The following is a 61,716-nucleotide window of genomic DNA, read 5'->3' as shown; positions in this document are numbered from 1 at the left end:
ATCGCTAGCGCGCAGCCACAGGCAGATGCCAACAGCGCCGCGCGCGCAGACCCTGATGCTAAAGACAAAGTTGCTGCCAACGTACTTGTTTCTGCTTTGTAGAAGACTAAATCCTTTTCATTGTAAATATAGAGTAGTTTTACTGCATTTTCTTTAAGTGTGATTTTTCAACTTTTGTAGGTCTAGTCATGTAATTTTGGTTTATTTTTTTTAAGCATTATTAAGGGGGACCAAGCAATCAAACTTTCAAGCAAGCAAATAATTCTTTGTACTAGTGTCTCTCCCCCCGACACCGTATTGTTTTTCTGTAATAGCTTTCATTCAATGCAATCAAGCTTTCTTTCATTCTCAATTCTCTTTTCTGCTCTCTCTTTCAATTGATCACGACATTGATTTTTCCGTACGGCACTGACAATCTAGTCTAGCGTACGGAGGGAACCTCAGGTGGCGGACAGGAATCGCACTGACATCAGTTGCTTAGCCTTACGTCGCCCTTCCAAGGAACTTTAGGAAGGCGCCGCATAACAGTTGGTACAAGAGCCTAGGCTCGACATCGGACGAGGGATTACATTGCAATTACCATCATTTCTGACCATGGTGAATTATGGGGATCGCATTGCGACCCTTGAGGGAATGGTTGACACATTACGGCCCGTCGTGGAAATGGTGTCTGACCTAAAGACCAGCCTAGTGCAAAGGTTGGACGACCTGGACCGCAGACTGATCTAGGCCGAAGTTGACATAGAAAACATCAGTCGCGACTCTGAAGGAGACCGGCAAACGGCAGCCACAGAGGCAACCGAAATTTTTGGTAAATTTGAGGTCCTCCAACAGGAGCACGCCGAGGATTTAGCCAACAGGGCACAAGAGGCAGACGGGGTGACTGTCATGCAACAAACTATAGACAACTTGACAGGCCAGCTCAACGTTGTCAATGCTGCTTTACAAGGCCTGCTTCGAGGAGGTGGAAACCAAATCGGGGGTATTGTGAACCTCGCCCCTATGGCCCAAAAACTGAAAATTCCTAAGCCAAAGCCATACAGTGGAGCTCGGAATGCCAAAGAAGTGGAAAACTTCATCTTCAACATCGAACAATACTTCAATGTTGTGGGAGGCCTAGAAGAAGTTAAGAAGGTATCAACTGCTGCCATGTATCTTCAGGGTGATGCCAAACTTTGGTGGCGGGTGAAATACGAAGCCATCAAGGCTGGTGAAGATGCCCTTGAGACATGGGCAGAACTGAAGGCAGCCATACGCCTACAGTTCTTCCCCGAAAATGTTGAGTACAATGCTAGGAGAAAGCTACGGGAGCTCCGCCAGACCAAATCAGTGCGGGATTACGTGCGGGAATTCTCTGCGCTCATGCTGAACATCCACGACATAGGGGATAAAGACAAACTCTTTACCTTCCTGGAAGGGTTGATACCTTATGCCCGCATGGAGTTGCAAAGACAAAGGGTAGACACGTTACCTAAGGCAATCCAAGCAGCAGAGTGCCTTGGGGATTATCAAGTGGAAGCCCGGAAGGACAGGCCTCAACAGCCTGTCCGAGGAGGATACAAAGGAGGCCAGCGGAACACTGGTGGCCCTAGCAGAAGTGGAGGAGACCAGAGTGCAACCAAATCTAAGGCTCCCTCCTCAAGCAGTACTAGCGTTGTATCTAACAATAATGATCGGGGGAGGAAAACCCCCTTAGGATGTCGTCATTGCGGCAGACCACATTGGAATAATGAATGCCCACATGCACAGATGAACGCCCATCAAGCTTTTGAGGATGGGACAGATGACGATGCCGATGATGCGGACCAGACCGAACCAGTAGGTGCATTCAATGCCATTGTTGGCTCTATTTCTGAGCCCCTAGCGGGAACCAGTGCTGGTATCCGTAAGAAGAAGGACCTCTATCCAATCGCCAAGAAAGGAAAAAAGAAGGCGAACGAGAGGACTCCTCCTCATCAAGAGAGGACCTTAATGTTCGTTGACATGAAGGTAAATGGCAAGCCCATTCGGGCGATGATAGACACGGGTGCTACCCATAACTACTTAGCCTCGACTCAGGTGGAGCGCTTTGGCCTAGTTGTAGGAAAGGGCAAAGGTCATGTTAAGGCTATCAACTCACCACCTCAGCCAGTGGGTGGAATAGCCAAAGAAGTAATGGTGAAACTTGGCCCTTATGAAGGAAAGTCCACCCTGCGCGTGGTAATCATAGATGACTTCGAGTTGATAGTGGGGTTGAAATTCCTGAGACATACTAATACCATGCCCGCACTGTATGCAGACTTGCTACTGATGATGGGAGAAAATGGAGCTAATCCTTGCATTATTCCGTGCATTTCCATGAAGATGGCCGCCGAGAACATCTCGGCTTTGCAGTTGAAGAAGGGGGTAAAAAGACATGAACCCACGTTCCTGGCTACCCTCTGCATGGAAGATATAGAATGCTCCTCGGGTCCCATTCCTGCACACGTGAAGGAGTTGCTTCTGGAATTTGAAGACATCATGCCACAAGACATGCCAAAAGCGTATTCCGCCTAGGCGAACTGTGGACCATGAGATTGAGTTGGTGCCGGGTGCGAAGCCACCTGCCCGGGCACCGTACAGAATGTCACAACCCGAACTCACCGAGCTTCGGAGACAACTGGCGGAAATGCTAGACACAGGGATCATCGTATCCTCCAAGTCCCTATACGGGTCCCCTGTGCTATTCCAAAAGAAACATGATGGTAGTTTATGACTCTGCGTGGATTACCGGGCTCTAAACAAAATCACCGTAAAAAATAAGTACCCTATTCCGCTAATGGCAGACTTATTTGATAGACTGGGTGGTGCGACGGTATTCACCAAAATAGACCTGAGGACAGGTTATTGGCAAGTTCGGATTGCAGAGGGTGATGAGCACAAGACGACCTATGTGACAAGATATGGGTCGTACGACTTCCTGGTTATGCCCTTTGGCTTGACTAACGCGCCAGCCACATTTTGCACCTTGATGAGCCAAGTTTTCCGAGAATACATTGATGAATTCGTCGTGGTTTATTTGGATGACATTGTAGTATATAGCCAAACACTGGAAGAACACCTGAGCATTTGCGGAAGGTCCTAGCCCGATTACGGGAGCACGAATTATATGCGAAGCTATCCAAGTGCTCCTTTGCTTAGAAACAAATTGACTTCCTCGGACATGTCATCGAGGAAGGGCGGATCAAGATGGACCAGCAGAAGATTCAGGCCATCACAGAATGTCCGCCTCCTAAGGATATCTACGCCTTGAGGTCGTTCCTTGGCCTATGCAACTTCTATCGGCATTTTGTGAAAAGTTACTCCCTCATTGCGGTGCCGCTGACAGAACTTCTCAAGAAAGTCACACCGTGGGACTGGGGCCCCAAGGGGGCAGAGGCCTTCAACACATTGAAAATGGCTATGTCTAGTAGCCAGTCTTGGCCCTCCCTGACTTGGCCAAGCCATTCGAAGTGCAAACGGATGCCTCCGACTATGCACTTGGTGGAGTATTGCTACAAGAAGGGCATCCCGTAGCGTACGAGAGCTGGAAACTGAAGGATGCAGAGCGGCGCTATGCCGCCCATGAGAAAGAATTATTGGTTGTCGTTCATTGCTTACGCCTTTGGAGATATTATCTACTGGGAGCCCCATTCGTGGTCAAGACAGACAACGCAGCCGTTAGCCATTTCATGACCCAGCCAAAGCTGAATGGTCGATAGGCTAGGTGGCAGGAACTCCTAGCGGAATTTCACTTCAACCTGGAGTACCGAAGTGAGAAGACCAATCATGTTGCTGATGCACTCGGACGGAGAGTTGATCTAGCATCGGTGTGTGTACTCGCCGCCCTAAAGGGAAGCAAAGTAACCACCACCATAAAAGACCAGATACGGGATCTACTCATCAAGGATCCTACTGCATAGTATTTGATTGATTTGGTAGGACAAGGCAAGACTCGCCAGTTCTACACCGAAGATGGTTTCCTGAAAATGAAAGAGAACCGACTTTATGTTCCTAAAGGAGGAGATCTGTGAAGGGCTCTTCTGGCAGAATGCCACGATACTTTGTGGGCCGGTCATCCCAGTGAGTAACGCACCATAGCATTGCTTCGCCATGCATATTATTGGCCTCAAATGGTCGATGACGTCGCTCAGTATATGAAGACTTGTCTAGTATACCAGAAGGATAAGTCAGACCGCTTGACGCAGGCAGGGCTCTTGGAACCACTAGCTATCCCAAAAAGACCTTGGGAAAGCATTTCCCTGGACTTCATCACCAGATTGCCCAAGGTCGGAGATCTCACAACTATCTTGGTTGTGGTGGATCGGTTTTTCAAGTATGCTATCTTTATAGCAACCCCACAATATATATCAGCAGAAGATACAATTCGACTCTTCTTCTCTCATGTCGTCAAATATTGGGACCTACCTAATGACATTGTTAGTGATCGCGACTCACGCTTCACTAGCAATTTCTGGACCCAACTCTTTAAGTGTCTCGGGTCAAAATTGAGTCATAGCTCAAGTTTTCATCCACAATCTGATGGCCAGACGGAGCGATTCAGTGGCATGCTAGAGGAATATCTCCGGCACTTTGTGACCGGATCGCAGAAGAACTGGGTGAAGCTTCTGGATGCTGCTCAACTGTGTTTCAATTCACAAAAGAGCACAAGTACCAACAAAAGTGCTTTTGAAATTGTTACCGGATAGCAACCGCTACTCCCACACACAGTGAACGCACCAAACATCTCAAAATCTCCTCGGGCTGCTAGCTTCTCAAAAGAATGGAAGCAAAATTTGGAGATAGTGTGGAGCTATCTTGTCAAAGCCCAAAAGCGGATAAAGAGGCATGCTGATCAGAATTGCCGCTTTGTTGAATACCAAGTGGGAGACAAAGTGATGGTCAAAATCCCAAAGCGGTACTTGTTTGCAGAGGTCCATGACCCTCGCCTATTGCAAAAATATATTAGACCCTTGTCCATTGAAAGACGCATTGGGAAAGTTGCATACCGGGTGGATACCCCAGCTTGGTGGAAAATCCATCCTATTTTCCATGTCAGTCTACTGAAATATTTTCGGGAAGAAATTGAGGATCCTTCACGAAGCCAACTCACAATACCAAGTATTCGAGGTCCCAATTCAACTGGGAAAAGGCGTGCTGAAGCTATTCTTGATGATCGAGTGATTCACGCCTCAAGAAAAGATCACCAAGAGTTCTTGGTGAAATGACAGGGATGTAATGCAGAGGAGAATACTTGGGAGAGGGGAACAAACCTCAAAGCCTACAAGAGCCTGATTGATGATTACCTTGCAAGGAAGGCGCCGAGGACGTCGCCAACTCCGGTGGGGGAGAATGTCATGGGCGGCTTTCCAGCCATGCCCCATGACCCATTGGACGCGCCCCGTGGCGTCCTGGCAAGCTTCCCAACGCCCATCGCCACGGTTGGCCCCGTGGTCTCGGCAGCTCCAAGTGACAAGCGCGCATGTGCCTCTGTCGCCCCACCGATAGCCATCGCCAGCGCCCATCCATAGGCAGATGCCAACAGCGCCGTGTGCACAGACCCTGATGCTAAAGACAAAGTTGCTGTCAACGGACTTGTTTCTGCTTTATAGAAGACTAAGTCCTTTTCATTGTAAATATAGAGTAGTTTTACTGCATTTTCTTTAAATGGGATTTTTCAGCTTTTATAGGTCTAGTCATGTAACTTTGGTTTATTTTTTTTAAGCATTATTAAGGGGGACCAAGTAATCAAACTTTCAAGCAAGCAAACACGTCTCTGTACTGGTGTCTCTCCCTCCGATACCGTGTTGCTTTTTTGTAATAGCTTTCATTCAATGCAATCAAGCTTTCTTTCATTCTCAATTCTCTTTTCTGCTCTCTCTTTCAATTGATCACGACATTAGTTTTCCCATATGGCAATAACAATCTAGTCTAGCGCACGGAGGGGACCTCAGGTGGCGGACAACAATCGCACTGATATCGGTTGCTTAGCCTTACATCGCCCTTCTAAGGAACTTCAGGAAGGCGCCGCGTAACAATTATCATGATATATGTGAAACAAATAACGAAAGATCATGATATATTTGACCTTGTACTTTAAAAGAGTAAATTATTTTCAATCTAAAAGTATAAAAATGTGAACATCTTCAATTTCAAACTAACAATAGGTAGAAGATGCAAGTATCTCAAAGACTCAAACCATCTGAAAAAAAATTGCATCTAACTTTAACAAATTGATCGAGCAACAATAGGTAAAGGAACTACTACATAAGTCAATGGCAAAAATGGTAAAAAAGGTAGAAGTCTAAACCAAACAAGAAAGTATACATGCTGATGCTACCCAAAATCAATGCTTAGTAGCAGTCTTAGCCTTAATTGTAGGATTCTAATGAATCTTATTAATTACAACAATCTCAATCATAATTAGAATTTAATATTCCCTCCATTTTAAATTAGATGAGATAGTTTGACTGGACACAAAGTTTAAGAAAAAAAAACTTTTAAATAATGTGGTCCTAAAAGTTTAAGGTGCAAAAACTTTGTGGGACCATGACATTTGTTTGGGTATAAAAGCTTCTTATTAAGGGTAAAATAAAAAGTTTAAACCTAAATTATTTCCAAATATAAAAATATGTCATTTTTTTTAACGGATTAATAAGCAAAGTGTGTCATTTAAATTGAGATAGAGGGAATAAACTTTTAAGCTTTGCAATATGAAAATTAATGTTCTTGAAACTAAAGAGTTAATTCCTTGTTTTAAATTGAAAATTGATATATTGCCGATTTTTGGTCTTAGTTCATTATCAAAACGTTGAACATTAAAAACCAGTTTGAAATTATATGACTGAATTCTGCATATTCCATTTTGAATCATATATGAATGCGAAATATATATAACCATATTTATTAGAAGAAATATATTCGATTTTGGAATTTCTAAATACAATATTAGGACTTTCAACATAATTCAATTAACTAAAAGTTTATTAACCAAAATTTTAGTTAATACGCAGACCTTGCCCCTACTCTGAGGTAGAGAGGCTATTTCCGATAGATCCTCGGCTCCCTCCCTCCAAGAACTCTCCACATTGCTCTTGCTCTTGGGGTGACTCGAACTCACAAACTCTTGGTTGGAAGTGGAGGGTGCTCACCATTAGAGCAACCCACACTTGTTAGACTTTTAAAGTATTAAATATTAAAAAAATTAAATTACAATTTTATCCGATGTCATTAGAAACCAAAATTTAGAAAAAGTAATTGTTTAAAATTCGGAAGAACTAAAACGAGTGCGAAGCTTACGTGTCACTTGAGTTTGAGTCAAATAATGATTAAATTGCTTATAACAAAATAAAGAAAAGGAAAAACTTGAAGATAAAAACTTTTCTAAGATTCCTAATGTGTTTAAAATTTCTTTTCGTTTTTGCTTACCCGAATAGCCAATAAGTTTGGTAGAATTAGACTAAAAAAGATGTAAAATTTACGTTTAATTTGGATTTGGACAAAGCTAGAATTTTATTTTATTTAAGTTGAAGTCTAATAATGATTAAATCATTTCTAACAAAATAAAAAACGCAAAGACTTGAAAATAATTATGATTTCAAATGAGGAAAGAATTTAATAATCAAAATTTAGTAGATTTCAAATTCGTAAATATTAGGATAATAATTTAATTACGATTTTATCCAATGTAAAAATTATTTTTAAAGGGTAAAAAAAGCGAACGACATTTCGCTAAGTGACTTCGTGCTTTTAATATTATATAGATAGATATAGATGGATAAATAAACATTCATGTAATATGACTAGTTGCAGATGCACTCTTTGTATTTCAAAATTATACTTTTAAATCTCTTATACAATGTAAATTCTACACAAATATTAGTTTGTATAATATTTTTATTTTACATGAGTCTTATTATTTTGTTCTGAGTTTGGAATATCCGTAATTAGTTGCTTTATTGAAATAGAATAATTTAAAGAGAAATTAAAATTGCAAATAGAAAGCTCAATGCATTTAATTTCATAAATTTAAGAAAGAGAACAAACATTTTGTTAAAAATTGTTATTCAATTATTTGATTAAAAAAGAGAATAAGCATTTATGAAACGTGTATTTCACGTGAGACTATCTTTTTGTTAGCAATTTTTTTCTAGAAATAATAGTTTATTTTTATATTCGAACACAATTCACCTTTAGACTTGGCATTTTAATGACATGTTATTATAATTATAAAAATCTCATAGTATATTGATACCACAAGTTCAAATCAGATCAAATTGTGCACATTAATTCAAAACGGAGGCAGTGGCAATAAGTATGATTAAAAGACCAAACAATATGGTACTCAAATATCATTTGATAAAATGTAATTTTGTAAGTTATTATCTAACACTATGCAGGTGCGGTCCAACCTCATCGGAGGCCTAAAGCAAAATCTTAATAAGAGGCCTTAATATCTATATATGTATATAATTTAATGAACATCATTTTTTAAAAAAATAAACAAGTGAGGATGTGGAAATAAAAAAAATGAGAACTTAGTTTTTATAAAATACAGAAAATTAAATGAATTTAACGTTGATTGCATCACAACTGAAATGAGAGAACCCAGAAAACATAAATGACTCTTTTTTGTTAGTAAGTTCCTTTCTATATTTGGTAACAATTCAACTTTAGATTTTTCATTTTACCATTAATGAGATGATTTCTAGCCCAAAAACTTATATGATTTATTTAAGATTACAAGTTTCAAAAGCCTTCCTTTATTTCATAAAATCCATGTTCAGTCAAACACTTTCATATAAATTGGGACGGAGAGAGTATAATTTATGTAAGAAAAATAAATAATAAGTTAGATTATTAGATATAGTTACGTGACCAACTAATGAATAGAGAAATATAATTAAATAAAAAAGTAAAATAAGATTGACAAACAACTATTTTAGTTATATTAATTAGAGGAAGAAATCGAGTTATTAAAAATTAATATGACAATAAAGAAATAAATTTATCAATAATAAAAGATAATTATATAAATAATATACTATTATATATAAAAAAATATTAATAATTTTAAAGCCTAAAATAAGTGTTACACTTGATTTAGGGTTGGGCTGCGCTGGTACTATGTCATGACTCATGAGCAAGAAGGTACTAACAAAGTAATAAGATACGCTCTAGCAAAACATAGCAATTTTATTGGATAAAGTGCTAATGATATGATGACAATATTTACATTATTTATTACTAATAGTAGTAGTAGTAAAAATCAAGAGTGGTCACAAGTCACAACTGGGAGCTTCGTTGGCGAGAAGTGACGTGTTAGAATTTAATTTGTTGGAATGATCTGTTGAAATCCGAATCGACATAGAAAAGTCAATAGTCAAATCTCGTTACCTTTCCTCCTCTTTCCCATGTGCTTTCCTGTTACTCGACATCTCACTAGTATATATATGTCTCTCTAAATCAACCATCCTTTCTTGATTGCATCAAAATTTTCTCCAAAAGAAGAAAATATTAGTGCAAGATTCTCGTCCTAGAATGTGTGGAATATTTGCGTACTTGAATTACAATGTCACCAGAGAGAGACGGTACATTCTAGAAGTTCTGTTCAATGGGTTGAGGCGTTTAGAGTACAGAGGGTATGATTCAGCTGGAATTTCCATTGATTCTTCTGATTCTGATTCCCCTCCTCTTGTGTTTCGTCAAGAAGGCAATATTGAATCTCTTGTTAAGTCTGTCTACCAAGGTACAACCATAATTCAATTATTATGTTTTTGGGTTCGACCCTTTTAGATGCTGATTTATTTCATGCATTGATCCGGGTCCTCTTAATTTTTTTCTCCATTCATGGCAATTTCTTTTTTTGATGAAAGGTTTTAGCTTGCTGTGCTTAGGTTTTTTTACTGTTAATCGTCCGTGCTTGATCTGGGTATTTTTTCTTTTTCGTTTTAAATTTTCTGTTAATGGGTATTACTTTATGTGTTGGACGAGAAGAGAGTGAAATAGAAGCTATATGATACTTTCTTAAGGAAATGCTTTAAATTGCTGAGTTTAAGTTCGTAATTGTTTTAATTTGTTATCAGAAAAATAATATTATCACCTCTAAGTTATGATCAGTTTGATTATGATCCCGCGGATGGATACATTCTTCTAGGAGCAGGTGAGGTTAAGTATGTGATTGTGCTGTGCTATAAGGTATTGAAAGTAAGAAGTACAGTTGCTGAGAGATGGTGAAGTAGTTGGACGAATGATAGGAATAATGATCTTGAGTAGGATGGTTGCAAATCTAAGTGCTGCATCTGCAAGATAACTCAAGTATTGGCTACAAGAATGATTTTACGTAGAAGCCCCGGAGCTTTGGTTCAATGGTAAAGAAGTAATGCGCGGGATGTGCAGTAGGCTCACGTCACGATTTTCTAACTAAAGCTTGGTATTTAAGTGGGAGGAGGGCAGAGCAGTGGGTCGAGACTCCCCCAAGTTTTGTACCTGTGTGCCAAATAGGGACGGACCAGCTAACTCATAGGGGATTTCTCGGTTATCCAAAAATAAAGGACCTAGGAGGAAATTGTCCTTTTATGACATCCAAATGTTTATACACTCTCTGAAATGTTTCTTGTTTGAGTCTGCCTTTACACACTCACATTCCCAGTGATTGAGTATGATTTTGTGACCCTAACACTGAGTTCACTTGCTCAGATGTTGCTGCTACAGATTTGAATCTGGAAGAATCATTTTCTGTTCATGCTGGAATATCACACACTCGGTGGGCCACACATGGGGAGCCTGCTCCTAGGAATAGTCATCCTCAGAGTTCTGATGCTGGAAATGAGTTTTTGGTTGTTCACAATGGTGTTATCACCAATTACGAGGTTCCTGCGACTCTTTCATCCTTGGTTTCTTTACATTCTGTTATTAGTTCAGTTGCTTATTTGTTACTCTCATTTTCTGAGGCCGAGTCCTGCTCTGGATGGTTAACTTGTGGTTCCTATTTTTTTCCTATTCAGTAGAATGGTGTGTCAAATAATAATTATTTGCTTATTCTGCATCTGTAAGATTATTAGTTATAACTGGTTTACTGTTTTTGCTATGTGTCCCATATTCTTAGTAATTAACTCGCTTTTTAGAATTTGGTGGTTCTGTTTGAATCCTGAAAGATTCTTTTGAAAGTAAAAATTAGAGGGAACTATATCCAAGTTGACTAATGTATTTTCGCCTTGAATTTCTTTGTGTGCTGACCTTATCTTAATCTAGCACAACTTAGTTAGCATTTTCTTGTAAAATCATTTGCTGCTGAATTTTAGAACTGTCATGTTGAACATTTGAAAGTACCAAACTCTATGAAAGTATGAAGTCGTAAGATGCATTACTTATCAAAAACAAAATACAAAAGAAAAAATGAAGTAGGCAACTACCCGTTCTTGATAATTTCAAATTATTGGATGGTGATGGTAGAAGTTTGTATACCTTTCCTTTCTGCATCATCTGAATTTAGTTGGTAGGAGAGAAACTGCTGATACATGCAAGTATGGGATATCCCTCGTTATGTTCAGAACATAGTTGGAAGGAAAGAAGAACATGCTAATTTCTGCTAGTGCAGAATATCCCTTGTAGATCATGGCGTCATGCAGTTATTGCTCAGAGAAATATGCACTAGGTGGATATACTCTGGCATTATCCCAGGTCCTTAGTTAATTTACGTTGCCCCTTTTCCCACTCTGGTTTGGTGGTGAAGGCCATGATACCATTAATTACCTTTCCTTAATTTGGAAAGTCTGTCCAGATTAGTCATGTAAGCCTTATTATTGCCGAGGTATACTCCTTGTATACGGGCATGTTTTGCCCCTTTCTAATAAAATTTGTTACCTTATCTAAAAAATTATTGCGGAGGAGCTCTATTATCCATACTAAACCAACTGATGACAGCTGCAGAGGAAGAATAGTTACGGTATTGCATTGCCTGATCTTTCCTGGACCTTACTGCTGTTAGTTTACAGGAGTTGTGCAAGAAACTGGACTTCTTAGAGTGGTTTCAGTATATAACCACAGCCTGAGAAGTCTCTGGATCATGGTGCTAAGGATTCTTACCAGATGGAGAATCAGCTATGACTTATTAGTGTGTTAACTACAGTGTTCCATTTGTTTCCACCCGGACCTAATTATTTTCTTTCACGGTCTGGGGATTTGCCCGCAATGTTTTTGGCTGCTATTTTCTGTCTATTGTGGAAAACTTTGTTTTCGAAGAACTCCATGTTTCCTTTCAATGAGCCGCGATGCATTTATTTTTCATCTTAAATGAGAAATGAGTTTGGACTTGAAAGATTTATGCTGTAACATTTCTGGAAAATATATCAATTTGGTTACTTGAAGTGCTCTCTTATTTGATTTAGTATGTTGTTTCGAAGTTTCACTTTTCTTTTTTTTGATTTTTTGTATGCAACTGCGAAGTCCTAAAATTAAATAACTAATGACCTTCGGTTATGTTATACCTCAGTCATTTTCGTTCTCTTATGCATATAGGTATTTCTTGATCACTTTTATGTGCACTTGTTCCTTTTGTATTATGCGCTTATGCATTTTGCGGTCTTTTGATTCTCCAGGTGTTGAAAGAGACCCTTCTCCGACATGGTTTCACCTTTGACTCTGAAACAGACACGGAAGTAATTCCAAAGCTTGCGAAGTTTGTCTTTGATAAAGCTAATGAAGAAGGTAAGTAAAGTTACATCCAGTTGACTTTTTGGAATACATGCTTTCAACACTTCTCAGCTAGTCCTTCTTTTTCCTTCTGCTCCCTTGACCATGAAATCTGGGAATAGCATGACCATCATTGTTGTGTTCGCTGGGTTTGTAGTGTTTGCTTTAAAGCACATTTCTCTCAAGATATTTTTAAATGTAGTTTTGACGCAGATCATTAGCAACCTGCTTTGATCTGCCTAGCGGTGATGATATGCAAAGGAATCTCCAGCTAGGCAGTTACAGAACTAGGATGTAGAGCAAGAATATTTTAGGAGAGATTATTTGGAAGTCCAAAAGATCAAAGGCAGCTAAAGTCCTGGAATCAGAAAGTATATGAAAGGAGAATAGTCCATGGAATTATTAATGCAGCCACTGTTTATGGCTAAGGGCTAACCCTATTGATCTAATACTGAAGTAAAGATACACCACACAGTGACTTACACAACTTAGATATCATTGCCTTAAAAATTAAATATTGATAATATTAGTTTGACTCCCAAAGAAAGAGTGATAAGTTATTTAATTGGTTCTCCTATTTTTATAAATTAATAAATGGGTTCTGCTGTTTCCTTTCGCAATTAGTTTTTATAGCATCAAGTTGCAAGTAGCAAATTTTAACTCTTGAATGTACTATCTTTATTCTTGGGTGTTTTTTCTCTCTTGCAAGATGGGTCAATTTACTTCCGTGTGGTACCTCTCTAAAGTAATCTCTATATTTGAGTCTTTTTTCTTACCTCCTCATTAGCCAAAACTTTTCCTAGCTATGGAATAGGTTTCGTCATAGAGAGATCTTGCAATGTGCGATTGATTTAGTTATTAACTCTTTCTGCCCCAAATTTTACTTGGCTTCATCTTCTTTTTAGAAGGGAAGCCTTGGAGCAACGGTCGAATTGATAGGTCACGGGTTCGAGCCGTGGAATCAGCCAAGCATCAGGGTAGGCTGCCTATATAACACCTCATTGGGGTGCAGCCCTTCCGCGGACCCTGCATGAACGCGGGATGCTTTGTGCACAGCCTCTCTACCTTCATAAGGTAGGGGTAAGGTCTGCGTACACACTACCCTTCCCAGACCCCACCTGTGGGATTTCACTGGGTTTGTTGTTGTTGTTGTTGTATGAAGCATAAAATAGTTTCAGTAGAATAACTGTTAGACTGTCATCTCAGGTGACCAGAGCGTGACATTCAGTCAAGTTGTGCTTGAGGTAATAAGGCATCTGGAAGGAGCCTATGCCCTCATATTTAAAAGTCGACATTACCCAAATGAATTGATTGCTTGCAAGCGTGGTAGTCCACTTCTTCTTGGTGTAAAAGTAAGTTAACCTGTACTTTGGATGAATCTGATATGAACATCCTTTAAATCTTTAGATTCCCTTTAATAGACTTTCTGTTTACAAGAAAGATGCATTATTCTTTGCTTGTCGAATCATTAACGGCTTGGCTCTTGTGTCTTTTACACAGCCATTACCCTCTTATTTTGTTCAACCATGAAGGAAATGTTAAATTTCTTTCGGTTATCACATAAAAATACAGTCTAATCTGATTTGCACAAGTCTGTTTTTAGCTTTGTACCAGTCCCACATATTACCAGAAGAAATCCAGTTTATCACCTCTCCTACCTTTTAACCACAGGACTGCAAGAATGGTGTGTGACTATTCAATAATAAAAAAGAATTAACATCATCCAGTAGTATAAAAATACTTATATCAACTTTTGTATGTACAAACTGGTATCCAGGTTTGATTTATCTAAGATTAGGCTATCATCCTATTGTTCCATAACGTAGGTCTGTATTGGATTAGGATTTTACATTCATATAGGGATGGATTTTCACCTAAATGGTCACCAGAAGAAATTTACTTGACTGTGCAATCCATAGGTTCCCAAGTTAACAAGTGTCTAAAATTCTTTGATTCCAGGACTTAGAAGAAGAGACCTCCGCAGAATCATCATTTAGTGATGCTAAATTTCCTTCAAGCAATGGGCAACCGAAGGAATTATTCTTGTCCAGTGATGCTAATGCTTTGGTTGAACATACCAAAAAGGTCTTGGTAATTGAGGATGGTGAAGTTGTTCACATCAAGGTACTCCCTTATTGCTAATTTCTCCATACGAATATACTGATCAAAATTTGTTTTATTTCTCGATATGAAGCTATCTGTCATTAGAAATGGAGTACATGACTACTAAGCGAACTGTAAATACTCTCTCCTTCTAACTTGAGCAGCTTTCTCTTTAGTAATATAGCACCTCTTCATTCTGATGACCATACACGCTTAATCTTTGTTGGTTCTTCGAAGATGCAGATGAAACTGTCATTATTTAGAAGGTTCTTTTCTATTTAATATTATTGTTGTTGTAATCTCTTCTGTAAATTACACCCTTCTTCATGGATCTCATTTACAAGGCTGCATGATTCTCTCTCTCTCTCTCTCTCTCTCTCTCTCTCTCTCTCTCTCTCTCTCTCTGTTTTCTTCTTTTGTTATCCCAGATAAAAATGGGATTTACTTGAACTTGTTACACAAATTATAGTCAGATTTTTTGACTTGTATGGAGTGGGTTGGTGACGACATTATGTGGACCCTTTTCTTTAGTTTTTAACGAATTTCATATGGGTATTGTGTTGCGCTCCTCCAAAACACACTTAAAACTTGTTAGAAGCTAGAGACACATGCTCGATACTTACCCGTAATCGCACCAGCAAAAAGCTGGTTGTACATGTACTGGAGATGTATGGGTGTCTGAGTTCATGTAACATAGATTTTGATGCTTCATTTAGAGCGTCATGGGGAAAGGATTGTGTTATTAGACCAATACTGCTGGAATTAAGAGTTATGGGGAGGCAAGGAGCATCTTATTGGTTTGTGTGATGAGGTAGGATAATGATGCAGAATCTTCTTTATGATTTCTGCACCAAGAACTATTTAACTTGAAGGGAAAAGCTCCTTCGAGGACTAAATTTTATACAGATGAAAGAGAGGGAGCAATGGCTAAATTGGGGTTGATAACTTAGGAGAAAAATGGTATTTTGAAGCTGTTTCGGGACTTGGACGGATTGTAATGAATTGCATAAACAGTGAATTTTAGCAGAGAATATGAGGTAAGATAAGCAGAAAGCTACAGAAGATCATCACTTAACAACAAAACCTACTCCCCAATTCCAATCTAGTTTGGTGTTGGCTATATAATCCTTGATATCCATTCCACTCAATTTGACCCCATTTCATTCTAATTGTAATATTTTCTCTTAGATCAAATTTCAGAGCTCCCTAAATTTGGTTGCTGAAAGTTCGTAGCAGATACCAAATTGAAGTGGTTTAACGATTTTCCCCCTTTTCCTTCTCTTTATTTTATTTTTTATCATCATATGTATCACCTTTTAGCCCCATAAGACAAATGAAGGTTAAATGGACTACACGGGATTGTGGTGTCTAAATTCCCTCAATTCATAGATTAGGGGAAGTCTTTTAGGAGAAAAACATGATAGATGTAACTCATATAATTGAAACAGAATGGCGGAAATGGAGTTCTAGAGGAGTGTTATACGATACTATATAATAGTTGAGAGAGTAATCATGAATTTACTATGGAAATTCCAAGTGAAATGTAAGTCTATGGGAGTAATATGGAATTTCTATGGTTCAATACATCCAGAATATGAATTTACTAGAAATGTGGATGTTAAGATTGCGCAGTCATAAAAGATTGAATAAGATGTGGTAATCAGGGTTTGTGAGCATTTGATGCATTATGATACTTAAAGTGGGGCAACAATTGGGAAGCACATTCATGACCTGGTGAACAGTGGCGGAGGCATGATTTCTGCTAAGGGAGGTTCAAAAAAGAAAAAGTTAAGAAAATTAAAAGAAACTATAGTCGGTAGGAATTGAACTAGCGACCTCACAAAGGTTTTGGACCCCCTTGACCACTGAGCTATGCTTTTGAGCTGTGTCAAGGGGATTCAAAATATAATATATAGAGGTACAAAACGGATTTTGCCTTATATATACAATGTAATTTTACCAGCGAAGGGGGTTCGTGTGAACCCCCTTCCGCCATCCTAAATCCGCCCCTGCTGGTGAAGCTCACGTGGTGTTTAGGGCCACAATTTTCCATCTAGAACATGGGTTCAGTGGGTTTAGACAAGCTATTGGAATCTATGGCTAATATCTATGTAGATTGTTGCAGCATGTGTGGGAATCTTCATCAAATATTTTACAAGCAAGCCCTCTTCCACATTGCCATGAAGGGCCTAAATGCATTTTGAATGGCCGAGGCATTTAATCATCAATCTATAACATGCACATGACCTTTTCTTCCCTCTTCTTCGTTTTTAGAGTGGGCTTCTATAATTTTTGCTTTCTGATGAATCAGGACGGAGGTGTGTCAATTTACAAATTTGACCAGGCTAAGAATAATCATGGTGGTACTCTTAGTAGACCTGCTTCTGTTCAGCGTGCCTTATCCATTTTGGAAATGGAGGTAGAGCAGATAAACAAAGGAAAATATGAGCACTACATGCAAAAAGAAATTCATGAGCAACCAGAATCTCTAACTACTACTATGCGAGGGAGACTTATACGTGGAGGATCATGTAAATCAAAGACTGTGCTTTTGGGGGGCCTGAAGGATCACCTCAAAACCATAAGAAGAAGCAGGAGAATTCTTTTTATTGGGTGTGGCACTAGTTACAATGCAGCTCTTGCTGCAAGATCCATTTTGGAAGAGCTTTCTGGTTAGTTGTTTAAACTTCTAATAAAGTTGTTTTGATCTCTATAGCGACGGACAAAAGGTAGATCCTAGAGTAGCTTTGGTCTCACTAGTTTTATTTCTCTAATTTAGGTATTCCTGTAACCATGGAGGTTGCCAGTGATTTAGTGGACAGACAAGGGCCTATATATAGAGAAGATACAGCTGTCTTTGTTAGTCAATCAGGAGAAACTGCTGACACTTTGCTTGCATTAGAGTATGCTCTGGAAAACGGCGCATTATGTGTTGGCATTACAAATACTGTTGGTAGCGCAATTGCTAGGCACACTCACTGTGGTGTTCACATAAATGCGGGCTGTGAGATTGGAGTTGCAAGTACTAAGGTAGGTACTCATGGTTTCTTGAATTTTATTGGTCACCTTTAGTGTTGGCTTCTCAATTACCTCCTTGATCAACAGGCATACACGAGCCAAATTGTTGTGATGGCCATGTTGGCACTTGCAATTGGAGGTGATACACTCTCAAATCAAGCAAGAAGAGAAGCAATAATTGATGGTCTATTTGACTTGCCAAGTAAGTTATCATTTGGTGCTAACATTGTTGTTTCTATTTGTCCCTAAATGTCATGGGATGCTGATTGTTCTAGTATGTCCTTTTTTTGGCTATGTTATACATGAATTTCAGGCAAAGTGAAAGAGGTGCTCAAGCTTGATGAAGAAATGAAGGATCTTGCTAAACTGCTAATTGCTGAGCAATCACTTCTTGTTTTTGGAAGAGGTTACAACTATGCAACAGCTCTTGAAGGTGCTTTGAAGGTAAAGGAGGTGGCACTCATGCACAGTGAAGGAATACTTGCTGGAGAGATGAAACATGGTCCCTTGGCTTTGGTTGATGAAAATCTCCCTATTGTAGTAATCGCCACCCGTGATGCTTGTTTTAGGTTAGTCTTTAATTAATAAAGAGTTTCATGACCGTGAATGCCAGTCTTTTAAAATTAGGTTGGTGTGCAGCAAACAACAATCAGTCATTCAACAACTTCATGCACGGAAAGGTCGACTGATAGTGATGTGCACAGAAGGAGATGCAGCATCTGTTTCTGTTGGTGGATCATGTCGAGTAATTGAAGTTCCACAGGTTGCGGACTGTTTGCAGCCCGTAATCAATGTAGTTCCATTACAGGTAACGTTTCTACTCTGCTTAGGCTCATAATTCAGTGAAATAAAAACTTCTAGTGACTATTGGTTGGCAACTATACGGTATTGGCATTCTTTTTAGCCAAAAACATTTTTGTTGCGAATACATGTACTGTTTCTACCTAGCCCTTTCTGTGTAGAATTTATTTTATCTTGGATCTGCCTGTGCATTTGGGTAAGTTTGTGGAAAAAGTGGGATTCTGGAAAATGTTTGTTTCCTCATGATACAAAAGCTATTGCAGACCCAAAATTAATAAATATAATGGGCAAACTCTCTAACAATTAATGCTTTTAATTGAGGCCGTTCACACAATTTAACAGAGCAGATAGAGGATGTTTGGGGTCTTGCCACCATCATTTACGAAATATTTCCACCCGCTTGGCCTAAGAATCAAGCAGTGACGTAAGGGACTTGTTGCAGACCTAGAATAGATAATTATGAGCCCATTTGGCTTAGCTGATTTAAATTAGCTAATAAGCATCAAGTGCTTAAAAGCACTTTTAAATGCTGAAGCTGATTTACTAAATAAGTAGTTTTGTGTTTGGATAAAAGTACTGAAACTGATAATAAGTTGTTGCAATATTTGAGGAAAAAAATGCAGATAAGCACTTTTTATGTTAAATTGACTTAAATGCCCTAAAGTTGTTAACACTAATAAGGGCATGATGATTACAAGATTTTATATTCTACCGTGATTCAAATACAAAATAATTTTAATGATTCAAATACAAAATAATTTTATGTCTCAATTTATTTCTAATACGAGATTTATTAGATGAAACTATTTTATGATAAACTAAAATAAAATCTTGAACCAACAAATTTCTTGGTTTTCATAACCAGATTTTGGTACTTAATGCATTTAAAGAACATTTGTAAACAGTTACGAGGAAAATATGTGTTTCTTATGATGAGAATATAATGATGAAACCATCCATAACTATTGATGCAAAGAAAATTGCCAGCGATGGATATCTTCATCTCGTTCGCCGATCTCCTTGTTGGAAGTAGTATAATAATATTAGGGATAGAATAGTAAAAGTTTTGGTCAAACCTAAAGTGCTTATTAGCTCAAATTTGATAAGTTGGGGGTGACCAACTTATGACTTATTTTGGCTTATAAGCACTTGACTTATAAGTACTTTTAATTTTACCAAACACGTAAATAAGCTGAAAATGACTTATAAGCCAGTTTGACCAGCTTATAAGCTTAGCCAAACATCCTCTATGTCAACTCTCTAATAGCTTAAGCTTTTAGATGTGTTTGTTCACACAATTTAGTATAAGCTAAAGCTGCCTGCAATTCCCTTAAAGAGGGGCAGACCGGTGCACAAAGCATCCCGCATTCGCGCAGGGTCTGAGGAAGAGCCGCAACCCATTTGGATGTGATGTAGGCAGCCTACCCTGACGCAAGCATCAGTGGTTGATTCCACAGCTCGAACCCGTGACCTATAGATCATAGGGAGACAACTTTATTGTTGCTCCAAAGCTGCATTTCCCTGTGTAATCGTGGAAATTAAACTGTTGGCATTATATGGCTTGACATGCATCTCCTAGCTGGATTAGTAGATTGTACACAAATCTACTTCCTCGCCAGGGATGGGGGTATCAGGATTCTGTGTACCAATATGTCTGCTCTTTCATAAGTTTTTGGACTGCATCCGTGAACTGGATTACCCAACATTTCAGTAGACAAAATGTAAGGCATTTTGGTGTTGTCTGATAAATCTTTTAGCCAGACGTGCAAATGAACTCTGCATCTTTTCGTTCATTTGGCATAAAGATTTCCAGCCTTGTTGGCCTCTAGTTGGCCTGGAATATAACAGGAATACGATTTGAAAACTAGAAGTATGTCAATCTTTTGTTAACATTTTTCAATGTGAATCAAATATAAATTAACAAATAGGGTTATGGAGCAACGTCATGTTTTGTTTATTCGTTCGTAACATAAGTTTCCTATTCTTTTGATGGCCGGGTGATGATTTTCATTAATGCATATAACTTGCGGTATGGTTGCCTCTTATTTTACATGTTCAATCTGTGGCACTCCTGGGACATCTTTTATTAGGTTACTCTAGTCCTATTTTCAATGACTAAAATGATGCATGTTTGTTAAATGTCATTTTCCAACAAACAAAAGCAAAACTACCTCTATGTGCCTCAGCCACTGAATAAAATGAAAAGAACACTATATGGCCATAATGACTGGTTCAAGATGCAAGCTAAAGATGTGTATATCCAGATACACCTTTAAATTAAGACCATAAATTTGAAGTCCTTAAAGTGGGGTTCGTTTGGTTGCCTATTACATTATTTTAGCCTAAAAAGAAAATAGTAAGTGTGCAGTAAAGTCAGATACTTATCTACCGTGTAAAGTTGAGTATTCATTCAATTGGAAATAGCATCTGTCTGAGTTATGTAGTAGTTTGAATTTCTTTTGTGTTGGTTTGATCACATCTCCAATGATTCAAACCATGAGAACTTATCAGGTCCCTTCAATATAAACACTAAAGCGCTTGTTAGCAAATTATATAGCAGGACCGAAACTAAGGTGCCAAGATCATAAATTTTCCACTTTGTGGTTTCTATTGTTCTAATACTATGTGTATTATTTTGCTACACTTGATTGGCAGCTGTACAAATTTTGCTCTCATCTCTTTCCTCTCTCTCTGTGTCTCTCTCTCTCTCTCTCTCTGCTAATCCTCTACTTGCTCTGATTTCTACCTTTAAACCACTGAACGCCATAAATAGGCAAAATTTCTCTCAATCTTTATCGTTTACTTGGTCACAGCTTCATATCATGTAAATTTGTGTTATTTTGTGAAAGCCTGCTAGGGGCCAAGAACCACTTAAGATCATATGCAATATGATAGACTGGCATAGCGTATACCATAACATGCATTTTTCATCTTCTTCTAAGTTCAACGCCCTCACCGCCTCCTTTTTTCCCCCTCACTTCCCTTCACTCGATGCATTGATCATTTAGTGGCCTAGCAGAATTCGCTGGGATGTTGGTAAATTAAGTGAAATTTCATGAATCATGACAGTTGCTGCGCAGCAGCTTTTCTTTTGCTCCAGTAATATGCAGACTGTAAGCTTAATTTCTGTTTGAGGTTTTACAGCCAGCTTACTTGTTCTCTTGTGTTTGTCGTCTTTGTCCTGCGCAGTTATTATCCTATCATCTGACTGTACTGCGTGGATACAATGTTGATCAACCTCGCAATCTTGCCAAAAGTGTCACAACACAGTGAGCTAACCATTTTCATAGTCTTGAGCTATGTTCAACCTCTACCACTTGATGACAACAATTAGTTCTACTAATACAGCTTTTGACTCCTACTGGCCGCATTGACCCGAACAATATATTCAATTCACTTTGTAACATCTAGGTTCTGTTTGCTGGGTAACATATTTAATATAGCGGTGTTTTCTTATTAGTGATTGGTTATATAGTTGAGCTATTCTCTTGTAAACTAAGAACTATTGAAGGAGGATAGATGAAGATCATTTGGAGCAAGTCGAGAGATATTGCATTTCAGGAAGAGTACTCTGTGATGTTCAAAGTTTGCAGTGAATTATCGGTAGTGTATTTCTAGTGGTGGTTGGTCCATTAATGGCTATTTTAATTGAGTCAACAACTCCGTATTGGTCCATTAATTAATGGCTATACTATAGTGTCCTCCTGGTTTTCTATTAACCTTTCCCAAATAAGATATTGATTGTTTAACATTCCAATTGAAAATCTTCTTTTAAGAGTACGAAATGCATAATTGAGTGATGTCATTTTGTATCGTTCTCTTAAAATATATCGTATAATGACCTAACTTTCCCTCTGAAAATTTGGTTTGTTGATTCTATATTCTGAATCCATTTCTTAATTAGCTAGATGGACCAATTATTTTTCTTCCTCTTCTATTGTAAAAGCCAAACACACTCCAGTCGAATATTCCTTGCTTCCTTTTATAGTGTCCAAACATTAGAAGCTTGCTCATTTTTTTTTTATTTTTTTTTTGAGGAAAAACAAAAATTATACAGAGTGTCAATAATAATGAGTTAATAATCGTCGCATCCCGCCCCACGCCACTACCTTTCGTTACATTATTGATATATTTCGTTACATCACGCCACTACCAAGTAAATCTATAGAAACTTGGACATATAGAAATAAATTATCTAACTTTTCCTTTTCCCTCCAACCGAACCCAAATCATGATTTCTCATGTTTTCATTTTAACTTCGGGGACCGTTAGGCCATACCTTAAAGCATATAATATCAGAAAAAAGAACTTAGAAATATTTGGAGAAAGTGGAGAAAAAAATAAAAGGATAGAAAAAGTAAACCTAAGTTTCTGTCTCTACTACGAATTCTAAAATTTTCTCATTTAATGTTTAAATCCCTTCAGGTAACAATGAAATAAGAGAGAAAAAAAGAAATCCATGTAGCTCATCCGCTTGCCTAGTTAAGGATTTCAAGATTTTATTGTTCTTTACCTAGGAATTGTAATTGAGTTCTGTCATATTCTCTTTTCAAATCTTTCAATTCTCATTTGATTGAGACTCCAAATCAAAAATGCTTATTAAAATCATCGTCAGATTATATATATTATCCAGAAGCAAAAGGAGCACATGCTGACAGAATTATATACACTTAAAATATGAGGTATATGATGATGGAGGAAACCGTGAAAGCAGCATCCTTGATTATCTACTGACTTTTGCTTTTCTTTAGAAAATTATATTTGACTTAAAATCACAATGTCTCAGCAGATCATAAAAGTTTAGATTAAAGAACAAACAATTAAGAAATAAAAAAGTAAACATTGAATTAAATTATTAAATGGATAAGTGGGGCCATAATAGACTGATTGACATAAAGGGTCTTTTCAAGCACGGGTGGATGTAGTTTGTTAATATTGTTCAATTGAATCCGTAACAGAATAAAAAATTTATATGTAAAAATAATAGATATGAATCCATAACTTTAAAAATATAATGAGTCAAATACCAAAACACTCATAGAATTTAAATTTTGGATCCGCATATGTTTCCAAGCACACATCCATACAAACTGATTATATTAATTGGTACAGTTCACTTTTATAATAGCCGCCTATGTTTACTACATTGATTGCTAAAGGGACCTCATATGCTTAATCCTATAAAGTCAATTGAATGTTTGGTGGTTTAAGTGCAGTGTGTAGTGAGTGAACATGGGATCTAGAATGGGCTTACCTTATTGTCTTCATCTTCTCTTGCTATCATGGTTTCTTTCTGCCCATGTCTTCTGTTTCTTAGCCATAGCACAAAGATCCACTTACATAGTTCACCTGGACAAGTCGTTGATGCCTAATATCTTTGCTGATTACCATCATTGGCATTCTTCCACTATTGATTCCATTAAAGCTGCAGTTCCTTCATCAGTGGATAGATTCCACTCTGCTCCAAAACTTGTTTACTCTTATGACAATGTATTTCATGGCTTCAGTGCTGTTTTGTCCAAAGATGAACTTGAAGCTTTGAAGAAGTTACCAGGTTTCGTTTCAGCTTACAAAGATAGAACTGTGGAACCTCACACTACCTATACATCTGATTTCCTCAAGCTCAATCCTTCATCTGGGCTATGGCCTGCTTCTGGTTTAGGCCAAGATGTGATCATTGGTGTTCTTGATGGTGGCATCTGGCCGGAATCTGAAAGCTTTCGAGATGATGGTATGCCTGAAATCCCCAAAAGGTGGAAAGGAATTTGCAAACCCGGCACACAGTTTAACACTTCATTGTGCAACAGAAAACTTATTGGGGCTAATTACTTTAATAGGGGAATTTTGGCTAATGATCCATCTGTGAACATTTCCATGAATTCTGCCAGGGATACTGATGGTCACGGCTCACATTGCGCTTCCATTGCTGCTGGGAACTTTGCAAAAGGTGTTTCCCATTTTGGATATGCAGCAGGAACAGCAAGAGGAGTTGCGCCACGAGCTAGGCTAGCTGTGTACAAGTTTAGCTTTAACGAAGGAACCTTTACTTCAGATTTAATTGCTGCTATGGACCAAGCTGTTGCAGACGGTGTTGACATGATATCCATTTCTTATGGGTACCGTTTCATTCCCTTGTATGAAGATGCTATATCAATTGCTTCTTTTGGAGCTATGATGAAGGGAGTGCTAGTTTCTGCTTCAGCTGGAAATCGAGGTCCAAGCATGGGAAGTTTAGGCAACGGATCTCCATGGATCTTGTGTGTGGCATCAGGATACACCGACCGAACATTTGCAGGAACTTTGACTTTGGGCAATGGCTTACAAATTAGGGGTTGGAGCTTGTTTCCTGCAAGAGCCTTTGTCAGGGATTCACTGGTGATTTACAACAAGACTCTAGCCGCTTGCAATTCAGACGAGTTGTTATTACAAGTACCTGACCCCGAACGTACCATCATCATCTGCGATGATAGTAATGGCAATAATTGGGATTTGTCCAGTCAGTTTTTTTACGTAACTCGAGCAAGACTTCGGGCAGGCATCTTTATCTCTCAGGATCCAGGAGTATTCAGGTCTGCTTCTTTTTCCTACCCGGGAGTTGTGATTGACAAAAAGGAAGGGAAGCAAGTCATCAATTACGTTAAAAGTAGTGTTTCTCCCACGGCCACCATCACGTTCCAAGAAACGTATGTGGATGGAGAAAGACCAGCCCCAGTTCTTGCTGGAAGCTCAGCACGAGGGCCCTCCAGAAGCTACTTGGGAATCGCAAAGCCAGACATTATGGCACCAGGGGTACTGATTCTTGCAGCTGTCCCTCCTAATCTCTTTTCAGAAAGCATTGGGACAAATATAGGATTATCTACTGATTACGAGCTTAAATCAGGCACATCCATGGCTGCACCACATGCTGCTGGAATTGCAGCAATGCTAAAAGGGGCACATCCTGAATGGAGTCCTTCAGCTATTCGCTCCGCCATGATGACCACAGCAAACCATTTGGATAATACTCAAAAACCTATTAGAGAGGACGATGGCATGGTAGCCACGCCGCTAGACATGGGAGCAGGGCATGTTAATCCGAACAGAGCTCTTGATCCCGGCCTAGTATATGATGCTACTCCGCAAGATTACATAAATCTTATATGCTCAATGAATTTCACAGAAGAGCAATTTAAAACTTTTGCAAGATCGTCAGCCAATTACAACAACTGCTCAAGTCCATCTGCTGATCTCAATTATCCATCATTCATTGCCTTGTATCCGTTCAGTCTCGAGGGAAACTTCACCTGGTTGAAGCAGAAATTCAGGAGGACCCTTACAAATGTTGGTAAAGGTGGAACAACTTATAAAGTAAAGATAGAAACTCCAAAGAATTCCACAGTTTCAGTGTCTCCAAAAACTCTGGTGTTCAAGAAGAAAAATGAGAAACAAAGTTATACTTTGACAATTCGGTATATAGGTGACGAGAATCAGAGTAGAAATGTTGGGTCTATCACTTGGGTTGAAGAGAATGGGAACCATTCAGTAAGAAGTCCTATAGTGATAACTCGTATAATTGCGGTCTGGGGTTCAGATGATTAGGAGCATTAGATTATGTGTACTGAATGAAAAAGTGCTTGTATCCACACGACATTGGAATAATTTATGTTTACACTAGAAACAACTTTTAAGCGTTGAAACGCCCCAACATCGCTGATTTTATCCCTAAGAACTGTATGATCAATCCCAAAAAAGGTTAAAAGAAAAATCGACTATGTTCATACACATATATATTCCAGAAAACACGTTATACAAACATAACTACTATCTATATGTTTATTCCAAGGTCCTCTCCAAAAGAAATTGGAATAATATTACTAGTCAATTGCAGCAATTTTCAGAGCATATGAATACTTGCTTGCAGGCTGCAGCACCTTTAATATATATATATATAAAAATAATTGAGGGCCCTAAGTCGGTGATGTGGCATTCGCAAAAAACAGCAATTGAATTTTCTCCGCTTCAGATTTTCTTGCAATTTAAACCGCAAATTACAGAACCAAAACGCTTCACATACCCAACTGCCTACCCGCACCGCTTCGAAAAAACCTTCTGCAAACGTTCAACCCCGTTTTCCCTGTTCAATTTCCCCCAGACCTCTAACATTGTGAATTAATTTCTATAAACTCAACTACATTCGCCTTCTTTGTCTATTTCTTATTTGGGGTAAACGAAAAAAATAAAGAAGTTATCGATATGCTTACACAAATTCTATTTCCTTCGACGCCAATGAAGACATCCGAAGAACACCATCACTCGACCACTGTTTCAGGTATTCGCTCCATAATTGCTGGTATGTAATCCTTTCACAGTTTAGTATTTATCATTTATGTCTTATTCTTATATATTTCACTCTTACTAACTTGTATGAACCCTAATCTAATTGTATAGGTACGGACAAACAAGTATGCAAAAACACAAACAAAAGTATGAGGTACAATCCAAACCTTCTTTGCTATTGTGTTTTTCCTCCAAATCAGAACTTATAATGTGAATCTATATATCTATATATATATATATTAAAGGAATAAGGTTATCACATATAATTAAAATTGTGGTTGCCAAGTGGCAAACTATTAAAAAGCCACTTGGCGTTCTTAAAGTGAGTTTAGGGGGAGATTTTCAATTAAAAAAATAGAACTTATATGAAATCACATTTAATAGAATTTTTTTTAAAATTTAGTTTTGTCTCTTACATGACAGTCTTCAACTCAATTTTGTTATGGATCTTTAATTGTTTTATTTTCGGCTAAGTAATTTCATTTGTCCAGACAAATATGAAAAAAGAAAAAGTAAGGATTTATTAACATAATTAAAAATTGTATCAATTTACTATAAAGATGCAAATGTCATATAGAATACTATAATTATGGCAACAACAAAAAAAAGAAGAGAAAAGACAAATTCATCGAAACATTCATGGATATAAAAAGCTAAATTACTTAAACAAAAAGGAAGACGAAATAAATAAAATTATATGAACTGTTAAAAAAAAGAAGAAGAGTAAATTGCTCTTCCACATAGTGTTTTTGAAAAGATAATAAATAAATAATACTCAAAAATATTATTGATAAGTTTAATTTGAGTAATAGCATAAAAGAACACAAGAATAAAAATAGATGAAAATTTTTATTACAAGAAAAAAAAAACCAAAAATATTGTTATAATGAGAGTAGTGGAACAACAACAACAACAACAACAACAACAAACCCAGTAGTTTCCCACAAATGGGGTTTGGGGAGGATAATATGTACTGTCACGACCCAAAATCTACTATAGGCCGTGATGACGCCTAACACCGCCGTCAGGCAAGGCAACTGTGATTAACCAACTTAGTTACTCATTTCAGTATCTTTAAAATCATAAATTTCATTAAATAAATAGAGTAAAATCTGGTACTCGTAGAGCACCCGTGATTTTTATTTATCAATTTCTATATAAAGTATAAATTATAAGATAAAATGATAATAATTACGTGACTACAATAATGAACACCCAAAATCCGGTGTCATAAGTGCATGAGCATCTACTAAGAAATATAATAAAATACATCTGTCTGGAATACAAGTTAGACAAGAGAATATAAGTAACTTTGATGGAGACTCTGTATGCTGCAGATCGTAACGCGCCTCTGCGCCCAAAAGACCACTAGATATATATATACCTGCATAATAAGTGCAGAAGTGTAGCATGAGTACGTAAATCAATGCAAATCCAGTAAGTATCTAGCCTAACCCCGGAGAAGTAGTGACGAGGGGCCGACATCGACACTTACTAGTGGTCCAATATATCAAGTGCAATAGAAGGTAAACAAGTATGAGGCATGGTAAACGTAAATAAACAGTGTAAACAGATATAGGTACGTGGTACGATCCTCCTCTAAACAGTAAATACAAGCTCTTAGTTATCGGTCACCTCCTCCACTAGAGTATATATGTAAAATGGTCCCCACCAGATAGATCGTCATACCTCAAATCAGGAAAGCTCACATATACGATGGCTTTTTGTCAAATATTACGCACGATGCTGCCGAGGCGAACAACCCGATCCCATAAGATTGTTTCATAAAGCTACCGAGGCGAACGACTCGATCCCATAAGAGTATTTATAGAAATGCCAAGACGAACGACCCGATCCCATAATAATATATACATTGCCGAGGGTCGAACGACACGAACCATAGATGCATCTATTATACTGCCGATACGAACAACCCGCTCCCATGAGAATATGATACTTTAACGAGTCCTTGACCCCACTTACGAAGATACGTGTGAGTTATGAAATGAAAAGAAGCTTTTAAATGAAAACGCACAATGTGAGAGAATTTCGTAAGGGAAACACAATTATTCCGTGGCTAATCAAGTAGCTCGTCAAATCTCTACAATAGCGAGTCTATCACTCTACGCAAGCCTAGTCTCAGTTTGTATCGCGAAATAAGGGAATTATACAGGCAAGGAAAACTCAAATAATACAATTAAAGCATGGCGTGAACCTAAGTCTACCCGGACATAATCAGGAACTCTAGCATACGCACGGACACTCGTCACCTCATACGTGCGCAGATCCCACAACATGTAGCATACAACAAGAAAAACACCTACGAGGTAAATTCCCCCTCACAGGGTTAGATAGGAGACTTACCTCGCTCCGAAGTTCCATAACCGGCTCCAACGCCTCTCTAACACCTTAGACCAAAAGCCCATCGGTTCGAAACTAGCCAAATAATGTGCAAATCAATAAAAAATATACTAAAATGCTTATAATTAATCAATTTATAACAATTCCCAACTCTGCTCAAAGAGTCAATAAAGTCAACCCTCGGGCCCACGTATCCTGATTCCGAAATTTTTTGAAGATAAACTTTACCCATAACATTACGAACTCAAATACATATTTTATTCCTAACTTCACTTCCAAAATTGTGGTCAAAATCCGAAATACCAATTCTAGGATTTCTCTTAAAATCCCAAAATTCCTACAATTTTCTATGTATTTACAAGCCTAAATTTGTATATTTAACTCACAACTTGTAGAAATTACTTACCTCATGATAGGCGATGAAAATGGCGCTCCAAAATCGCTCCAAGGCCGACTCCCATGGAATAAATGAAATGAAAATGAGCCAAACCCACGTACTTATCAAGGCCCTCTGCCCAGCGATCATCACACCTGCGGTCACTTGACTGCACTTCGGTCCCGTAGGTGAGGCCAAAATTTCGCTTCTGTGGTTCCCTTAAGGCCTCCCCTCCTCCGCATTTGCGGTCAAGCACATGCGAAGGCGCACCTGCGCCCGTTCCTCCGCTTCTGCGGAAATACCTCCCCTTCCCCTATTTCGCTTCTGCGACCAACAACCCGCACCTGCGAGCTTGCAGGTGCGGTGGATTCCTCACACCTGTAAATCCAGCCAACCTTACTCCCCTCCGCTTCTACGACCCCTTTGGCCGCTTCTGCGAGCTCGCACCTGCGGCCCTTTCCATGCATGTGCTATTGCAGCATATCTCAGCTGCCTCAGCAATTCTTCCAAGTCCAAACTAGATCCGTTTCCCATCCGATTCGCACCCGAGGCCCCCGGGAACCCATCCAAACATACCAACATATCCCAAAACACGATATGGACATAGTCGAAACCTCAAACCACGTCAAACAATATGAAAACTACGAATTAATGATCGAAACCTTTATTTAAACTTTCAAACATTCAAATTTCGCCGAACGCGTCCGAATTATACTTAAACATTCCGGAATAACGCCAAATTTTTCGTGCAAGTCACAAATCACGATACGAACCTATTCCAAGGCTTGGAACTTCAAACGGACATCGATACACTAAAATTCATTTCAAATCAAACTTAATAAATTCTTAAACTTTCAAAATGCCAACCTTCCATAATAGACGCCGAAATGCTCCCGGACCACCCGATACTCAACCCGATCATACGCCTAAGTCTGAAATCATCATACGAACCTATTGGAACCTTTAAATCCTGATTCAAGGTCGTTTACTCAAAAGTCAAACCTTAGTCAACTCTTCCAACTTAAAGCTTCCGAATTGAGAAGTTTTCTTCTGAAATCACTCCGAACTTCCCGAAATTCAATTCCGACTATGCGTACAAGTCATAGAACATGAAGTGAAGTTACTCAAGGTCTCAAACCGCCGAATGACGTGCTAAAGCTCAAATCGACCGGTCGGGTCGTTACATTCTCCCCACACTTAAACATAAGTTTATCCTCGAACGTGCCAAGAACTATTCTGGAGTTGTCCAAAATCATTGTTTAGCACCTCGTGCACATGCCCGTGCCACCACAACCCATGTGAGCACATTAGCTCGTGTTAGACTGAAGATCTTCCTTTTAATTTTATCCAACAAGCCTTAGGACCAAATTCCAACCTCCGAATTTCTCCACAAGACTTGATTCTAACATACGAACACCGTATCGATCTCCACACGCTGAACCCACACATGATCATGCACCCATGCTGACATCACACAATGCATCGTATAACTCAATTTCCCATGATAACCTCCTCCAAGCACAACAATTGCAAATTCACTGACCCGATGCCCGTAGTATACCTCATAACACATATAAACTCGGTCTCAACCCTCACAATACTGCAACAATGAAAGAGACACAGAAACTCATAACCACCCATCAAATCAATAACTCGCAGAGTTTCTCCGCTTGACAAGGACCGTTACCTCATTCTGAACTGAATAATGACATTCTCTCTTTAATATACCTTACATAAATCCAACTGCACCGATTTTAGGCCCAATAACCTCGTCTCACCCAGTACAAGCTGCTAAGGCAATAAGCCACCTCAAACACTGACCAAGATATCATATGACGCCATCAATGCGCCGACAAGTGATGGTAGGCTATAATCTCGTATTTTAGAGCACTTTAATTGAGTTTGAGCGTTAATCGCTAGTATTTTATACTAATTATGTATTTTATGCCTTGTAGGAGTGATTCCTAGCTATGTAGATGTTTTGGAATGAATTCAAGCTATTATGGAGCTTTGAAGTCTGAGTAAAAGCATAAGGATTAAGTTGGGATCGTGTTCGGTGATCAACAAACAATAGTGCACTTAACGAGAGAAATGATGAATTGAGTAGGACGCCACCCAGGTGAGCGAGTGCGCAAGTCAGGCAGAACATTGTCCAAAGCGCGCGGCCATATGTGCGAGCACACTCCCAGGTGCGCGGCCGCGCACGTCCAACGCCAAAAAATGTCCTATTTCGCGTAGAAAAAGGTGTTTTCGCTTGGGCCCGATCCTACTTGGTATATATACATGGAAAAATATTATTTTCTAGACTTTTGACATATCTAATACCTAAGGAGTCTAAGGAGGAGTTGGAGCAGTAAAAGCACAAGGAATTTATCCTCCAATCCTCACTCAAGGCAAGAGTTTGGATCGTTATATGTTTTCCTTTATTTTAAACATACTTGTGATGAATTGCTCCATCTCTATGGAGTAGTTCTCTTTAGGGTTTGATGGATTTGGTGTATTGATATTTGTTTGTGGATTATAACTCTAATTTTTATGTATTGAATAGTTTTGGATGATTTAAGTATTGCATCTATATTCATATGTTCATGTAATCGAGAGAGGCATAACTTGTGATATCGTTGCATTCTCTTGTTGGTTGAGTTCATTAATTCTTCTTAGTAATCAAAAGATGCTAGTTGAATTATTGTTTAACCCTAGTTAGGAGGATAATCGAGAGAGGTTCTCCTAAAGACCAATCCACTACGAATTCTTGCATATCTTCATTGAGCTTAATTGGTTCATATTATGAGGTTGAGACTTAATCAAGGGAGGAGTTTCTACTAAACGTTTGAACTAATAATTGAGTGAATTCGAGAGACTCACTTGAATATTAGAAGTGAATTAAGTAGAGTTAAGTCCTAGACATTTATCTTGCACCTATCCAATCAATCCCTATTTTCTCCCATTGATATCTTCCTTGCTTACTCATGAGTGTCAAGCCTCGATTGAGGAAGATTATGAATACCTTTTAATACAATGGTGTGTCACAAGATGCAGTTTACTTAAGGGCATTCCCCTTCACACTCAAAGATGATGCAAAATACTGGCTTCGAAGCTTGCCTAATATGACCAGAAAATTTACTGATAAATATTTCTCATCAGCTAAGACGGGCAAGTTTAGAAGAGAAATCCATAACCTTTGCCAGAACGAGACTGAAACTGTGTTTGGAGCTTGTGAGAGGTTTAAGGAGATAGTGCGAAATTGTCAACATAACGGAATTAAACTCTAGATGAAACTCCAAGATTTTTGGGATGGATTGACACCTGCCTCACGTAGAACATTGAGTAATGCAGCTGGAGGCCCGTTGATGAAGAAGACTCCAGAGGATATAGTCACAATTCTAGATGAGGTATGAGAAGACGCAAATCAGTGGCCCTCTGAGACTGCTGAAAGAAGAAGATCAACTGGTGTTCACCAAGTTGATGCTAACACATCGGTGCAGGTACAACTTGATGCCATGGCCAATGAAATAAGGAAGCTGACCTTAGCTTCAATACATAGTGATCCCCACACAGCTTGTGATATATGTGGAAGATGACACCCTACTCATGAGTGTCAAGCCTCAATTGATGATGTTAATGCTGTTGGGAATTATAACTTTAATGCAATGGGCCAGAAGCACCCTGGTTTTTCATGGAGTTCACCTGGGGGTACTGCAAATGCATGGCAACAAAACAACCGTAGATTTCAGGGACAAGGAGCCTCAAGCTTCCAAAATCAGTAGAGGCCGCAGTTCCAGCCTCAACATTTCACTCAGCCTGGGCTAGAAGATCTAATAAAGTCCTTCATTGTCAAGACAGATGAGAGATTAGATGCTCATGGTGCAGCTGTAAAAGAACTTGGCACAGGGTTGCGAAACTTGGAGAAGCAAGTGGGGCAAATTACAACTGTATTGTCTGAGAGAATCCCAGGTAATCTGCCAGCTGATACTGAAAGAAACCCCAAAGAAACAGTGAATGTTGTGACCTTGAGAAGCGGGTTGAAAGATCCCACTCCAGTCCAAAAAGAGATGGTATCTAAAAAAGAAAGTGGGGAGCATCTGAAAAATGAAGTTAATAAAAAGAAGAAAGGCAAGAAGGGAGCTGAGAAAAAGAAGAAGGATGAGACTTCGATAAAGGAGGATCGGAATGAGAGCGAGCACATGCATGTTCTACTTTTCCCCCAAAAGCTATGTAGAGAAAAGCTGGACAAGCAGTTTGAGAGATTTCTAGATATGCTGAGACAGGTTAATGTAAATTTTCCATTCACAGAAGTTCTCTCACAAATGCCAGCTTATGTCAAATTCTTGAAGGAGATCCTTACAAAGAAGAGGAAGATAGGAGAGACTTCAGTGGTCAAGCTCACAGAGCATTGCAGTGCAATCTTGCAAAATACTCCCACAAAAGTGTGGAGATCCAGAGAGTTTTACTATACCTTATTTGTTAGGCACCCTTAATTTTGATAAGTCTTTGTGTGATTCTGGTGACTCAATTACTTTAATGCCTTTGTCTATTTACAGGAAGCTGGAGAATGAGATTGGAGAGATTTGGTCTGCACCAATATAGTTGCATCTGGCAGACCAAACAACTATCATACCTGAGGGGATAATGGAATATGTCTTAGTTCAAGTAGATAAGTTTGTATTTCCTGTAGATTTTATAGTAGTGAAGATGGAGGAGAATAAGGAGGTCTCCCTCATTCCAGGAAGACCATTCTTAGCGACGGGTAGAGCAATATTGGACTTACATGATAGAAAACTGATGCTTAGAGTGGGTGAGGAGACGGTGACGTTCGAGATGAATGTAGAGACGGGGGTGAAAAAGGAGAAGCCAGCTGCAAGTGTTGAGTGGAAGGTGAAGAGTTAAAAAAAAGGCTGCAGTTAATGAACAAGATAAGTGGGGGGTGTATCCCAAGAAGGCTAAGAAGAAACTGTGTGCAGGGATATGCGCACTAGTTCGGGCGAGAATAATGGAGCCCGACTTTGATTCAGACCCTGACTAGAGATTCAGGGAAGTTTCCTTTACCTTATGCTTTTTAATTGTGTGTCATGGGGACATGCCACAACTTTAAGTGTAGGGTGGGGGATATTTGTATGTTTTATGTATACTAGTTTTAGTTTGTTTTGCTTTTTAATAGTTAGAAGAATTTTTTTTGAATAAAATAAAAAACCATAAAATTTTAAAAAATCTTTAATTTTTCCTGACAATGAATATCATTTGACAGGTTTCTTGAGGGAGTTAAGTCAAAGGAAAAAGACCAAAAAGATTTTCTATTGGTAGGTAGTGTATTAAATCCCCCTTGGTTTTTCTTTGTGCAGCGGTTCTTTTCCAAGGGTTTTGTTTGAACTGTGTGTAGTTAGTTTTTATTTTGTTAGAAGTAGGAAGCCTTGTGTTGTGAGCTGAATTGAAGGCAATATCTCTTGACTTGGTTATGCCTTGAGAATAGTGAGCACTTAGTTGTGACGCTTAGACTCAGTTTTTGACTCTTGTATAAGTACCTTAAACTGTATGATCTTAACTTTGCTTAACTGCTTTGACTAGAGTGTCTTGATAATCCAATCTTGAGTGAGTTATGTGCCAGGTGTGTGTGGTTTTGCATATTCTGTGCATTGTATTTGATGTCTAGAACTTGCCCCTTGTGTTTGCAAAGCAAAATAGTAGTTCTGTTCAGTCTTGGAAGTGATATAGGCATTTCTTTGTTGAGCCAGTTATATGCTTTTACCCACCTATTTGTTATGTATCGTAGTTAACCCCTTTGAGCCTGTAATCCTGTTCCTTTGGCAACCACATTACAAGCCTTGCCCATTTGTTTGAATTAACCATCTATTTGAACCTTGTACCTCTCATGAGCACCTGAATTTGTTATGAACTTTGTAAAAGTTGAAGTGTGGGGTGGTGTGATGACCCAAAAGGTCATCTTATATTTTAGAACTCGATTTTGTGCTCTTAAGCCTTAAAAATCTCATTTTTACCCTCCTCAATTTGCGTGCGCAGTCCGGACGTGTTTCAGGAAAACGTTTATGTTGAAAATTGATGAAAATAAGAATTTTTGCCTTAAAAATTGATTTTAGTGGACTTCAGTCAACAATTTTAGTAAACAGGCCCGGATCCGTGTTCTGACGGCCCCAGTAGGTCCGTATCGAATTATGGGACCTGAGCGTATGCCCAGAATCGATATCGGAGGTCCCTAGCTCGAGTTATGATTTTGTTTAATGAAAATTCAAAGTGAAAATTATTTGTTTTTAAGAATTTATTGATGTTTGGCATTGTTAGTACGGAGTCCGTATTTTTTGTTCCGGAGCCTGGTACAAGTTCATTATAATATTTTAGACTTGTGTGTGAAATTTGGTGATAAACAGTGTTGATTTGACGTGATTAATACGTCCAATTGAGAAGATAAGAATTTTAAAGTGTTCTTAAGAATTTCATTTGATTTGATGCTAAATTCATAGTTCTAGGTATTATTTTGGCGATTTGATCACGTGAACAAGTTTGTATGATATTTTTAGACTTGTGTGCATGTTTGGTTTGGAGCCCCGAGGGCTCGGGTGAGTTTCAGATAGGCTACGAGATGTTTAGCCTTTGGAAAAATCTGGTATTTTGCTGCAGCAGGTGTTTTGGCATATCCTTCTTCGCATTCGCGAAGGTACTCTCGCGAACGCGAAGAGTAAACTGGTCACCTGGAATTTTCTTCTTCGCGAACGCGATGCGATAGGGGCGTTACCCTTTGCAAACGCAACCAGCTCCTCGCGAACGCGTAGTGTTATGCATACCTGGGGGAGAGTCAGTGATCCTTCATCGCGAACGCGAGCATGGTCTCGCGAACGCGAAGACCATGGGGTAACCATCGCGAACGCGAAGTAGGTCTCATGAACGTGAAGGCTTGTAAGCTCTGCTCTTCGCGAACGCGACAGTGGCCTCGCGAACGCGATGCACACTGTCGCCAAGTGCTTAAAACATAATCAAAACGAGATTTAGCCAAAAAAAATCATTTTCTCAAAAACCAAACGGTTAGAGGCGTGTGATGACCCAAAATGCCATCTTTAAAGTTAATAATTAATTCTATATTTTAAGACCTCAAAAAGCACTATTTATCATTACTCGACTTGCGTGCGCAGTCCGTAAAATTTTCCGAAATTTTTTTAAGTGAAAAATGGATTAAAATATGAATTAGAGCTTTAAAACTCAACTGAGTTGACTTTGGTAAATATTTTGAGCAAACGGAATTGGATCAGTGTTTTGACAGTTTCGGTAGGTCTGTATGGTGATTTTGGACTTAGGAGCGTGATCGAAATTTTATTTGGAAGTCCGTAGTGAAATTACTCTTGAAATGGCTAAAATAGTAATTTAAGTTTGGACCGGGGAGTTGACTTTTTGATATCGGGGTCGGAATCTAGTTTCAAAAATTTTCATAGCTCCGGTATGCCATTTATGACTTGTGTACAAAATTTGAGGTCAATCAGACTTGATTTGATAGGTTTCGACATCAAATGTAGAAGTTAGAAATTCTTAAGTTTCATTAAGCTTGAATTGGGGTGTGATTTGTGATTTTAGCATTGTTTGATGTGATTTGAGGTTTCAAATAAGTTTGTATGATATTTTAGGACTTTTTGGTATATTTTGTTGAGGCCTCGAGGGCCTCGGGTGAGTTTCGGATGGTTAACGGATCAAGAAGTGAAGCCGGGAAACTGCTGAAGTTGAGTTTGCTGGTTTTTTTTTGGTTGATCTGGTTTTTCCTTTATCCGTCAAAATCGGGGTCCATGACCGCGGTCCAGGACCGAGGGCCATGATCGAGCCCCATGACCGAGGTCCAGGACCAAGGTACATGATCGAGGTGCATGATCAAGGTGCATGATCGAGGTTCAGGATCGAAGGCAGCCTGGACAGATCTGTAAGTTATAAAACAGGGGACTTCGTCCCATTTGCCATTTTTGACGAATTGGAGCTTGAGGAGAGGTGATTTTGATATATTTTCAAGGTAAAATATTGGGGCAAGTGATTCTAACTCGGATTTGGTCAATATACATGAATATATCATTGTTTTTACCATTTAATTTGTGCTTTGAGATTGAAATTTTGCGAAACATTTAGAAATCTCATAGAAATGAAGTTTTGAGATTCCGGTGTCGATTCGAAGTCGGATTTGAGTAAAACTGGTATGGTTGGACTCGTAATTGAATGTGTTATCGGATTTTGTGAGTTTCGCCGGATTTCGAGACGTGGGTCCCACGAGTGATTTTTGAGCTAATTCCGGATTTTATTGAAAAATGTAATATTTTCTTATGAAATTGATTCCTATAATTTTTGTTGACTCTATCAAATTAATTATGACTAGATTCGAGTCGATCGAAGTCGGAAAATTGAGGAAAAAGCATACTAGTTGGTTAAATTGGAGCAAGTCGAGGTAAGTGACTTGTCTAATCTTGTGTGGGGGAAATCTCCCCTAAGATTGGTATTGAAGTGATAAATTGTAATGTGTTGAAAGTCGTGTACACGGGGTGACGAGTGTGTACACGGAATAAATGTGAAAGATTATATTTTTAAATTGTGTAGATCACCATTGCGCATTAATTAAACTATTTTATTCTAATATATTCTTCATCATTGATTTAATGTTTATATTTTAAAGTTGCTTGACCTTTTCTTACTAATTGTTTCACCTATTTAGTTGAAACTTGGTTTCTTTCATTTTGTGCATTATTTGAAGTTGATTCTCTTTTAATTAAATATTAGTAATATGAAGTATTTGACATTTTTAAATTTGGTATTGAAGTAACGTATTAAAGATTTTAAAATATTATTTTGCTGAATTATTTATTCCTGAATATTTTTGTAAGATTTTCGTACTCATTGTGATGGAGCCATGAGCTCTTTATTGTGAAAAAATATTATTAATGATTTATGTTGGCATGAGCTGTGAGCTCTTAATTGTGGAAAAATATTATTGTTGAAGTATTTTGGCAAGTTAAATTATTTGAGCACTTGAGGTGCAAATTGTGATATATTGTGATATTGATACGCATGCGGTGGTATAAAGTCTGAGTATTGAAATTCAAGAGGTGAGATAAGGGTGGCTTGATACGCGTGGCTAGTAGGGGGAACTACTAGAAGTCATGCAGTGTGATAAGGATGACTAAACCGAGGGATGCTATTTCGGTAAAAATGTTTTCTTTAAAATATATTGTGAAGGCTCCCGCGGTGAGATAAGGAAATGAGATATTGTGAATTTATTTATGATTTGGGACTACGAGACGGTACCTCGGGAGTGCCCTTGCTGATATTGATTTATGGCCGCAGTTGCCTTTGATTATTTGTAGTGATTATCTTAAAGTTGAAAGGAATTCTGTTTTGATTCCACGAGATATTATTGCCATTATTTTGTGTAATCAAATGGTGACATGCTACTTGATTCATTTCCATTGTCATTTTATTTTATTATATTGTTAACCATTTTACCATGCAATTATTATTTTCCAGTAGGGCCTGACCTGGCCTCGGTACTACTCTACCGAGGTTAGGCTTGGCACTTACTGGGTACCGCTGTGGTGTACTCATACTACGCTTCTGCACATATTTTTGTGCAGATCCAAGTACTCCTTACCAGCCCCGACATCAGTGAGTTACCTGTACACGGAGACTTCGAGGTATATCTGCCAGCGTCCGCAGACTCCGGAGTCCCCTTCTATCATTATTATGCTGCTTTCTTATTTTCTTTAGACCTTGATATATATAGAGACATTGAGGATAAAATTCTTAGATGCTTGTGACTTATTTCTACCAGGTTTTGGGAGTTGCAATTATTTAAAGTTTTAGATTTCTATTTTTATTGCGCATTGATAGGCTTACCTAGTCTTAGAGACTAGGTGCCATCACGACATCCTACGGAGGGAATTTGGGGTCGTGACAAGGCAAGTTTCAAGAGTCATTTTCTTTCCCAAAGTGTTGGCAAGTGATTCTAAACCATTTTCTTTCAATTACCCATTACATTTCATGAATTATTAACCTAAAATCTAGAATTTTTATGGTAAAATTAAGGGTTAGGGTAGAAATTAGGGATTTCGGAAATTAGGGGATTTAGACCTCAATTTGAGGTCGGATTCCAAAACCAATTATATATTTGGGCTCGGGGGTGAATGAGTAAATGGATTTTGGTCTGAACCTCGAGTTTTGACTAAGCGGGCCTAGGGTCGATTTTTGACTTTTTGGAGAAAAATTTTATTTATGCAATATAATTGATTCCTTTAGCAATATTTGATATTATTGAGTCATTTTTGAATAGATACGAGTGGTTTGGAGGTGAATTCTAGAGGAAAAGCTGTGATTGAGAATTAAGTGGCCTTCGGAACAAGGTAAGTGTTGTGTGTAACCCTGGCTTGAGGGAATTAGGGACCTTAGACTATTTGCTATGTAAAATTCATGTGAGTGGCGTATATGTGAGGTGACGAGTACTTATGCGCCGCCAATTTACCTGTTTTCCATGTTTCTTCCATTTTTCTTATATTGTCTCTTTCCTATGCCTAATTGCTACGTGTTTATACTAGTATTGTTAAATTGATCGTTCTTATCATGTGTACGGATTATCTGGTGATAATTGAGTATTTATTTCAAAGTTGAGATTGATATTGTGGAACCAAATGTTGAAGTAAGGCTTGTACTTGTTAATTTATCTCCATGTTGTTATATATGCATTGCATTATGGTAAAGGAGAGTGTTAATGCACGAAGGGTGATGCCGTGCCATATTATGAGTGTAAAAGCACGAAGGGTGATGCCGTGCCATATTGTTAGTGTAAAAGCACAAAGGGTGATGCTGTGCCATATTGTGAGTGTAAAAGCACGAAGGGTGATGCCGTGCCATATTGTGAGTGTTAATGCACGAAGGGTGATGCCGTGCCATGATATGAGAGTTAATGCACGAAGGGTGGTGCCGTGCCGTTTCTATTGATTTTTATGGTGAGGTTGAGAGTAAAGGCACGAAGGGTGATGTCGTGCATTTTTTCTTTATTGTATTCGTGTTCCTGTTGATTCATTATATATTGGTTGTTCCAGTTATCATTCTGCTGTAGTTCTTTATTTCGTATTTCCTTCAGCATGTTTCCCCCTCCCGATAATTCCTGTCTAGCTCTTCATTACTGTTATTTGTATATACAATGTTAAATTATACAAGTTGATTTGTAGGTGCCTTGCCTTAGCCTCGTTACTACTTCGTCGAGGTTAGGCTCGACACTTACCAGTACATGGGGTCGATTGTACTGATACTGCACTTTGCACTTTCTATGCAGATATTTAGTACCGGCTCAGGTTGATCGAGATTTTTGCTGTTGGACCGCTATCCGGAGACTCAAGGTAGATCTGTCGGCATTTACAGACCTTGAAGTCCCCGTCTATCTTTTCTATTCTACTATTTCCTTCATTCAAACAATTATATTTCTTTTAGGCTATTATTTGTAGTGAATTTTAGAATGCTCATGAATTAGGACTCCAGATCTGGGTGGTAGTAATTAAGGCAGTTTTGTTATATTATTCCGCACTCACCATATTTCACCTTAGCTAATGGTTGTTATTTACTGAATGGAATAAGGATTGGTTTAAATGATTCTCTCACGTTGGCTTGCCTAGCAAGTGAAATATTAGGCGCCATCACGGTCCCGACAGTGGGAATTCTGGGTCGGGACAGGTGGTTGGTTTGGCTTTTGAGTAGAACTAATGAAATAAGGAGAAAGGTGCAATGTATTGAAAAAGTGAGTCACTTGAATTAAAAAGAAAAAAAATAGTTGTATTGTTAAAACTATTCCTTGATAATGGTGACTCTTGATGTAAAAGTGCTTAAAGAAGTAGGGAGCTAATATATGTTGATGTGAAGGTGGAGTTATGGTATGACATAAGTGTGGGGTTTTGAAAGGTAAATTATATGTATTCAAGTGATTAGGGAGGTGTAGTCAACCGCATATCTAAATGTATCCTACCCGTCTCGCAACCTATATTACAACCAATGAAAGTCCTTCTGGATCCTTGACTGAATGAGCTCGAATTAGTAGAGTAGTACACTACGGGAAAGCCTATGAGTCATCTTTTGTGGCATATTAATGTTGTTTCTGAGAGTGAGCGAATTCCTTCTCTTTTGAAGTTTCATCAACATTAGAAACACCAATTCGATTCTGAAACCGCTACATATTTCCATCTCTGACAACCGCTTCTCAGGCACCATTTCACAACACCCTGCCCCGAAGGCAAATCAAAGAAGACCACAACACCGACGAGCCTTAATGCATTCAAACAAGGATGCCACTACCACATCACGAATGAGAATTCCTCCACATCCGAAAATGTCAAGTCTCGTTACACCATCAAACAAAGCCTGAACACGCATAGTCTAATTGCCTTTTTTTCCGCTGGAATTAAATGTCGAACCTCTAAGACATGAACCGAGTAGTCCTCCTCTCAGTCATTCATTGCCGCGACACATAAATAAGCACCTTACCATTTACACCAACACTGCGCGATAACCATTCATGAACATTATAATGCACCGTGTATAGACGCAAACCCGTAGGCAACACTAATATTGTGCTAAAATGACAGAACATCCCTCCATGAGGCGACGACAATAGCCCAATCAAATACAAGGGAGAAACATTCTGCACCACATCTGCAGTACCATTACAACTCGTCGATGCCCAATTGATAACAAACACTCCACATCGTATAAGAATGAATAAAGAGGAAACGAAGGCATGATCCTCAATGGAATCAAATCGCACGACGAGGAATCAAGAAGGGAAGTGCTCCAAACAACCCTATAGCCTCTCGAAGATAAGTGCAGACGTCTCCGTACCGATCCGCAAGACCATACTAGACTTGCTCATGACTCGTGAGACTTAAGTGAACCTAACGTTCTGATACCAAGCTTTCACGACCGAAAATCCACTATAGGTCTTGATGGCGCCTAACGCCGTCGTCAGGCAAGCCAACGATGATTAATCAACTTAGTTACTTATTTTATTATTTTCGAAATCATGAATCCCATTAAATAAGTAGAGTAAAATCTGGTACTCGTAGAAAAACCGTGATTTTATTTTCCAATTTCCGTATAAAATATAAATTACTAGGTGAAATGATAATAATTACGTGAACTACAATAATGAACATCCAGTAGGAACCCCCAAAATACGGTGTCACAAGTGCATGAGCATCTACTAAGGAGTACAATAATAATAAAATATCTGTCTGGAATACAAGTTAGACATGAGTATATTAATAACTCTAATGGATACTCTGCATGCTGCGGATCATAACATGGAATGCAGCTCACCGTAAAGTCCCCGCAACAGCCGCACCTTTGCTCCCAAAAGACCACCAAACACACACACTGTTACGCGGCGCCTTCCTGAAGTTCCTTGGAAGGGCGACGTAAGGCTAGGCAACCGATGTCAGTACGGTTGCTGTCCGCCAACTGAGGTCCCCTCCGTACGCTAGACTAGATTGTCAGTGCCGTACGGGAAAACCAATGTCATGAGCAATTGAAAGAGAGCAGAAAAGAGAATTGAGAATGAAAGAAAGCTTGATTGCATTGAATGAAAGCTATTACAGAAAACAAGACGGTGTCGGGGGGGAGAGACACCAGTACAGAGAATTGTTTGCTTGCTTGAAAGTTTTGATTGCTTGGTCCCCCTTAATAATGCTTAAAAAAAATAAACCAAAGTTACATGACTAGACCTATGAAAGCTGGAAAATCACACTTAAAGAAAATGCAGCAAAACTACTCTATATTTACAATGAAAAGGACTTAGTCTTCTACAAAGCAGCAGCAAGTCCGTTGGCAGCAACTTTGTCTTTAGCATCAGGGTCTGCGCGCGCGGCATTGTCTGCGCGCGCGGCGCTGTTGGCTTTTGCCTGTGGCTGGGCGCTGGCGATGGCTATCGGTGGGGCGACAGAGGCACATGCGCGCTTGTCACTTGGAGCTGCCGAGACCACGGGGCCGACCGTGGCGACGGGCGTTGGGAGGCTGGCCAGGACGCCACGGGGCGCGTCCAAGGGATCATGGGGCATGGCTGGAAAGCCGCCCATGACATTCTCCCCCACCTGAGTTGGCGACGTCCTCGGCGCCTTCCTTGCAAGGTAATCATCAATCAGGCTCTTGTAGGCTTTGAGGTTTGTTCCCCTCTCCCAAGTATTCTCCTCTGCATCACATCCCTGCCATTTCACCAAGAACTCCTGGTGATCTTTTCTTGAGGCGTGAATCACTCGATCATCAAGAATAGCTTCAGCACGCCTTTTTCCGGTTGAATTGGGGCCTCGAATACTTGGTATTGTGAGTTGGCTTCGTGAAGGATCCTCCATATCTTCCCGAAAAGGTTTCAGGAGACTGACATGGAAAACAGGATGGATTTTCCACCAAGCTGGGGTATCCACCCGGTATGCAACTTTCCCAATGCGCCTTTCAATGGACAAGGGTCCAATATATTTTTGCAATAGGCGAGGGTCATGGACCCCTGCAAACAAGTACCGCTTTGGGATTTTGACCATCACTTTGTCTCCCACCTGGTATTCCACAAAGCGGCGATTCTGATCAGCATGCCTCTTCATCCGCTTTTGGGCTTTGACAAGATAGCTCCGCACTATCTCCAAATTTTGCTTCCATTCTTTTGAGAAGCTGGCAGCCCGAGGAGATTTTGACATGTTTGGTGCGTTCACTGTGTGTGGGAGTAGCGGTTGCTGTCCGGTAACAATTTCAAAAGCGCTTTTGTTGGTACTTGAGCTCTTTTGTGAATTGAAACACAGTTGAGCAGCATCCAGAAGCTTCACCCAATTCTTCTGCGATCCGGTCACAAAGTGCCGGAGATATTCCTCTAGCATGCCATTGAATCGCTCCGTCTGGCCATCAGATTGCGGATGAAAACTTGAGCTATGACTCAATTTTGACCCGAGGCACTTAAAGAGTTGGGTCCAAAAATTGCTAGTGAAGCGTGAGTCGCGATCACTAACAATGTCTTTAGGTAAGCCCCAATACTTGACGACATGAGAGAAGAATAGTCGAGCTGTATCTTCTGCTGATATATATTGTGGGGCTGCTATAAAGGTAGCATACTTGGAAAACCGATCCACCACAACCAAGATAGTTGTGAGATCTCCGACCTTGGGCAATCCGGTGATGAAGTCCAGGGAAACGCTTTCCCAAGGTCTTTTTGGTACAGCTAGTGGTTCCAAGAGCCCTGCCTGCGTCAAGCGGTCTGACTTATCTTTCTGGCATACTAGACAAGTCTTCACATACTGAGCGACGTCATCGACCATTTGAGGCCAGTTCTACACCGTACGGAGGGGACCTCAGTTGGCGGACAACAACCGTACTGACATCGGTTGCCTAGCCTTACGTCGCCCTTCCAAGAAACTTCAGGAAGGCGCCGCGTAACAGTTGGTATCAGAGCAATTGAAAGAGAGCAGAAAAGAGAATTGAGAATGAAAGAAAGCTTGATTGCATTGAATGAAAGCTATTACAGAAAACAAGACGGTGTCGGGGGGAGAGACACCAGTACAGAGAATTGTTTGCTTGCTTGAAAGTTTTGATTGCTTGGTCCCCCTTAATAATGCTTAAAAAAATAAACCAAAGTTACATGACTAGACCTATGAAAGCTGGAAAATCACACTTAAAGAAAATGCAGCAAAACTACTCTATATTTACAATGAAAAGGACTTAGTCTTCTACAAAGCAGCAGCAAGTCCGTTGGCAGCAACTTTGTCTTTAGCATCAGGGTCTGCGCGCGCGGCATTGTCTGCGCGCGCGGCGCTGTTGGCTTTTGCCTGTGGCTGGGCGCTGGCGATGGCTATCGGTGGGGCGACAGAGGCACATGCGCGCTTGTCACTTGGAGCTGCCGAGACCACGGGGCCGATCGTGGCGACGGGCGTTGGGAGGCTGGCCAGGACATCACAGGGCGCGTCCAAGGGATCATGGGGCATGGCTGGAAAACCGCCCATGACATACACACACACACACACACACACACACACACACACACACACATATATATATATATATATATATATATATATATATATATATATATATATACCTGTACAATAAGTAAAACAAGTGTAGTATGAGTACGTAAATTAACGCGTACCTAGTAAGTATCTAGCATAACCCCGGAGAAGTACTGACAAGAGATCGACATCGACACTTACTAGTGGTCTAATAAATCAAATATAGTAGGAAGTAAATAAATTATACGGCAGGGTAATACACACTATAAATAAATATAGGTACGTGGTATGATATTCCTCTGAACAGTAAACCTAAGCTCTCAATTATCAGTTACCGCCTCAACCGGAGTATATATGAAATGGACCTCACCAGATAGGTCGTCAGAACTCAAATCAGAAAAACGCACGGATACACTGGTTTCTTGTCAAATATTATGCACGACGCTGCCGAGGCGAACGGCCCGATCCCATAATAATGTATACACTGCCGAGGGTCGAACGACACAAATCATTGATGCATCTATTATACTGCCGAGACGAATGGCCCACTCCCATGAGAATATGATACTTTAACGGGTCCTTGACCCCACTCACGAAGATATGTATGAGTTATGAAATGAAAAAAGCTTTTCAATGAAAACGCACAACGCGAGAGAATTTCATAAGGGAAACACAATTATTCCGCGGCTAATCAAGTAGGTCGTCAAATCTCTACAATAGCGAGTCTATCACGCTACGCAAGCCTAGTCTCAGGTCGCAACGCAAAATAAGAGAATTATACAGGCAAGGATTACTCAAATAATAAAATTTAAGCATGGCGTGAACCTAAGTCTACCCAGACATAATCAGAACCTCTAGCATAAGCACAGACACTAGTCACCTCATACGTGCGTAGTTCCCACAACATGTAGCATACATCAAGAATAATACCTACGGTGTAAATTCCTCCTCACAGGGTTAGACAAGAGACTTACCTCGCTCTGAAGTTCCATAACTGGCTCCAACGCCTCTCTAACACCTCAAACCAAAATTCCATCGGTCCGAAACTAGCAAAATAATGTGCAAATAAATCAAAAATATATTCCAATGCTTATAATTAATCAATTTATAACAATTCCCAACTCCGCTCGAAAAGTAAATAAAGTCAACCCTCAGGCCCACGTGCCAGCATTCCGGAAAGTTTCGAAGATAAACTTTACACATAATATTACGAACTCAAATACATATTTTATTCCTAACTTCACTTCCAAAATCGTGGTCAAAATTTGAAATACCAATTTTTAGGTTTTCTCTTAAAATTCCAAAATTCTCACAACTGTTATAAGTCCAAATTCGTATATTTAACTCACAACTTGTAGAAATTACTTACCTCATGATAGACAATGAAAATAGTGCTCCAAAATCGCTCCAAGGCCGGCTCCCATGGAAGAAATAAAATGAAAATGAGCCAAATCCACGTACTTATCAAGTCCCTCTGCCAAGCGATCATCGCACCTGCAGTCACTTGACCGTATCTGCGATCCCGCAGGTGCGGCCAAAATTCCGCTCCTGCGGTTCCCTTAAGGCCTCCCCTCATCCGCATCTACGGGCAAGGTTTCACACCTATGAAGGCGCACCTGCGCCCCTTCTTCCGTTTCTGCGAAAATACCTCCTCTTACCCTATTTCGCTTCTGCGACCAACAGCCCGCACCTGCGAGCTCGCAGGTGCGGTGGATTCCTCGCACCTGCGAATCCAACCAACCTCACTCCCCTCCTCTTGTGCGACCCTTATGGCCTCTTCTGCGAGCTCGCACCTGTGGCCCTTTCCACGCAGGTGTAGTTGCACTAGATCTCAACTGCCTCAGCAATTCTTCCAAGTCCAAACTCGATCCGTTTCCAATCCAATTCGCACCCGAGGCCCTCGGGACCCCATCCATATATACCAAAACATCCCAAAATATGATACAGACTTAATTGAAGCCTCAGACCATGTCAAACAACATCAAAATTATAAATTGACGATCAAAACCTTTCTTTAAACTTTCAAACATTTAAACTTCACCGAACGCGTTGAATTATACTTGAACATTCCGGAATGACGTCAAATTTTGCGTGCAAGTCACAAATCACGATACAAACCTATTCCAAGGCTCAAAACTTCAAACAGTCATCGATAACACCAAAATCCATTTTAAATCAAACATAAAAAATTGTTAAACTTCCAAAATGCCAACCTTCCATAATAGACGTCGAAATGCTCCCGTACCACCCGACACTCAACTCGAACATACGCCCAAGTCCAAAATTATCATACGAACCTATTGGAACCTTCAAATCCCAATTCCGAGGCCGTTCACTCAAAAGTCAAACCTTAGTCAGCTCTTCCAACTTAAAGCTGCCGAATTGACAATTTTCCTTCTGAAACTACTCCGAACTTCCCGAAATTCAATTCCGACTACGCGTACAAGTCATAAAACATGAAGTGAGGCTACTCAAGGCCTCAAATCACCGAACGATGCGCTAGAGCTCAAAACGACCGGTCGGGTCGTTACTTTACCCTTACCTCTAGAAGGGCAGATGTGCTATTTTTGATAGACCCAATGAGAGTAGCAGAAGATATCAACAATTTTAAATTATGGGTAACTTAATAACATGGATAAGAAACCAAAAATAGGGCTAAACAAATATGTAAATACAAAATTTCAGTGTTGAGATATAAAAAAGGATAAGACTTATTTGATCTTTGAGATGAGAAAGTTTTTTAAAATAATTCATATGGTCATACTATATAGATAAGATCGCGTAACTGAAAATATTATAATAGATAAAACTAAAACAAAACATATAGACAATTGACATAATTCTAAGAAACAAATAAAAATATAAAGACATAATTTAAATTTTATGTAGTAATTTAATAAAAAAATAAAAGTCAACTTTCATACTAAATACAAAAAGGAAGGAGAATTTAATTTAATTGCTTATTGAAAGTGATATTAAAATAATAATCATTACATTTATTAGTAGATTTATGAGATATAAAAAACGAACTTCTCTATTTAAACTTTGAATTAATTCAACACCACACATTTATAAAAATAATATAACAATATTTTTATTACAGATAAACGCTAAATAGAAAAAAGTTAAAATATTATAGAACAAAAACTAATGTATAAAGAGAAAAATAGAGATAGTATAATTTTTTTTACCCTTTAAATTATTTGACAAAATTTAGTAAATAAATAATACAAAAATTTATTATTGATAAATTTGAACAAGAGAATTCTGAGAAATAGTCATACAAGATAAAGTCAAGTTACATTTTATGAGTAATACAAGACTATATCCATTTTATTATATTAAAGTGGTAAGTTACTAAATATTTTATGTCATAATTTGATAATAGTAAGTAACGAATAATACAATTAGAATAAGTAAGAAACAAAAATGTTTTTATAAATTTTAGAAAACATATAGAAATATAAGACTTATAAGTAGAATTATGATAAGAAAATCCGTACATATATTCATAATTGAAATTATAATAAATAAAGAATCATAAAGGAAGAATATTAAAGAAAGAAAGAATTCCAAGCGATAGCGTAAAGTATTAATTAATTTTTTCATATAGGAAGTTTTAGTTTTTAAACAGAAGAATAGAACTCATAATTCCTTATTGAAAAATAATAAAAAAACAAAATGATATTAGAATATTTATACATAAGATAAGAATATTATATATATAACACAAAACAACAATTATTAAAAATATTAGTATATTTTTTAAAAACATTTAAAAGACTTATCTTTTTTATATTTTTGATGAATTCAAAATTATAATTTAACAAAAAAAAAAAGATATTACGTTATTTTAATTACAAGTAGAATGCAAAATGATAAAAATAATTAAATATTACCGTAGAAAAGAATGTATAAAAAGAGAGGGATAAAGAAACCACTAGAATATTTATAATTTAAATTAACTAATAAAAATAAGAGGTAAGTAAATAACACTCAAAAAATATATTGATAAATTTAGACAATTAAAATATTTTAAAGAGTGTCACGACCCAATTTTCCTCCGTACTAGGTAAGTCTAACAACATGCGAATAACTGAAATAACAACTTAAATGCATCAATTGAATAAAATGAAAACTTCAGCTCAATATAAGCACAACTCCCAAAACCCGATAAGAAATAAGTCACAAGCTCTAGATACAATATTGCAATCCTGTACATCACTCTCTATCCATAACATAAGAAACAAGGAAAAGACGGAATAGAAGGGGACTCAGAGGCCTGCGGACCCGGGCAGGTGTACCTTGAAGTCTCTGATAAGCAAGTCACTCCACACACTAACACCGAGGCTCATGAGATATACCTGGATCTGCACAAAATATGTACATAAGCGTAGTATGAGTACACCATAATGATACCCAGTAAGTGTCAAGCCTAACCTCGGTAGAGTAGTGACGAGGTCAGGTCAGAGCCATATTGGGAGTAATAAGAAACAAGGCAGAAGATATAATGATAAAATAAAAAGACAGGGAAGTGAAACAATAAGAATTTATGGAAGGTAACAACATGGAATCAAATAAAGCAAATACAACACGAAAGGAAGAAGGAATCTTACAAGTTAAGGAAAACAACAACAAACAATGCAACAAATAGAGGAAATCAACAGGGGCACTCCCGAGGTACATCCTCATAGTCCCAAAAGTAAATATCTCTCAATGTTTCCTTATACCACCCAGGCGTATCAATAATCACAACGGCATGGAAGAAACCTCGTACAAACAATAATAACCGCATGACAGAAACCTTGTGCAGCAATAACAACCGCACGACAGAAACCTCGTGCAACAATATCAACCACACGATAGAAATCTCGTGCAACAATAACAACTGCACGGTAGAAATCTCGTACCACAATAACAACCAATCACCTCGACAAAAATCATGAAAAACAAAAATTTAACAACTGAAACAATGATATTTCAAAGATAGAAATTTCAAGTAAAGAATCCGACGGCTTAATAACGATTACGGAATCAAGAAAAGCAGGAAATTCAACTAAGCATATAGTACAAGCTGCAAATAAGAGGTAAGACAAATAGACATGTGAATTTAGGCTAAACATGATGACTATGGATGCTAAAGTAACACAGTTAAGGCATAAAAAAGAAACTACTTCGCTAAAACCGGAATTTCAATATTTAGCCCGTGTACGAACTCGTCACCTCGCGTACACGACCCTCACATATCATAAATTGTCACAACAATACCAAAACCTAAGAGAAATTTTCCCCACATAAGGTTAGACAAGTCACTTACCTCAAACCATACTCAATCAATCAATAAGAAGGCCCTTCCCTCGATTTTCCGACTTCGAACGACTCAAATCTAGCCAAAAGCAATTACATACTATAATTATAACTATAGGAAACTAATCTATATAATGAAATTATGATTTTTGCGTAGAATTGAAAAATCTCCCCAAAACGTTGACCTAGGCCCACGTCTCGGAACCTAACAAAAGTCACAAAATCCGGAAGCCCATTCAACCACGAGTCCAACCATACCAAATTTACCAAAATCCGACACCAAATCGTCACTCAAATACCCAATTTAAACTCTCCACATCCCTAGCCTCAAACTCTAAAATTACACCTCAAAATCGCACAATCTAGGTGGAAAAATCAATGAGGAAACATAATTATTAAGTAAATTTAACCACAAGCGACTTACGTCAATAATCCCTTCGAAATCCCTCTCAAAATCACCTAATCCCGAGCTTGAAATGTCCAAAATGAAGGAAATCACGAAACGCTCGAACTTAATATTCTACCAAGCACTTTCGTACCTGCGGTTTCGCATATGCGAGATATCTTCCGCTTCTGTGGGATGCAAAAGGCTCCACTGCCTCCGCTTCTGCGATGACACTCGCGCAGGTGCGAGTCCGCACCTGCGAAAATTCTTACGCATTTGCGCTCCACAGTGATCTAATCAAATCCCGCTTCTACGATCCACTCGCCGCATCTGCGGCCACGCAGGTACGGTAATTCTCTCGCACATGCTAATACTACACACTCAACTCTAGGCCACATCTGCGTTTCATCCACTCGCACTTGCTATCACAACTCCACAGGTGCGATTGCACCAGAACTGGTGAGCTTCAGTAGTCTCTCAACTTCCAAACTTGATCCGTTAACCATCCGAACTCCACCCAAGGCCCCCAGAACCTCAACCAAAAATACAAACAAGTCCTAGAACACGATACAAACTTAGTCGAGCCTTCAAATCACATCAAACAATGCTAAAATCACGAATTGTGCATCGATTCAAGCCTAATGAACTTTTGAACTTCTAACTTCCACATCCGATTCCAAAACCTATCAAATCACGTCCGATTGACCTCAAATTTTGCACACAAGTCCTAAAAGACATTACAGACCTATTCTAACTTCCGGAATCAAAGTCCGACCCCGATATCAAAAAGTTCACTCCATGTTAAACTTTCCAAAAAATCTTTCAATTTTCGCCAATTTACACTGAAATGACCCACCAACCTCCAAATAAATATCCGGACACGCTCCAAAGACCAAAATCATCATACAGAGCTATTCGAACCTACAAAACTCCATTCCGGAGTCGACTTCACTCAAGTCAAACTACGGTAAACTCCTACGACTTAAATCTCCAATTTAGGGACTATGTGTCATATTTCACTCCGAAACCAAAAACCAAACCTCCCGAAAAGTCACGTAACCACAATATAACACAGAGAAGGTAATAAATAGGGAGGTCAGGGCTAATACACTCAAAACATTCGGTCGGGTCATTACATCCTCCCCCTCTTAAAACAAATATTCGTCCTCGAAAGAGTTTAGAGACATACCTGAAGTGGTGAAAAGATGAGGATAATGGCTGCACATATCATGCTCGGTCTCCCAAGTCACCTACTCGACTGGCTGACCCCTCCACTGGACCTTAACTGACGCAATGGTTTTCGACCTCAACTTCTGGACCTGCCTGTCCAAAATGGCTACCGACTCCTTAACATAAGATAGATCCTTGTCCAACTAAACTGAGCTGAAGTCTAACACATGAGACGGATCGCCGTGATACTTCCAGATCATAGAAATATGGAATACTCGATGAACTGTAGTTAGATTGGGTGGTAGTGCAAGTCTGTAGGCTACCTCTCCAGCCCTCTCAAGAATCTCAAAAGGTCCGATATACCTAGGGCTTAGCTTGCCCTTCTTCTCGAACCTCATAACACCCTTCATGGGTGAAACCCGGAGTAAGACTCGCTCCCCAACCATGAATGCAATGTCGCAAACCTTCCGATCTGCATAACTCTTCTGTCTGGATTGGACTGTACGAAGTCGATCCTGAATTAATTTAACCTTTTCCAAGGCATCCTGAACCAAGTTTGTACCCAATAGCCTAGCCTCACCCGGCTCAAACCAACCCACTAGGGACCGACACTGTCTACTATACAAAGCCTCATACGAGGCCATCTGAATTCTCGATTGGTAGCTGTTATTGTAGGTAAACTCTGCAAGCGATAAAAACTGATCCCAAGAACCCCCAAACTCCATCACACACGCACAAAACATATCCTCCAATATATGAATAGTGCGCTAGGACTGTCCGTCCGTCTGAGGGTGAAATACTGTGCTCAACTCTACACGAGTACCCAACTTATGCTGTACGACTCTTCAGAACCGCGATGTAAACTACGTACCCCAATCAGAGATGATAGATACCGGCACGCCATGAATCCTGACAATCTCACGAATGTAAATCTGAGCCAGCTGCTTTGAAGAGTAAGTGGTCACCATTGGAATGAAATGAGCCGGCTTGGTCAGCCTATCCGCAATCACCCAAACTGCATCGAACTTCCTCTGAGTCCGTGGGAGCCCAACAACAAAATCCATAGTGATCCTCTCCTATTTCCACTCCGGAATCTCTAGTTTCTGAAGCAATCCACCTGGACACTGATGCTCGTACTTCACCTGCTGACAATTTAGGCACCGATCCACATACTCCACTGTGATCTTCTTCATTCTCCTCCATCAATAATGCTGCCTTAGGTCCCGATACATCTTTGCGGCACCTGAATGAATAGAGTATCACAAACTGTGAGTCTCCTGAGAATTAACTCACGCAAACCGTCTACATTGGACACACATAGCTTGTCTTGTATCCGTAATACACCGTCCTCTCCAATAGTGACATCCTTGGCATCGCCGTGCTGAACAATGTCCTTGAGGACAATCAGATGGGGGTAGTCATACTGACGCTCTATGATACTATCATAAAGAGAAGACCGTGAAACCACACTAGCTAAAACTCGGCTCAGCTAAGAAACATCCAATATAACAAACTGGTTGGCCAAGGCTGGCCTCTCTGCTACTAGTAGATATGCTAAGCTGCCCAAATTCTTCGCCTTGCGACTCTTGGCATCAACCACCACATTGGCCTTCTCGGGATGATATAGAATAGTGATATCATAGTCCTTAATAAACTCCATTCACCTCCGCTGTCGCAAGTTAAGATCCTTCTATTTGAATAGATACTGTAGACTCTAGTGATCGGTGTAGACCTCACAAGGGACACCGTACAAATAGTGTTGCCAGATCTTCAAGGCATGAACAATAGCTGCTAACTCGAGGTTGTGGACATGATAGTTCTTATCATGCACCTTCAACTGACTAGACGCATAGGAAATCACCCTACCATCCTGCATCAACACCGTGCCGAGACCAATGCGCGACGCATCACAATACACCGTATAGGACCCCGAACCAGTAGGAAGTACCAACACTGGGGCTTTAGTCAAAGAAGTCTTGAGCTTTTGAAAGCTCTCCTCACACTTCTCGGTCCAACTAAACGGAGCACCCTTCTGGGTCAGCCTGGTCATATGTGCTACAATAGACGAGAAACCTTCTATAAATCGACCGTAATTCCCGCCAAGCCAAGAAAACTCTGGATCCCGTAGCTGAGGATGGTATGGGCTAACTTTGCACTGCTTCAATCTTTTTTCGGATCTACTTTGATCCCCTCACTCGATACTACATGACCCAAAAATGTCACTGAATCTAGCCAGCATTCATACTTCGAAAATTTTGCATATAACTTCTTTTCTCTCAAGGTCTGAAGCAGAGTCTTCAGGTGCTGCTCATGATCCTCTCGGCTCCGGAGTGTACTGTAATGTCTTCAATAAACATAATAATGAACGAGTCAAGATAGGGGCTGAAATACACTGCTTATCACGTGCATGAATGCTGCTGGGGCGTTGGTCAACCCAAAAGACATCACAAGGAACTCGTAATGACCATACCAAATCTTGAAGGTAGTCTTCGGGATATCTGGCTCCCGAATCTTTAACTGATGATAGCCTGAATGCAAGTCGATCTTAGAGAACACTCTGGCACCCTGAAGCTGATCAAATAAGTCATCAATACGTGGAAATGGATACTTGTTCTTCACTGTAACCTTTTTCAACTGGCGATAATCAATACATATTGGCATAAAACCATTTTTCTTCTTTACAAATAAGACTGGAGCACCCCAAGGCGACACACTGGGCCGAATGAAGCCCTTATCAAGCAACTCTTGAAATTATTCCTTTAACTCTTTCAACTATGCTGGGGCCATATAATAGGGTGGAATAAAAATGGACTGAGTGCCCGGTAACAAATCAATACCAAAGTCGTTATCCTTGTCGGGTGACATGTCCGGAAGATTTGCCAGGAATACATCTGGATAATCACTCACCACCGGAACTGACTCAATTGTAGTAGTATCAACACTGACATCTCTCACATATGCCGGATACGCATCAAACCCCTTCTCAACCATCCACTGAGCCTTTAGAAATGAAATAACACTGCTAGGATTATAATCTAAGGTACTTCTCCACTCTAACCTTGGTAATCCTGGCATAGCCAGCTTCACAGTCTTAGCGTGATATTCAAGAATAACATAATAGGGCGACAACCAGTCTATGCCCAAAATAATATCAAAGTCTACCATACTGAGCAATAATAGATCTGCTCTGGTCTAAAAACCACTAATAACAACCAAACACGACCGATACACACGGTTAACAATAATAGAATCTCCCACATGTGTAGACACATAGACAGAAGAACTCAAAGAATCACGAGATACACCAAAGTATGGAGCAAAATAAGATGACACATAGGAATAAGTGGAGCCTGGATCAAATAAGACTGATGCATCTCTATTTCAGACAGGAATAATAACTGTGATGATAGAGTCAGATGAGACTGCCTCCGTCCTAGCAGGAAGAGCATAGTATCTGGCATCGCCTCCCCCTCTAGGGCAACCTCTACCTGCTCGACCTCCACCTTGAGCTGGCTGTGCAGGTAGAGTGGTAGTTGGTGCTATAACCATAGACTGAGGACCCAGTAGAGCATGCAGTACCTGAGTGGTTTGTGGAGGTGCACCCCTCCTGAGTCTGGGGCAATCCCTCATCATATGAAAAGTGTCACCACACTCAAAACAATCTCTCGGAGGATGTGGTTTCTGTGGCTGGCTCGGACTTGATCGGTTGGACTGACCGTTGAAAGCACCCCGTGCATGAGGTACACTAGACAATGACAATGCATAATAGGGAGCCTGGGGCCTAGGAGTGGTCGGAATATGCTGGTAGCTGGAAATGCTGAATGAAAAGGGAGACTCACATAGCCCCTACCCTGACAAGCTGTAGCTGGGGCACGAGTACTATTATAAGTGCCGGACTCTCGAGACCTCTTTTTCTCTCTCTCCTCTCTCTCCCGAGTCAGCATGCCCTCCAATATCCTTGCAATCCCTACTACCTGCTGGTATGCAATGTCCATCTCCAACTCTCGGGCCATGCTAAATCTGGTATTGGGGTTGAGCCCCTCGACAAATCGACGGACTCGCTCTCTAACAGTAGCAACCAAGGCCGCTGCATGTCTAGACAAATCATTGAACCAGACCTCATACTCTGACATGATCATAGAACCCTAGCGCAACTGCTCAAACTCTGCGTGCCATGCATATCTAAGACTCTGGGGAATATACTCCCTCAAGAAAATATCTGAGAACTGAGTCCAAGTGAGTGAAGTTGCCTCGGTCGGACTACCCAACTCATATGCTCATCACCACTGATAATCCGCTCCCCTAAGATGGAACGTAGTAAAAGCAACCCCACTAGACTCCGCAATACCCATGGTACGGAGGATATGGTGGCACTCCTCAAGAAAACCCTAGGCATCCTCTGACGCCAAGCCACTGAAAATAGGAGGGAGGTACTTCTTGTACCTCTCGAGCCTGAGCTGCTCCTCTTCAGAAACTGCTGCCCTAACCTCGGGCTGAACTGGGGCTACCGGTTGCATTGGTATGAACTTTGGAAGCTGGTCGACCTGAACCCGCTGCTCTGGGGTATGGGTGGCGGGAGTTTGTGCTCCTCCCCCGGCCTGATATGTGGTAGGAGCAAGTAGGATCAACCCTTCTTGAGCTAAGGTGCCGAACATGCCCAGGAACTGGGCGAGGGTCTCCTGGAGAGCTGGTGTAGTAACAGGCGTCTCCGATACATGTGCTCCAACTGGAGCTACTGGTGGCTTCTCCGTAGCAGCTCGTGCGGGTGCTCTGGCTGCACCACGTGGACGTCCTCGACCTCTACCCTAGCCCCGACCTATTGTGGCTCTAGCAGAGGGCGCGAGTGTCTGGTCATCTGATCCGACTGTACGTGTTCTCAACATCTGTGAGAGAATAGAAAGACATAAGTTTTGAATTATGAAGTCAACAATTTTGCACGATAAGGAATCAAAGAAGTAAAGCTTTTCCTAACAGTTCCATAGCCTCCCAAAGATAAGTATAGACGTCTCCGTACCGATCCGCTAGACTCTATTAAACCTGCTTGTGACTCATAACACCTATGAACTTAGAGCTCTGATACCAACTTGTCACGACTCCATAGGACTCATAACACTTGTAAAGCTTTACTTTTTTGATTCCTTGTCGTGCAAAATTTACGGAAGTGCCTCTGTTGATTTCCTGAAATAGATATGTAAATAAGCAAGTCACTCCACACACTAACACCGAGGCTGATGAGATATACCTGGATTTGCACAAAACATGTACAGAAGCGTAGTATGAGTACACCACAACGACACCCAGTAAGTGACAAGCCTAACCTCGGTAGAGTAGTGATAAGGCCAAGTCAGGGCTTTACTGGGAGTAGTAAGAAACAAGGCAGAAGGTGTAATGATAAAATAAAAGGACAGGGAAGTGAAACAATAAGAATTTACGGAAGCTAACAACACGGAATCAAAGAAAGCAAATACAACATGAAAGGAAGCAGGAATCTTACAAAATAAGTAAAACAACAACAATCAATGTAACAAATAGAGAAAATCAACAGAGGCACTCCCGAGGTACCTCCTCGTAGTCCCAAAAATAAATATCTCATAATATTTTCTTATACCACTCATGTGTATCAATAATCACAACGGCACGGCAGAAACCTCGTGCAAACAATAACAACCGCACGGCAGAAACTTCGTGCAACAATAACAATCGCACGGCAGAAACCTCGTGCAACAATAACAATCACACGACAGAAACCTCGTGCCACAATAACAACCAGTCACCTCGACAAAAATCACGAAAACCAAAACTTAACAACTGAAACAATGATATTTCAATGATAGCAATTTCAAGTAAAGAATCCTACGGTTTAATAACGATTACGGATTCAACAAAAGCAGAAAATTCAACTAAGCATGTAGTACAAGCTGCAAATAAGAGGTAAGACAAATATACATGTAAATTTAGGCTAAACATGATGACTATATATGCTAAAGTAACACAGTTAAGGCATAAAAAGGAAACTACTTAGCTAAAACTAGAATTTCAATATTTAGCCCGTGTACGCACTCGTCACCTCGCGTAAACGACCCTCACATATCACAAATTGTCACAACAGTACCAAATCCTAAGGGGGATTCCCCTCCCCCCCCCCCCCCCCACACACACAAGGTTAGACAAGTCACTTACCTCAAACCACGCTCAATCAATCAATAAGAAGTCCCTTCCCTCCATTTTCCAACTCCGAACGGCTCAAATCTAACCAAAAGCAATTACATGCTATAAATATAACTATAGGAAACTAATCTAAATAATAAAATTATGATTTTTGCAAAGAATTGAAAAATCGCCCCAAAAAGTCACAAAATTCGGAAGCTCATTCAACCACGAGTCCAACCATACCTAATTTACAATCCGACACCAAATCGTCACTCAAATCCCCAATTTAAACTCTCCACATCCCTAGCCTCAAGCTCCAAAATTACACCTCAAAACTGCACAATCTAGGTGGAAAAATCAATGGGGAAACATAATTATTGAGTAAATTTAACCACAAGCGAATTTACTCAAGAATCCCTCTCAAAATAACACAAAGAAGGCAAAAACCAAACTTCCCGGCAAGTCACGTTACCACAGTATAACACAGAGAAGGTAATAAATAGGGGGGTCAGGGCTAATACACTCAAAACGATCGGTCAGGTCGTTACAAAGAGTAAAAATAATAAAAATATTTTCAGAGTAAGAAAATAAATATCTATGTTATATTAAACGAAAAATAGTGACAAAATACTAAGCCAATTGGCAAGTTAATAAAAAGTCACATTAGTAAATATTTATTACTAAGTACTTGCTAATTTAATAAAAAATAAAATAAGAAACAAATAATTTATTTAATTACCATATGATGTGTATCCTTTAATTATATAAATTTTATTATATTTCTACACACTGTATTAATAAATAAAATAACAACTAAAATTTATTAAAATAATATGATATATCATATCATGATTTTTACTCTGATTCTTTAAGTTTGTCCTTGCCTGGCGCCGGGTATAACATCAGTATTCTATGAAAGTATAACTTTTTCCCCTTAATCAGTAACTAAGAATGTACAAATTCTAAAACACTTTCAAAAATCCAAAGATTCTTCATTACTATGATTTTTTTCACAATTGATACTAACTGTGTCGCTGATATGGAGTAGAAGAATGTTATATTACTGATAATGTTTTTCCAAGCAAAGTTCGAGAACAATGTCTTCAAATATTCTACAATACTATAATTTTTTCCCTAATCAATAACTAAGGATCTAAAGATTCTATTTAACTTCCAAGAATACAAAAAATCAATGCTACTACGATTTTATCGCAATCCATAATTAAATTTGTAAATATTTTTTCTAAAAATCATAATTAAATATGTTAATATTCAGAAATACTATAATTATTTACCTATTAAATAATTATTTACTTCTACTAAGTATCCCCTTGTACGGAGTACAACAATGATGTAGTAACTTTTTTTCCTTCCAAAGTTCAACAACAATGTCTTAAATGTCGATTATATATAGATTATTGGAAAATTAGTATTATTATATTTGTTCTGCTTAACTCTTTTGTGTTTCGATAGATTAGTATCATTAAATATAGAGTGTTGCTATATTACCACTATTATACTTTTCCTTCTCTACCTTTTTGTGTTATGCTTCAAGATTAATATATGCATTTAATACAGGAGTTGTAGAAAAGGAAATAGGTGAAGGAAAGGAACTGTAAGAAGTAAAACCATTCTCTGGGTAACTACATCCCTGTGGGACTATTTTAAGGAGGCTGCTCCTTAATCAATTAATTTATCAGACTGTGAATGAAGTATATTTGCCTTTTGTCATTTTAATTGTTGGAAGGAGATATGTGCATTCGGCACTATATATGGCCTTTCACTGTTACGTTGAAGTATCTGACTATATATATTGTTGGTCCTCTTCCTGAGGTACATCACACTGTATTCTTCAAATCATTGCAGGGGCTGATTCAGTCTGTGTTTGAGATGCCTGATGGTTTCTTCTATTGCATGCCTTTATATTGGTTTTCCTCGACCTTGTACAACAGTCGTCAGAGCCAATCTGTCCGAGAATGTGGATTCCGGTGAAATGTTTTTCCTGCTGTTTTTCTTCTTTTTTATTTGGCTTTTACATTGTTTATCTTTTTATTGAAATTTATGTATTTATCACGACCCTAACCCCGAAGAAGTAGTGACGAGGGGTCGACATCGCCACTTACTAGTGGTCCAATAAATCAAATATAGTAGGAAGTAAACAGATGTGAGGCAGAATAAATAAACGAAATAACAAGTATAAATACATGGTACAATCTTCCTCTCAACAATAAACTCAAGCTCTCAGTTAGCAGTTACCTCCTCAATCGGAGTATATATATAATGGACCTCACCAGATAGGTCGTCAGAGTTTAAATCAAGAAAAATCACAGATACACTGGCTTCTTGTCAAATATTACGCACGATTCCATAAGAGTATTTTATAGAAATGCCGAGGCGTACAACCCGATCCCATCATACTGTGTGCACTGTCGAGGGTCGAATGACACGAATCATAGATGCATATATTATACTACCGAGGCGAACGAACCGCTCCCATTAGAGTGTGGTATATAATCCTGCCGAGGCGAACGGCTCGATCCCATTAGAATAAGAAGCTTTAACGGGTCCTTGACCCCATTTACAAATAAACGTGAGAGTTATGAATTTATTTTTAAGGAAAACTTTTCGATGAAAGCACATAGCACGAGAGAATTTCGTAAGAGGGGTCCAATTATTCTGCGGCTAATCATGAAGCCCGTCAAATCTCTACAATAACAAGTCTATCATTCTACGCAAGTCTAGTATCAAGTTGTAATGCGAAATAAAGGAATTAAACGAGCAAAGATAACTCCTATAGTACAATTATAGCATGGTGTAAACCTAAGTCTACTCAGACAATAACCTGAATTTAGCTACGTACGGACTCTCGTCACCTCGTGTGTACGTAGCCCCCGCAACAAGTAGCATATATCAAATACAACGCCTAAGGGTAGTTTTCCCCTCACAGAGTTAGACATGAGACTTACTTCACTCTGAAGTTCCATAACCGGCTCCAATGCTACTCTAACACCTCAAACGGATGCCCGTCGTTCCAAAACTAG

At 39.3% G+C, this 61,716-nt stretch overlaps 4 protein-coding genes across 10 annotated transcripts; 3 read left to right on the top strand and 1 right to left on the bottom strand.

Annotated features, from left to right (window-relative positions):
- Positions 1 to 9,422: 9,422 nt before the first annotated feature.
- LOC104091497 (glutamine--fructose-6-phosphate aminotransferase [isomerizing] 1) lies at positions 9,423 to 22,176 on the top strand. 2 transcript variants are annotated; one of them, XM_009596852.4, is made up of 11 exons: positions 9,423 to 9,745; positions 10,696 to 10,868; positions 12,597 to 12,705; positions 13,897 to 14,042; positions 14,650 to 14,814; positions 17,105 to 17,465; positions 17,573 to 17,823; positions 17,899 to 18,013; positions 18,125 to 18,380; positions 18,451 to 18,619; positions 21,802 to 22,176. In XM_009596852.4, the coding sequence occupies exons 1-11, from the start codon at positions 9,538 to 9,540 to the stop codon at positions 21,883 to 21,885; spliced, it is 2,037 nt and encodes a 678-aa protein (XP_009595147.1). In that variant the 5' UTR covers positions 9,423 to 9,537; the 3' UTR covers positions 21,886 to 22,176. The 2 variants fall into 2 exon arrangements, with proteins under 2 accessions (XP_009595147.1, XP_070043195.1); XM_070187094.1 differs by lacking the exon at positions 10,696 to 10,868 and having other exon boundaries at positions 9,474 to 9,745.
- A 1,596-nt stretch (positions 22,177 to 23,772) lies between these two features.
- LOC104091496 (subtilisin-like protease SBT3) lies at positions 23,773 to 26,272 on the top strand. Its single transcript, XM_009596851.4, has one exon. The coding sequence runs from the start codon at positions 23,845 to 23,847 to the stop codon at positions 26,188 to 26,190; it is 2,346 nt and encodes a 781-aa protein (XP_009595146.1). The 5' UTR covers positions 23,773 to 23,844; the 3' UTR covers positions 26,191 to 26,272.
- A 298-nt stretch (positions 26,273 to 26,570) lies between these two features.
- On the top strand, positions 26,571 to 41,278 carry LOC117275591 (uncharacterized). Of its 6 annotated transcripts, none has more exons than XM_070187102.1 (5): positions 26,571 to 26,920; positions 27,040 to 27,082; positions 38,022 to 38,090; positions 39,271 to 39,330; positions 40,968 to 41,278. In XM_070187102.1, exons 1-5 carry the CDS (start codon positions 26,845 to 26,847, stop codon positions 41,134 to 41,136), a joined length of 417 nt encoding a protein of 138 aa, XP_070043203.1. In that variant the 5' UTR covers positions 26,571 to 26,844; the 3' UTR covers positions 41,137 to 41,278. The 6 variants fall into 6 exon arrangements, 3 of the variants coding, with proteins under 3 accessions (XP_070043203.1, XP_070043200.1, XP_070043208.1); XM_070187099.1 differs by having other exon boundaries at positions 26,571 to 26,941; XM_070187107.1 differs by lacking the exon at positions 38,022 to 38,090 and adding an exon at positions 34,911 to 34,962 and having other exon boundaries at positions 26,571 to 26,941.
- A 14,019-nt stretch (positions 41,279 to 55,297) lies between these two features.
- Positions 55,298 to 55,690, bottom strand: LOC138907124 (uncharacterized). The gene has a single exon (XM_070197341.1). It carries the CDS (start codon positions 55,688 to 55,690, stop codon positions 55,298 to 55,300), a length of 393 nt encoding a protein of 130 aa, XP_070053442.1.
- Between the last annotated feature and the right edge of the window lie 6,026 nt (positions 55,691 to 61,716).

Source organism: Nicotiana tomentosiformis, chromosome 1 (assembly GCF_000390325.3).
Source record: "Nicotiana tomentosiformis chromosome 1, ASM39032v3, whole genome shotgun sequence".
NCBI classification, from domain to species: domain Eukaryota; kingdom Viridiplantae; phylum Streptophyta; class Magnoliopsida; order Solanales; family Solanaceae; genus Nicotiana; species Nicotiana tomentosiformis.
Note: the sequence above shows the minus strand (reverse complement) of the source record. Positions and strands in the feature narration are given on the sequence as shown.

Coding starts and splice junctions, on each gene's coding strand:
- LOC104091497 (XM_009596852.4), top strand. CDS start 9,538: ATGTGTGGAATATTTGCGTACTTGAATTACAATGTCACCAGAGAGAGA. Junction 9,746..10,695: donor TGTTAAGTCTGTCTACCAAG/GTACAACCATAA, acceptor TCACTTGCTCAG/ATGTTGCTGCTACAGATTTG. Junction 18,620..21,801: donor TCAATGTAGTTCCATTACAG/GTAACGTTTCTA, acceptor TGTCCTGCGCAG/TTATTATCCTATCATCTGAC.
- LOC104091496 (XM_009596851.4), top strand. CDS start 23,845: ATGGGATCTAGAATGGGCTTACCTTATTGTCTTCATCTTCTCTTGCTA.
- LOC117275591 (XM_070187099.1), top strand. CDS start 26,845: ATGCTTACACAAATTCTATTTCCTTCGACGCCAATGAAGACATCCGAA. Junction 38,091..39,270: donor TTAAATTGGAGCAAGTCGAG/GTAAGTGACTTG, acceptor ATTTTTGTGCAG/ATCCAAGTACTCCTTACCAG. Junction 39,331..40,967: donor CTGTACACGGAGACTTCGAG/GTATATCTGCCA, acceptor CTTTCTATGCAG/ATATTTAGTACCGGCTCAGG.
- LOC138907124 (XM_070197341.1), bottom strand. CDS start 55,690: ATGGTAGACTTTGATATTATTTTGGGCATAGACTGGTTGTCGCCCTAT.